This window comes from Papaver somniferum, chromosome 1 (assembly GCF_003573695.1).
Source record: "Papaver somniferum cultivar HN1 chromosome 1, ASM357369v1, whole genome shotgun sequence".
Classification (NCBI taxonomy): Eukaryota; Viridiplantae; Streptophyta; class Magnoliopsida; order Ranunculales; family Papaveraceae; genus Papaver; species Papaver somniferum.
This window is the reverse complement of record NC_039358.1, coordinates 74301641-74373729: the sequence shown is the minus strand read 5'-3', so window position 1 is coordinate 74373729 and position 72089 is coordinate 74301641. Positions and strand designations below refer to the sequence as shown.

General features: G+C 38.0%; 3 protein-coding genes across 4 annotated transcripts; 1 reads left to right on the top strand and 2 right to left on the bottom strand.

Annotated features, from left to right (window-relative positions):
- Window positions 1–1487: 1487 nt before the first annotated feature.
- Window positions 1488–5014, top strand: LOC113290896 (nitrate regulatory gene2 protein-like). Of its 2 annotated transcripts, XM_026540488.1 has the most exons (4): window positions 1488–2473; window positions 2561–2763; window positions 2889–3112; window positions 3514–5011. In XM_026540488.1, exons 1-4 carry the CDS (start codon window positions 1762–1764, stop codon window positions 4295–4297), a joined length of 1923 nt encoding a protein of 640 aa, XP_026396273.1. In that variant the 5' UTR covers window positions 1488–1761; the 3' UTR covers window positions 4298–5011. The 2 variants fall into 2 exon arrangements, with proteins under 2 accessions (XP_026396273.1, XP_026396271.1); XM_026540486.1 differs by having other exon boundaries at window positions 1488–2763; window positions 3514–5014.
- LOC113290906 (synaptotagmin-1-like) lies at window positions 4717–8658 on the bottom strand. The gene is made up of 12 exons (XM_026540495.1): window positions 8548–8658; window positions 8336–8434; window positions 8193–8243; window positions 7983–8106; window positions 7129–7247; window positions 6926–7027; window positions 6577–6651; window positions 6363–6439; window positions 6027–6273; window positions 5592–5942; window positions 5244–5375; window positions 4717–5157 (listed from the first exon to the last, which is right to left on the bottom strand). The coding sequence occupies exons 1-12, from the start codon at window positions 8656–8658 to the stop codon at window positions 5029–5031; spliced, it is 1617 nt and encodes a 538-aa protein (XP_026396280.1). The 3' UTR covers window positions 4717–5028.
- A 30705-nt stretch (window positions 8659–39363) lies between these two features.
- LOC113330424 lies at window positions 39364–42258 on the bottom strand. The gene is made up of 2 exons (XM_026577240.1): window positions 40561–42258; window positions 39364–40467 (listed from the first exon to the last, which is right to left on the bottom strand). The coding sequence occupies exons 1-2, from the start codon at window positions 40757–40759 to the stop codon at window positions 39632–39634; spliced, it is 1035 nt and encodes a 344-aa protein (XP_026433025.1). The 5' UTR covers window positions 40760–42258; the 3' UTR covers window positions 39364–39631.
- Window positions 42259–72089: the final 29831 nt, after the last annotated feature.

Below are 72089 nucleotides of genomic sequence, written 5' to 3'. Positions count from 1 at the left end.
TACTTATAGCGCGCTTGGATATAAATCTAATTTTGATTTCTGCTTCTCCACAAAACGAAGTTAGGCGCAAAACTATTTTGCTTCACAAGAAATTTATTTTTCAACTTTTAAAAGTCGCCTTGAAATTTATTTCTGATGTGTTATCCAAACGGGCTACTACTGAATACTGATATACAAGAAGGTGTTGGTACATTTGCATTGTCTTGTGTGAGCCAATGCATCAGCAACAGAAAAGATAGAATCAAATTGTTGGACGCAGTTGCTTAGAGCAAGTCTTATGGTGGAATACAAACTATTCCAAGTGAGGAAAAATCATGGAATGTCAAGTCTAACGGCTTCCAAGTTGGGGTCTTCCACAGAAAATCCAAGTAAGGTTCCATGGTTTCGTGGAAGGGTTCGTGGAATCCATCTGAACGCCAATAAGAATAGCGTTAAACGCAATTAAGAATGAAGCTAAAAAAACGCAATTCTTAATTGAGTTTAAAATGAGTTGTTGAAATCTAACGGCTGAAAAAAAAAGCTCCACTAAGAATAGCGTTTTTTTAGCTCCATTAAGAATAGCGTTTTTTTTTTATCCGTAGATTTAAAATGAGTTGTTGAAATCTAACGGCTGAAAAAAGAGCTCCATTAAAAATAGCGTTTTTTTTAGCTCCATTCAGAATAACATTTTTACTATTCCACAATTACACTTGCACTTCCATCCACAGTTCCAAGTGCTGAGGTGGCGTGGAAGACGGAAAATGAATGGATTCAACCATAAGACTTGCTATTATGCCTAGAGTCCGGTTCCAATATTCAATAATCATTGAGCTATGAGCCTCCCGGTCTACCTTATATTTGTCATTTGACTCATTGTCATTCCCACAGTAAAAATACAAAAAACAGGTATTCCTACTCCCACAGTAAAAGTAAAAAGACAAAAGTGGTTAGCAAAAATTGTGGGGAAACATGATGGACAACCAAGATTTTACGCCTTTACGGTATAAAAAGTTAAAACAACTGAAAAAAAACGTAAATATCCAACAGTATAAAGGATAATATCGTCAAAACAATGCCAAAATTTAGCAACTCCAAAGATGTACTTCCCTGCTTCCACTAACACAGTTCCCTAAAAAATCCCAATCTCTTCCCAATAAGTGCAAGTTTCCAAAAATACCCATCCAGATTAACCAACATTAATTCTCATTCAATAAAATCATAATCAAAATATAATCGAGCTACCAAAATTAGATTTAAATTTCCGTTGAATTACCTACTGACTAAACTGCCCTTTTCCATGCAAGAAAACTTTGTAACTGTCCCATTCTGTTCTGGCGCAATAATTAACCAGGTAAATTTGGGATTTTTTTGGATCTGTATAATTAATTGCGTACAGTGAAAATAACGTATGACATAAAGGGTAATACTGGTAAAAAAACATTCAAATAAAGAAATACCCCTCGCACTCCTTCCAACGCTCATTGTCTCTCCTCTGTACATCTCAAAACTGTTGTTTCTGCTCATCATCTTTCAAGTTCTAGAGAGAGAGATAGACTGAGAGAAGAGAAACCCAGAGAGTAGATAAGCTTCAGCCAGAACCAGATACATAAAAAGCAAAGTTTTGATCTTTCTTGGTTGAGAATTCAGAAATGAAAAACAAAAACAAGACAAAACCCAGTTTTCTTTAGTGAAACACAAGAAGAAGCAGCAAAAGTTGGTAGAGAATCAGAAAGTTTTTAAGAGAAGAAGAGCCCCCCAAGTTTGTTGTTTGTTGTTTCAGAGATGGGTTGTTGTTATTCAAGAGTAGAAAGAGAGGAGATGGTAACAAGATGTAAAGCAAGAAAAAGATACATGAAACAATTAGTAAAAGCAAGACAAGCTTTTTCAGCTGCACATATATTATATCTAAGATCTTTAAGAGGAACTGGTTCTGCACTGTTACAGTTTGCAACAGCTGAAACAAGTCTTCATCATCACCATCAGAAGCTTCATAATCATAATCATAATCATGTTCCATCATCACCAGCACCATTAACACCACAACCACCACCACCACCACCAATGAGTCCAATAAGTTCTGATAACTGGACATCAGTTACAGCTTCTCCACTACCACCACCACCACCACCACCACCTCAATCAGCTTGGGATTTCTGGGACCCATTTACTGTTGATCCTTCAGCATCGAGGTCTATTGTTACTGAAGAAGAGGATTGGGAAGCTACTACTACAACTACTTCTGAAGTTGTAACAACAACAGCTATCACATCAGCAAGTATTGCTGCACCACCTTCTGTTATTACTAGTTGTTCTAAGGATACCACTGTTACTAGTGAACTTGCTATGGTTGTCTCAAGAAATACTAAAGATCTTGTTGAGATTATTAAAGACCTTGATGAGTATTTCCTCAAAGCTGCTGATACTGGTGCTCATGTTTCTGTTCTTTTAGAAATTTCAAATTCTAGTTTCTCATCTGATCAGCTAAGAGCATCAGGTGAATGGGGTTTTTCTTTCTTCTTTGTTTGTCCTATGTACTGTTGTAGGTTCTTAATTGAATTAATGGGGTTGTTTTCTTTTGCAGGTAAGGTGTATAACTATGGCAGAAACTTCAGTCCATTAATGTGGACATGGGGTTCAAATTCTAAATCAAGTGGGTTTGGTAGGTTGGATGAGAAGATAATAGCAGGAAGTAATGCTGGTAATGGAAGCTTTCTTAATACTAGTCACTGTTCTACTGTTGAAAGGCTTTATGTTTGGGAGAAAAAACTGTTCCAAGAAGTAAAGGTGCTTCAATTCTGTTCATAACTCATAATTCAGTTTTTGTTGGATACTACTAGTACTGCCCATGTTTTAAATTTCAAATTTGACTTTTGATTTTGATATATTTTACATTTTTTTGTTTGTCTTAGGAAGCTGAGAGTATTAGGATAGAGCATGAGAAGAGAGTGTCACAGTTGAGGAAACAAGAGATTAAAGGAGGTGATTATATGAAGATTGAGAAGAACAAGAAAGAAATTCAGAAATTGGAATCAAGAATGATGGTGGCTTCTCAGGCCATGGAGACTACTTCTTCAGAGATCATCAGATTGAGGGAATTTGAGCTCTACCCACAACTACTTGAACTAGTCAAAGGGTCAGTTTCCTTTATGTTTTTCTGACTCCATTTCCTCTGCATTTTGGTTTTGGGTGCTCCTGAACTAAGTTGTCTTTACCTTTAAGTGGTTAAACTGTGATACTGCTAGAATGTACTGCAAAGCAAATTTCTGAAGATGCTGGTCTAGTGCTCTGGCATAGTCAACTGTTTCTTTTTAGGTCAAAAAGTTCACCACCAGCTGGTGATTTTTCTTGCATAGGTTTTACTCATCTAGTCTTCCTGCTTTAGCACATTGTACTTACAAAAACATCTTTTTGTAAACATAAATTGCTTGAGTTTTGTGGTTTGTTTTTTGTTCACTAATTGTCACAACCTGGATTGACAATTAGTTTGTTTGGTTTCACAACCTGGATTGACAAACTTTCTATTTCGTTTTGCAGCTTGATGATCATGTGGAGGAGCATGTATGAATGTCACCAAGTTCAAACCCACATCGTTCAGCAGCTCAAGTTTCTCAACATCATCCCATCCCTTGACCCGACATCTGAAATCCATAAACAATCAACTCTCCAGCTTGAGCTCGAGGTCCAACAGTGGCACCTCGCATTCTGCAACCTCATGAAGTTCCAGCGAGATTACATTCACTCACTCACAGGCTGGCTTCGTCTCAGTCTCTTCCATTTTAGCAATCATCCACTTACTAAAACCAAACAGAATGCCGCAATCTACTCTCTCTGTGATCAGTGGCAGCTTGAACTTGATAGAATTCCAGACAAGGTAGCCTCAGATGGGATCAATGGCCTTTTGACAGTAATTCATGCCATTGTTGTTCAACAAGCAGAAGAACAGAAACAAAAGAAGAAGTCGGAGGCTGCTTTCAAGGAACTCGAGAAGAAGGTGGTTGAGCTTCGATCATTGGAGTGTAAGTATGGGCCTTTCTCTACGGTGGGAAGTTCTAGTCTTAAAGGAAATCGAGACCTGGTCGCAGAGAAGCGTGCAAAGGTTGATATTCTGAAAGCAAAAGCAGAGGAGGAGAAATCAAAACATGAGAAGTTGGTGAATGTGACGAGAGCAATGACAATCAACAACCTGCAAATGGGGTTCCCAAATGCTTTCGAGGCAATTACAGGATTTTCTAGAGTGTTCATGAATGCATTCGAGACCGTTTACAACCAAGCTAAAAGCACTGGCGAGAATCATGAATTGAAGAGGATACTCGCTTAAGAAGATGGTGAGAAATCTGTGTATATGTGATAACTTATTTCGGTTGTAGTAGGGTTTGGATCCTAGTGCTTTTCAACATCAATATTTTGATCTTGGCGCTCCCTATCTCAATAACAAAATACAAGTTCTTAGTTAAAACTTGATGACATGGATTAGTGCGATATAGTAAATTTGCCAGGGAGCTGTACTGTAAGTAATGCGTCAGCCATAATTAACTGCAGCACATACAATAGAACGGAGGAACATACAGTATTATTGATCAGGAAAAATCAAGATAGGGATCCGTGAAATTTGTGTTTGGAACTTGATACACATGTAGTTTTAATCTTATATATATATAATGGAACTTGAAACTTTTCTGATGCTTTTTATGGGCCAATTCTGTCTGGGTTCGATAAAGTTGTGAAAAGATTTAAACAGAAGTCAACACAAAACCTGAAATTACTTGCAGTAAAATCGTCAACCTAATGAAACAAATGAAAATAAGAAGGAAAAAGATGCAGATATGCGACACTATTACATTATATGCTGTTAATGTACAGTGATCAAAGTCGAAAGATGGCCAAGAGTATGTCCATAACTCATCCAGGAGCCTACACTCCTCTACTTACTTTTTCTAACCGAAAATAAAAAAAAAGAGGTGAAAGTACTGTTGTCTTTCTTTCCTGTAATGTCTGTACCAACACATACCACGAAGAGGAATTAAAAGTGGAATTATCATCTTTTATCAACTAGGAGGTTCTCCATTGCATCTCAATTTGGAGCTTGCCGTTCTTCGAGTCGATCAGGTGATATTTCTCATTGATTCGTTTGTTGCTGATGACATCCGCAAGGTTGATATCAACATAACCCAGAGTTTCCTACCCAAATGAATATTCAAGATAATGTTACTATGTTAGTACTTTTTTGTTAAACTGAAGTGTGATGTGTGAGTTGTGTGAATTACCTTGGGATGCAGGAGCCCTATCCTCGAGGAGGAGCTGACAACTTCGAAATGTATTCTTTCATTCTGGGGGGGTTCCTCCAGCATAAAAGTGAATTCCTCTTCCCACCTAGGATCTCTGTTTTTCTTCACATGCTGTAACCAATAACAGACAAAGAGATAATATGAACACCAACAATCTGGAAAAACAGGACAAAAATTGTGGTCACTTGGGACCAGAAAAAGGAAAATAATGCTCGACCCTCTTCAGTTCTTTTTTTATTGCAAGATTAAGAAGAGAATATGTTTACAAATAAGAAATGTTTTCATAGAGCACCATGCATATAAGTTTTGGTGCAGAAAATTGTGTACCTTAGTTTTTCGTTCTTCCCCTCGGAAAATGAGACGCACATAAGGATTAGTGTGGTGCTTTCCTTCGACATCCTCAGCTGAGTGAATAATAACTACAAGCATACCCCCACCAGAAGGTGTACCTTCAGGAGCCTTTTCAACCTCGTTTGTTTCTTCAAAGTCTTTAGGTATATCTTCCTCCTTAAAGGGTTTGTATGTAACTTCCACAACAATTTGCCCACGCGACTTCTCATTTGTAACATCATTAGGATCCATGTTTTTTAGTAAATCAAGAATCATTTCTTTTGGCTCATTGGGGGGAAGATCTTTCACAGGAATAACATTCATACCCATCTTGTCATGTTTGCCAACCTACAGACATCATTTATCTTTAGAGTACATCCGTTAGACGAAAAATAAGGATAATAGTTGGGAGTAGAGAACCAGATGGTGTACCTGCTCCCAGTCGAAAACGTTAATCTCTAAAGCCTGCAATTCTGGATCTTTGACAACCAGATTAAACTCCTCGTTCCATTCAGGGTTCAAGTTTCTGTGCTTGACAGTAGTCTTTTTCGATGGAACTCTATCCTCAGTCAGCTTTAGTTTTACGTAAGGATCTGATGCACCCATTAGATCTTTCTTTCTGAGCTTCATTGCACGCACAACCTTCACATGAAGAATACCAACAGGCCTTCTCTGGGCTCTATATATTCAGCAGAAACTCATCAGAAAAAAATAATTTAGCATAGACAGAGGCTAAAATAAATTACAACACGAAGGAAAGATGCTAACTTTGTTGGATCCAGAATTTGCACTTCCAGGGTTCTGGGCCATAGGTACATGTTAGCAACCTGATCTTTAATAAGCTCCTGCAAGAGAAAACCATATATTACTAGTGGGATTGTGTTATAACTTTGTCTTTGGTACTCTCTTTTTGACATTTCATTTCAGCTAACTAAATGAAAAGAAGTAATATGTAGTGATATGGCATTATAAGGAGCTTTACCTGCACAAATCTATACAGACCCGGTATCGCCATCAGATCTGCCCCTAGAACTCTCAGTCCGAAGTCAACATGCGGCTGGAAAACCAAGAGAGTTAGTCAATTTAGGAGGTGAAGATTCCTCTCCCAAAAAATCCTGGCAAGGAGCTTCGATGGCAATCAAAACTACTAATGGTCCAAACTACACATTATCTTGCACAATCATGAAGAACGAAATTCTAATGCAAGGGAACCTAATGCTTATGACAAAAAGAAAATGATTTGACTTCAAACTTTTGTAGAAGGTTATTTTTCTGTTTTCACTTGAAAAAACTTCTCAATACTTAAAAATAGCACATTATATATCACTTACCTTTTCCATGAGAGAGACCAGAATTTTAGCAAAACAAGGAAAGGTAGGAACCAGTGGCTTTAGGGTAATCCGTGGTTGAGCAAAGACTTGCAAATCCACCACCTGCAGTTCTCAGCAGAAGCAGTATTCATATTAGGATAGCAACTCAAAAATGAAAAGGAGAACTAAATAGACGTTACTTAACAGGGGAAAAGATGGATAACCTGAACAGTAGCTTTCAACCCATATGCCTTGATGGCAACAGTAACATTAGGATTTCCTGCCCATTTCAAGCATGGCTCCATTATCAGCTCCTTTTCGTCAGTCATATAAACTTTGATTCCTGAAACAAATGCGGAAACATGAGTTTTTCAATATTTTAAGAGCTCATTTAACGGTAACTATACAATAAAAAATATCAAGCAAATGGACTATTATTTACAAATCATCAAAGCTAAAAGCCTGCATAATAATAATAAAAAGCATTGCATATTTGGTTAACACCAAAATTAAAAATTGCAAGGAACAAAATCGAGTGATTCAATTGATGCATAATGCATCTACCATTCTCTCTGCAAATAACTACAAACTGAGATAGTTTCTCTCTCGAAGGCTAAAGACTAAACTGCTGGGCTCTAATCCAATACATTATACATATCAAACCTCCTTAGCAGCAAGATAGGTTTATAAGCTGAAGCAGCTTACATTATTTCCGATACCTTTAAAACTTCGATCACTTTGGCTAAGATTTGGATCTAGGGAATAAATAGAATTATCACGCAGCTAAGTATGGCAATTATCTCTGCAACTTTTGTATAATGAGTGTGCAAAACGTGACACTCTAGGTTCTGAAAAATGCTTCAACTTTCATTAAAGTTCACATAGAGATAAAGCACAGGAAGAGTCACTGAGTTGGACTAGAGTATCCACTGTAAACTATTAACTTGATACGGAGTATGTAACAAAGATTGGTTAGCATAATGATACGAGGCTCAAAGAAATTTTGATGGAAATGCATACATTCATATACATGGGGGCAAATGGATACCAAAATTCAGGTTTATCGAATCCTACTAACCTTGGAAAGTTGGTGGTAAAACGCCCAAAGTTAGTACTTCAAATTCAACCGAGTCAATTTTATACTTTGGAATTTGCTCAGCTATAATTGGTTTAGCTATAGCTTTTGCAGTTTTGCAAATTGCCTACATAATAAACACTTCACATTCAAAACTCAAAAAAAAAAAAAAAAAACAATCTAATAAAAAAAGAACTATTCAAACACACATACCTTATCCAAGTAAGGCCACATCTTTTCTACAAACTGGCTTAGCCAATCAACCTTCAAATAAACAGAAATGACCATCAGCATCCCAGCGAAACCCAGGATTCGTGGGCACAAAAAATTGTTAAATGCAAGTTACAAATACATACACGATCATAGTCTGGGTTTTTCACCCAAAACGGTATCTCAGGAAGTAAACCCTCCAATGTTTTCGTGTCTTGCTCCACCAATGGATGAATCGTCGGATTCTACACAATCAGAAGAAGAAAAAAACAGCTTAAATTAGGGTAAAATAAAACAACTCATGGAGATAACAATCACAAAATTAGGGTAAGTAAAACAAACAAACAAACAAACAAACCTTAACATCAGTAGGTTGAAAGTATATGAAAAGGAAATACCCAACCACAACTCCAATTGAAATTCCAATCCCAAATCCACAACAACCTAGTATAGTACTAAAAAAACCCATCTCACTTGAGATATTTTTACCCAAATCTACAATTTTCTTCAAAACATATACATTTCCAGTTTTTGTTTATTTGATTCTTTAGCTCCTATTAGGGTTTTGAGCTCAAAAACTTGCTCTAATATCAAGTAATCACAGATCACTCGTCTTCTCTCTCTCTCTCTGTCTCTTGAATTTCAATCTTAATATTTATTCCTTTCTTTGCTTATTATTACTCCGCACGATATATTCTGATGCGTCTCTAAGTTACAGTAGAGATGATATTGTGTGACTCATGTTAACGTGAGTCAGTAGAACCCATTTTATGATATTTCCGTGGTCTTTTATATTGATATGGATGGTATGTTATCCTCGACAGGTGTAATAAAAAGTAAACTCTTCTTGTTTTTGTGTAATGATTTCGTGCGCCCGCAATTTTTTAAGGGTTATCTTTAAACGGACAACCATTTGTCGCTTGAGTGTGACTCGTCGTTTCTCAGTATTTGGTTTTCTTTGTTTAATGACGATGCTATTTTCGGGCGAAAGAGACGAATTCATATTGTTTGGCCGTCCATAATTTATTTTCAAAGTTCATGTGCAATTTTGCTGCGTGCTTCCCCGTCATGGACATTTGCCAAATGAGTGGATCTGCAATGAGAGTGACAAAAAAAACTGCCGGTTGATGTTTCCTGCAATTTCTTGGATAAAGAAACTGTGCTAGGATTAAACCGTCTCCCAACTCTTAATTTCAATTTAACATTTTTTTTTAGTACTCCCTCCGTTCTTTAATTATAGGCTGGTTTCATGTACAATTTGTAATAACCTGCACTAAAAGACCTGGCCTTACAATATAAAAGCCCACGCTTTATCCTTATCTACTACTTATCTAGTCCATTTAACCATCAGTCAGCGGATCGAGGTTCCGCTCACTGAGTTTGGAGATCTCATGAAATACTCCTCTTATGTAAATTTAATTTAATTTAAGTTGTTAATGTATCTTCTTTCCTATTAAAAAAAAGTACATTTTTCAATCGAGAGTAACTCTTTTTTTTTTTTGATAAAAAGAAAATTACCATCTACAATGTTGAGTGACTAACTCACTAAAATTGAAATATCGAAACCAATATTGGAGGGAACCCCATCGAAACAAAAGCCTCTATCCTCGGTCAACTTTAATTTTACATAAGGATCTGAATCTGATGCACCCATTAGATCTTTCTGAGCTTCATTGCGCGCACAGCCTTCACATGAAGAATACCAACAGGCCTTCTCTGGGCTTTACATATTCAGCGGAAACTCGAGCAACAACAAAAAAAATTAAAAAAAAAATGCGCAAATGCATGCTCAAATAAATTACAGTAGAAAGGAAAGACGCTAACTTTGCTGGATCCAGAATTGGAACTTTCAGGATTCTGGGCAATAGGTACATGTTAGCAACCGGATCCTTTATAAGCTCCTGCAAGAGAAACCCATACATTACTAGTGGGATTGTGTTGTAATTCTGTCTTTCCAACTCTCTTTTTTTCATTTTGCTTCTACTTTTTACTTATTTTCATTGCATGTGTTGTTCCCTTATGATTGCTTTCAATAAAAAAATTCTGGTCAGAAATTCCTCAGCTAACCACCTAAACGAAAAGAAGTAAAATGTAATGATATATGGAATTATAAGGAGCTTTACCTGCACAAATCTATACAGACCCGGTATCGGCATAAGATCTGTCCCTAGAACTTTCAATCTGAAGCCTACATGTGGCTGGAAAACCAAAAAAGTTGGTCAGTCAATGTTGTAAGTAGCATGGAAAAACATACTCAATTTAGGAGGTGAATATTCCTATCCCAGGAAATCTTGGCAAGGGGCTTCATTGGCAATGAAAACTAAAAGTCCAAACTACATAGTACATACTGTATGGCACAATCATGAATAATGAATTTCTAATGCAAGGGAACCTAATGCTTATGATAAAAAAATGATTTAACTTCAAACTTTGTAGAAGGTAAACATATCAGGATAAAATAACGCATCATATCACTACTTACCTTCTCCAGAAGAGAGGCCAGAATTTTTGCAAAACAAGGAAAGGTAGAACCAGTGGTCTCAGGGTAATCCACGACACCTGCAGTTCTCAGCAGAAGACATAACATTTTCAAGTCTTATGATGCAGATTTTCTTGGAGTAATTCGACCAATATTAATCATTGAACCATGTCTTACACAAAGACATAACATTTTCAAGTCTCATTGTCTCATTGAAGAGAAGCTTTGCAGTATGATTATTGATAGTGGGAGTACAATAAATTATGTTTCTGCAAAGTTAGTTGAGAAACTTGGTTTACCTGTTTCTATTCATCCAAATCCATATTCATTTGGTTGGATAAACAGTTCTTCAACTCAGCAAATCACTCATCAGTGCCTAGTCAAATTTTCTTTTTCCTGGATACGAGGATTATGCTCTATGTGATGTTATTAATATGAATGCAGTAAGCTTACTGTTAGGAAGGCCATGGCAATATGACATTCGTGCTGTTCATAATTGTTATGACAATACTTATACTTTTATTCATGAAGGTTTTACTAAAGTTTTGTGGCCTTTACAAACTTCTACTTCAGCAAAGAAACCAACAGATAAGAAGACAACTGCCCTAGTTGCTACTATTGTTCGTTATTTACATCATACTCATTTTCTGAGTTCTCATGAAGTTGCTAAACCTATGATGGATATTCCAGACAAAGTACAACCTTTATTATCTTCTTTTAGTGACTTATTTCCTGCTGAGTTACCTAATATTTTACCTCCACTTAGAGATTTACAACATCAGATGGACTTTATACCTGGAACTTCTATTCCTAATCAACCTCATTATAGGTTAAGTCCTAAAGAGCATGATATATTACAAGGTCAGGTTGATGATTTGTTACAAAAATGTTTGGTGAGACTTAGCAAAAGTCCTTGTGCTAGTCCAGCCTTTTTAGTAGACAAGAAGGATGGTGGATTTCGTATGTGTATAGACTGTAGAGCTTTAAATAGAGTTACTATACCATATAGGTTTACTATACCAAGAATTGATGATATGATTGATATGCTTTCTGGTGCTAAAGTCTTTACCAAGCTTGATTTACGTAGTGGATATCATTAAATACGTATTCGTGAACGTGATGAATGGAAAACAACTTTCAAGACAAAAGAAGGCATGTATGAATGGTTAGTCATGCCTTTTGGCTCATCTAATGCACCTAGTACTTTTATGCGACTCATGAATCATGTTCTACAACCTTTTCTTGGAAAGTTTGTCATCGTATATTTTGATGACATACTGATTTTTAGCAACAATGAAGAAGAGCATATTTCACATTTATCTCAAGTGTTTCAGGCTTTACAAAACAATGTTTTATATGTGAACTTAAAGAAGTGCACATTTTTTACAAACAGAGTTATATTTTTGGGCTATGTTGTGTTTGATATTGTTATCTCTGTGGATGATTCTAAAGTTAAGGAAATTGTGGAATGGCCTACTCCAACATTTATACGTGAAGTACGAAGTTTTCATGGGTTGGCTTCATTCTATAAAAGATTTGTGAGAAACTTTAGTACAATTGTAGCTGGTTTGACAGATTGTTTGAAGTGTGATACTTTTGAATGGACTGAAGAAACGGATAAGATCTTTAATCTTCTCAAGGAAAAATTGTGCAGTGTGTTAGAGCATATCTCGGTCAACCTAGCACGTGTTTCTATATCAAGCATGTTTGTCAATGTTAGTGATCAAAACTATAAGTCTTGATTTCTAGCCTATTATAGCTAAGTCTGGGACTAGGATAGTAAGTGTAGTTGAGCTCAAGGACTTCATGGAGATTCATCATACAAGAAGAAGGACTACTCAAGGAACCGGTGGAACTTCTCGACAAAAAGGTATGTGAAGACTTGAACTTATCTGTCACTCAAATGTCTATCTATTCTATCTCCTACTTCTTGAGACAAAAGTCGTATGCTATATATATAGACTACGATCATACACATTTGGTATTTTGAGCTGAGTATATCTCGCCTATCTATATCTCGAAATGTGTGATTGGTAAGCGTTTCGCTTCGACCATGTTTTCTTTACCTAGTGACGCAAGTCATGTATGTTTCGATCATCTTTAAAATTGCTTTAACGAGAAATAGTGTAACAAATATATAACTTCCTCTAAGAATATTTCAATGATTGAAATAAGAGTTTAGATTACATAACCATGTATTCCTTTAACCGAAGTTGTCTAACTTTGTTGATCAAGAGAAATCGGTAGGATTGTGGAATTGGCTTTGCCAAGTCCGTGAACTGACGGAAGTTCTCGACCGAGAATTTCTGCTGGATTTTCCAAAACTCATTTGTGTGCTTAGTCCGCGAACTGGCGGAAGTTCTCTTCCTGAGAATTTCTGTTGAGTTTGGGAAACTCAACCGATTGAACTTAAGTCTGCGAACTTGTTTGTGAGCTTAAGTGGTTATGATCTAAAGATGAGTTCTGAACATGAGTATTAAATTACTAAGTAATGCTTTATGCAAACCATGGCTACAATGTTCATGAGACGATTCAATCGAATCGAATCATCTTTGTTTCAATTGTGTCTTGTGTAGTACATGAGATTTCCTTGCAATTGAACAACTATTTAGCTAGTTCATTTGAGCCAATTGAACTAGTTATGGTGAAGACGAACAAGGTTAATATGAAATGCTCATATGGTTAACCTTTTGGTTACTATGTTGAACCAACATACGCGTACACGTTTGGGCACGATTTCACAAACCCAGTAAACGTGTATGTCAATTGTGTGTGACAAGTTAAGTTTTCGATCTAACAGTTGAGAAATATTAAATTGAATCTAAATCGGGTTTTTATCTAACGGTGAATATGGATTTCTTTGTAACTAAGGCAAAACCCTAATTTGAAGACTATATATAGGGGACATCTAGCTTTGAGCAAAACTAATCCCCACACGTCTTGTGTGATACTAGTGCGCTCGCTAGAGTCGATCTCCATTAACCTTTGATTTTCCAGACCGATACTACTTTATCGTAGTTGTGTGATCTGATCTTGCATCTTCTATCGTACGAGTATAATCTTTGATTGTCTTGAGATCGTGAGAGTTCTCCGATAGGAAAGATAAAGAAGTCACAAACATCTTCGTCTCTCTGTTTGTGATTCCTTGACAACCGCCTGTGTATTCAGGAAGGATTGTTGAGAGGTGATTGATTAATCTAGGATGTTCTTCGGGAATATAAGATCGGATTATCAATTGGATTCGGTTCACCTTGATTTCATATCAAAAGACGAAACAAACTTTAGGGTTTATCTGTAAGAGACAGATTTATCCTTTGATAGACTTTTCTGTGGGAGACAGATTTGTTTATTGTTAAAGCCTGCGATTGTGTTCGTAGCAACTCTTAGTTGTGGGTAAGATCATATAAGGGAATCAAGTACGTAGCATCCTGCTGGGATCAGAGGCGTAGGAGCATAACTGTACCTTGGATTAGTGGGAGACTGATTGGGGTTCAACTATAGGCAAGTCCGAAGTTAGTTTGTAGTAGGCTAGTGTCTGTAATGGCTTAACACAGTGTGTGTTCAATATGGACTAGGTCCCGGGGTTTTTCTGCATTTGCGGTTTCCTCGTTAACAAAACTTCTGGTGTATGTGTTATTTCTATTAATGTATAAGTTCTATTCCTTGAACCAAAACTTGCGAACTTTGTTGATAAATAGAACCGAAATTGTTTGCACAGTTTGAGAACTCAGTCCCCTAACTGGCGGAAGTTCTCATCTGAGAATATCTGCTGAAGTTTGAAAACTAACTCAGCAAGCTCAGTCCTCGAACTGGCGAAGTTCTCAAACCCGAGAATTCCTGTTGGAGTTTGTGAACTCCATCCGAGAACTTAAGTCCGCGAACTTGAGTAGGTTATATCTAAAAACGATTGTTCTTGAACTCATTTTTATTGATTAAGGAATGCTTTTGCAAATCGTGGCTATAAAGTTCATGAACCGATTCGAGTGAATCAAATCGTTTTTGCTTTGATTGTGTCTTGTGAAGTTACGTAAGATCTAAGCAACTGAACAACTCTCTAACTAGTTCATTTGAGTCATTTGAATTAGTTATGGTAAAGAATAATATGGTTGATATGAAAGTGATCATATGGATAACCATTTGGTTAACTATTGTTGAACCAACTAATGTACAAGTTTGGGTACGGTTACACAAGCCCATGAACATACATTTCATTTGTGTACAACAAGCTATGTTTTCGATCTAACGGTTGATAAATATTAGCTTGAATCTAATCATGTTTTCATCTAACGGTGAATATTGAATGCTTTGTTACTAAGCTAACATTAATTTCAAACCTTTATTTGAAAGACTATATAAGGGAGAACTCTAGCAACTGGGAAACCTAATCCCCACACATTTTGTGTGATACTAGTTTTGATAAGCTATAGTCGATTCTCCTTTAACCTATGGTTTTCTTTTCTCAAACCGGGTTAACGACTTAAAGAATTCATTGGGATTGTGAAGCCAGACTGATACTACTTTTCTTGTAGTTGTGTGATATGATCTTGTTGTTTCTCTCGTACGAGTACAATTGTAATAATTGGCTTGAGATTTATATCTCCGATAGGCAAGATAAAAAGTAATCACAAACATCTTCGTCTCATTGTTTGTGATTCCACAATATCTTTTTTCGCTGCGTCGATTAAGACTATTTTGAGGTGATTGATAATACTAGGCTGTTCTTCGGGAATATAAGTCCGGATTATCAATTGGTTGCTGTTCACCTTGATTTATCAAAAGACGGAACAAAATTCTTAGGTATATTCGTGGGAGACGAATTTATCTAATACTGTAGACTTTTCTGTTTGATACAGATTTGTTTATTAAAGTGTTCGACTTTGGGTCGTAGCAACTCTTAGTTTTGGGTGAGATCAGCTAAGGGAATCAAGTATGTAGCATCCTGCTGGGATCAGAGACGTAGGAGCATAACTGTACCTTGGATCAGTGTGAGATTGGTTGGGGTTCAACTACAGTCCATACCGAAGTTAGTTTGGAGTAGGATAGTGTTTGTAGCGGCTTAATACTGTGTGTATTCAATCTGGACTAGGTCCCGAGGTTTTTCTACATTTGCGGTTTCTCGTTAACAAAATTTTGGTGTCTGTGTTATTTCTTTTTCCGCATTATATTGTTTATCTTTATAGTTGAAATAATATAGGTTGTGTGTTGAAAATCAATCAATTAGAATATCCGAGCTTTTGGTTGTTGATTTAAATTGATTGACACTTGGATATTGGGCTCTTGTACCATCCAATTTATCTCTCTTTGATAATGACTCGCAGATTTCTATTTGCTTGAGTAAAGATCAAATCGAGAGATTGAGATATAAACTCTTTGATATACTTTTTATCTAGATTGAGTCTGACTATCTAGTTGATTCTCTAGAAAGTATATTGGAGTTTGTCCATACATATTGTTGGGCGGTGTTGTTAGAGCATAGCTCGGTCAACCTCGCATGCGTTGCTATCTCAAGCATGTTTGTCAATGTTAGTGATCAAAACTATAAGTCTTGATTTCTAGTATATTATAGCTAAGTCTCGGACTAGGTTAGAAGGTGTAGTTGAGATCAAGGACTTCATGGGGATTCATCAGACAAGAAGAAGAACTACTCAAGAAACCGGTGGAACTTCTCGACAAAAAGGTATGTGAAGACTTGAACTCATCTGTCACTCCAAAGTCTATCTATTTTATCTCCTACTTCTAGAGACAAAAGTCGTATGCTATATATATAGATTATGATCATCCACAATAGAAATTTCGAGCTGAGTATATCTCTCTTATCTATATCTCGAAATGTATGTTGGCAAAGCGTTTCGCTTCGACCATAGTTTTCTTTACCTACTGACGAAAGTCATGAATGTTTCAATCACTTTGAAAATTTCTTTGACGAGAAATAGTGTAACAACTATATAACGTCCTCTAAGAATGTTTCAATGATTGAAATAAGAGTTTAGATTACATAACCATGGATTCCTTGAACCGAAGTTGTCCAACTTTTTTGATCAAGAGAAATCGGTAGGATTGTGGAATTGGCTTGCCAAGTCCGCGAACCTAGTTCGCGAACCCAGTCCGCGAACTGGCGGAAGTTCTCATCCCGAGAATTTCTGCTGGGATTTCCAATAACTCGTTTGCTGATTAAGTCCGCGAACCCAGTCCACGAACTGGCGGAAGTTCTCGACCGAGAATTTCTGTTGAGTTTGGAAAACTCAACCGATTTACTTAAGTCCGCGAACTTGTTTGTGAGCTTAAGTGGTTATGACCTAAAGATGATTTGTGAACACATATATTAAATTATCAAGGAATGCTTTATGCAAACCGTAGCTATAATGTTCATGAACCGATTCAATCGAATCGAATCATCTTTGTTTCAATTGTGTCTTGTGTAGTTACATAAGATCTCATAGCAATTGAACGACTCTTCAAATAGTTCGTGTGAGCCATATGAACTAGTTATGATGAAGGAGATAATGGTTGGTATGAAACACTCATATGGTTAATCTTTGGTTACTGTGTTGAACCAACATACACGTACACGTTTGGGAACGGTTTTTAAAAACCTAGTAAACGTGTATGGTATTGTGTATGACAAGCTAAAGATTTCGATCTAACGGTTGAGAGATATTATCTTGAATCTAAATCAGGTTTTCATCTTACGGTGGATATGGTTTGCTTAGTACCTAAGGCAAAAACCTGATTTGAAGACTATATATAGGAGACATCTAGCAAGGGGCAAAAGTAATCCCCACACGTATGTGTGCTACTAGTGCTCTCGCTATATTCAATCTCCATTAACTCTTGAGTTACTTCTCTAAACTCGAGTTAACGACTTAAAGACTTCATTGGGATTGTGAAGCCAGACCGATACTACTTTATCGTAGTTGTGTGATCTGATCTTGCATCTTCTATCGTACGAGTACAATCTTTGATTGGCTTGAGATCGTGAGAGTTCTCCGATAGGCAAGATAAAGTAATCACAAACATCTTCGTCTCTCTGTTTGTGATTCCTCGACAAACCGCCTGTGTAGTCAGGAAGGATTGTTTGAGTAGGTGATTGATTAATCTAGGTTGTTCTTCGGGAATATAAGACCGGATTATCAATTGGTTTCTGATTCACCTAGATTTTTATAATCAAAGACGAAACAGATTCAGGGTTTATCTGTGAGAGACAGATTTATCCTCTTTGATAGACTTTTCTGTGGAAGGAAGATTTGTTTATTGTTAAGCCTGCGATTGTGTTCATAGCAACTCTTAGTTGTGGGTGAGATCAGCTAAGGGATTCAAGTGCGTAGCATCCTGCTGGGATCAGAGGCGTAGGAGCATAACTGTACCTTGTATTAGTGAGAGATTGATAGGGGTTCAACTATAGGCCAGTCCGAAGTTAGTTGTAGTAGGCTAGTGTCTGTAGCGGCTTAATGCAGTATGTGTTCAATCTGGATTAGGTCCCGGGGTTTTTATGCATTTGCGATTTCGTCGTTAACAAAATCTCTGGTGTCTGTGTTATTTCTTTTCCGCATTATATTTGTTTATATAATAGAAATAATACAGGTTGTACGTTAGATCTAATCAATTGGAAATTCAACCTTTGGTTGTTGATTGATATTGATTGATCCTTTGACATTGGTCTTTGGTACCGTCCAAGTTTATCTCTCTCTAATCAAGACTTGCAGTTTGCTTGAGTAAAAATTAGATTGAGAGATAGAGATATTAACTCCTTGAGACACTATATTCTAGATTGAGTCTGACTGTCTAGTTGATTCTCTAGTAGAGTGTTTCGGAGATTGTCCATACAGATTTCTAAATTGGGTGGTGTTGTTAGACCCCCGCTTTTTCAATTGGTATCAGAGGAGGCAAACACGTTCAAGACCTAATCAGTTTGTGTTTGTAGCGATCTGACACTATGGACAGAAGTGCTATCTCTATTAACGTACCACCAGTCTTCGATGACTCTAATTACTTATGGTGGAAAATTGCTATGCGAGCTTTTCTCCAAGCACGTGATTTTCAGTCATGGGTATTAGTTGTTAATGGATATCATGTTCCCGTTGTGGCAGTTGGAGATGCAAACGTTCCCAAACCTATTGGTGAATATAACCCTGCCGAGATACTTGTTGCTAAGAAAAATTCCTACGGTTTGAATGCTATCATACATGCCATTACCCCAAACCTCCAGCATCATGTGTGTAATTGCACAAAGTCAAAGGAGGCGTGGGATATCTTAGAAACCGTATTTGAAGGAAACTCCAGTGAAAAGGAAGCGAGGCTTCAAAAACTTAATTCTGATTGGGAGAACCTTCGTATGGCAGATGAAGATTCATTTGATGAGTTTAATCACAAAGTGTCTGAAATTGTTAATGCATCTTTTGCGTTGGGTAAGACTATTCCTGAAAAGGACATTGTGATGAAAATTCTCAGATCGCTGCCATCTAGATACGAGTCTAAGAAGCATGCCATCGTTGAACGAAATAACCTAAATGATCTTTTCAGAAATACCTTGGTTGGAAAGCTCAAGATCTTTGACCATGATCACACATCCAATGTCAAAAAGGATGTTGCCTTTAAAAGCACAGAAAAACATAAAATTACTTGATAAGAGTAAAAGTGTTTATGTCTCTGAGGATGATCAGGTCGAAGACAAATCAGTCTTCTTGATCACAGGATAGTTTAGGGATCTTCTATTGAAGAGAAGTAAACGGTTTTCAAGAGACAAACCCAGGTCATCAGACAAACCTCACGGTCGCATACCTCCTAAAAACAGGGATGCGGACGAGGCTGATGACGAGGACATGCCTCAGTGCTTTAAGTGTAAGGGTTTTGGTCATTTCGCTAACGAATGCCCTAATCGTAGGAAATACACTGGGAACAAAGGTCTAGCTGTAACACTTGATGAGATGTTAGAGATCTATGATTCCGAAGAAGATATGAAATCAACTGTCGGTCTTCTATGTGAGAATATTTATTTTGATAATTGTAGCAATACATATATCAACCTTGATGGTTTCAGGGAAGAAGAAGATCCAATCAAGCTGGAAGAATCAATTGACCCTCTCCTTGGAAATTCTACCAGTAACAATTCAGGATTCAACGTGTGCTTAGCAGCGATTGCACCACATATGCCTGACTATTACCAAAGTGTGACGTGCTCATTCTGTTCTCAAAAGGGTCATGAACTTTCAAGATGTTACAAGTACAAGCATCAAATGAGGCACGCCAGCAAACTTCAACGGAGATCAAACCAGTTAGCAAGGAAGCTCAAACTCGCTCAAAAGACCACTGAGGTATGTAAAATTTTATCTTCGTTTAAGAAGTTGATTTCCAAGGATAAGATAAGACCATTAGAGAAGAAGACATGGTCAAACCGCTTTGTTAGACAGAAGACAGAGGATTCCTCTCAAGAGGAAAATGGTGGACAAATTGTTGTTCACCCCAGCACAAACTAATCGTGTTGGGTGATGTATCTTGTCTCATATGCCTGATCAAAAGAGACAAGATCGTGTACGAACAGGCTTTGAAGAAAGTTTTTCTTAGGTTTGTTATTTTCTGTCTATCAAATAAAAGAAAGGGTCTTTATCGACAATTCTACTCTTTATAGGGTTTAGAGTTGACCGATCGGAAACCTATTTTTAGATTGCGAACCCTACATTCCTTTTTCCTTCCTTGACACTCTTTATATCTCAAGACTGCTTTATGAGATTGTGAATTCCATCCACAAAAATCAGTTGGTTATAACTGTTCTCAAAGATTGTTTCTATGGAGAGAAAAGATGTCAATATGATTGTAAATCCTTCAATCAAGGAAAAAGGAAAATCTCCTAATTCTAGGTCTTTGAAAAGGAAAAGAACAAGAAAGGCAAAGGTTGTTCCTTCTAATTCTCAGAAGTACTCTGATGTTCTTGATGAATTGAAGGAGATAAGAAAGGAGATTCATAAAATAAAATCTTTTGTTTCAAGATCTTTGGAGATTCAAAGAGCCCTGGTTCGATATAATCAGCCAAGACAGTTCGTTGATATTAACTCCTATCTTCGCGAACCGTATGTTCCAATGGATGTTGACGATAAGGAGTTTGGGAATGATGCTTCAAATACATTAAAGCCTAGGAAGTCTTCTTTTTGATTTTTGGAAGAATAACTAGTGCTATGAATAGCGATGATTGTGACTACACATAGCCATCTTTGTTTTCATTCTCTTATTGTTATTTTTTAGGTTTATTGGTATTAAATTCTAAAAATATTTTGAGGATGATGGGTTGCAATATTGTTAATGGTTTACTGTATTGCAATATTTTTATGGGATATGTATTGTTTGCGTCCGTGAACTTGAAGGTTTCATATTTTGTTAAAAGTAAAGTCGTTCATGATCGATATTCACATATTGGTTTAAAGGATGAATAAACTTTTGACAAACACAAAAGTTAAGCCTATATTGTCAATTCTTTGATGGAAGATAGGTTAAAATATTTTGTGAACAAGGATAAAGTCTATTATGTCATTGTTGTGATAAAAAGATAGAATAGATCCTTGTGTGTTATCCACAGTATTGATCTTTATTGATCCAATTTCTTGTATTACCGTGAAGGCTCCATTGTGTATCTTATGTTGAGCACGATATGACTAAGTCGATTTTTATGGGCATAGTTGGTTGTTCCATAATATGCTATTTGTCGAGCATTAGAAACTAAGTTAATCAACCGGTTTGGTTATTTAGTTAGTACTCCGTAAGCTTTATCACTTATGTTGAGTACATGTACGGTTAAGGATGTCATATTCTATGATAATCTTAATCGAGGTTCCATAATTCTCTTATGTTGAGCCCAAAAATTATTAAATTGATTACTTCGGTGATTAGTTTGGTAATCTGTTATCCAATTAGATTAACTATAAGTTCTCTTGTAATTAATCTAGTTGAAGGTTTCATATATTCCACAAGTTCTTGTGTTGAGTATATGAACGGAAACACTATCATGTTCTATTGGTTAATGTAGTCATATATTCCGTAAGGTTTTCCTTATGTTGAGTATACTAATATTCCGTAAGGTCTTCCTTATGTCGAGTATTTGAACGGTTAAGTTGTCACCTCCATATGACCAATTTAGTCGTAGCTCCGTAATTTAACTTATGTTGAACACCTTTCAATTAAATTAATCATGGGTTTACTTGTGATTAATTTAGTTGAGTTGTGGATATCATAATCACTAATCATGGTTTTTGGTATTCATTCAAATCCTTGTTTCTTTTGAAATTGAGGTCGCCTTTGTTGTTCCTTTTTGGGAATGACATCAAATGGGGGAGAGTTCTCTTGAACTTGTACTTAATGGTCATATCTTTGTGGGGAGTGCGGCTGTGGAATTTTTAGGGTTTATCTTGTATATTTAAACTCCTTGATAAATGTTGTTAGCTTCGGCTATATGATTGCATCTAAATTAAGTTGATATGTGTCTTTCTTTTAGTCATGAAATATTTCTCGTGGAAATTTCATTATGAACCCGTTCTTGTACCTTTGCCAATTTTATTGACAAAAAGGGGAGAAATATTGTAGGTCACACTACAAATACATATGGTTCTCGGATCATTGTGTAAGGGGGAGTGGTTTCCATGATCGAGATGGAGTATTGACTAAGGGGGAGTGATACATATCACCATAGTATTATTGTTGAAGTCGTGATACAATTGGACTTTGATATAACATAATAGTACTATGTCACTGTATAACATTGATCGAGAATTTCAAGTTCTATCATTGTTATAGCGCTACGGATCTTCAACAACGGTGATGCTAAACTTACAACCTTTGGGATCACTGGAGTACTTGGAAAGGACGAAGATTTCAAGGAACGTTGAAGAATTGGACTTATGGAATATGAGCTTTTTAGTTTCATTATCTTTTTTGTATTCCATATGTATTGATATTTTTGTCACTGAAATTGACAAAGGGGGAGATTGTTAGAGCATAGCTCGCTAAACCTCGCATGCGTTGCTATCTCAAGCATGTTTGTCAATGTTAGTGATCAAAATTATAAGTCTTGATTTCTAGTCTATTATAGCTAAGTCTCGGACTAGGTTAGAAGGTGTAGTTAAGCTCAAGGATTTCATGGCGATTCATCAGACAAGAAGAAGAACTACTCAAGAAACCAGTGGAACTTCTCGACAAAAAGGTATGTGAAGACTTGAACTCATCTGTCACTCCAAAGTCTATCTATTCTATCTCCTACTTCTACAGACAAAAGTCGTATGTTATATATATATATAGACTATGATCATACACAGTAGAAATTTCGAGCTGAGTATATCTCTCTTATCTATATCTCGAAATGTGTGTTGGTAAAGCGTTTCACTTCGACCATAATTTTCTTTACCTAGTGACGAAAGTCATGAATGTTTCAATCAATTTGAAAATTGCTTTGACGAGAAATAGTGTAACAACTATATAACGTCCTCTAAGAATGTTTCAATGATTGGAATAAGAGTTTAAATTACATAACCTTGGATTCCTTGAACCGAAGTTGTCCAACTTTGTCGATCAAGATAAATCGGTAGGATTGTGGAATTGGCTTGCCAAGTCTGCGAACCTAGTTCGCGAACCCAGTCCGCGAACTGGCGGAAGTTCTCATCCCGAGAATTTCTGTTGGGATTTCCAATAACTCGTTTGATGATTAAGTCCGCGAACCCAGTCCGCGAACTGGCGGAAGTTCTCGACCGAGAATTTCTGCTGAGTTTGGAAAACTCAACCGATGTACTTAAGTCCGCGAACTTGTTTGTGAGTTTAAGTAGTTATGATCTAAAGATGATTTGTGAACACAAATATTATATTATCAAGGAATGCTTTATGCAAACCGTGACTGTAATGTTCATGAACCGATTCAATCGAATCGAATCATCTTTGTTTCAATTGTGTCTTGTGTAGTTACATAAGATCTCATAGCAATTGAACGACTCTTTAACTAGTTCGTGTGAGCCATATGAACTAGTTATGGTGAAGGGGAAAATGGTTGGTATGAAACACTCATATGGTTAACCTTTGGTTACTGTATTGAACCAACATACACGTACACGTTTGGGCACGGTTTTCACAAACCAAGTAAACGTGTATGGTATTGTGTATGACAATCTAAAGATTTCGATCTAACGGTTGAGAGATATTAACTTGAATCTAAATCAGGGTTTCATCTAACGGTGGATATGGTTTGCTTAGTACCTAAGGAAAAACTCTGATTTGAAGACTATATATAGGAGACATCTAGCAAGGGGCAAAAGTAATCCCCACACGTCCGTGTGCTACTAGTGCTCTCGCTAGAGTCGGTCTCCATTAACTCTTGAGTTTCTTCTCTGAACTCGAGTTAACGACTTAAAGACTTCATTGGGATTGTGAATCCAGACCGATATTACTTTATCGTAGTTGTGTGATCTGATCTTGCATCTTCTATCGTACGAGTATAATCTTTGATTGGCTTGAGATCGTGAGAGTTCTCCTATAGGCAAGATAAAGTAATCACAAACATCTTCGTCTCTCTGTTTGTGATTCCTCGACAAACCGCCTGTGTAGTCAGGAAGGATTGTCTGAGTAGGTGATTGATTAATTTAGGCTGTTCTTCGGGAATATAAGACCGGATCATCAATTGGTTTCTGATTCACCTAGTTTTTTATAATCAAAGAGGAAACAAATTTAGGGTTTATCTGTGGGAGAAAGATTTATCCTCTTTGATAGACTTTTCTGTGGGAGACATATTTGTTTATTGTTAAGCCTGCGATTGTGTTCGTAGCAACTATTAGTTGTGGGTGAGATCAGCTAAGGGATTCAAGTGCGCAACATCCTGCTGGGATCAGAGGCGTCGGACCATAACTGTACCTTGTATCAGTGGGAGATTGATAGGGGTTCAACTATAGGCCAGTCCGAAGTTAGGTTTAGTAGGCTAGTGTCTGTAACGGCTTAATACAGTGTGTGTGTTCAATCTGGACTAGGTCCCGGGGTTTTTCTGCATTTGCGGTTTCCTCGTTAACAAAATATCTGGTGTCCGTGTTATTTATTTTTCACATTATATTTGTTTATATAATAGAAATAATACAGGTTGTGCGTTAGATCTAATCAATTGGAAATCCAACCTTTGGTTGTTGATTGATATTGATTGATCCTTGGACATTGGTCTTTGGTACCGTCAAAGTTTATCTCTCTCTAATCAAGACTTGCAGTTTTATTGAGTAAGAATTATATTGAGAGATAGAGATATTAACTTCTTGAGACACTATATTCTAGATTGAGTCTGACTGTCTAGTTGATTCTTTAGTAGAGTGTTTCGGAGATTGTCCATACAGATTGCTAAACGAAATATTGGGTGGTGTTGTTAGACCCCCGCTTTTTCATAAACAACTCGTTGCATCTCTAAAAAGACACACAAAGCTATCAGGAAATTCTAAACAGAATAGTACTAATAGCATGGGTGCTTTTGCTTTAAAATCAACATCACCCTTTCAATGGTTTCTTGACAGTGGATGTAGCAGACATATGACAGGTAATCTCACTTGGTTTATTTCTTCAGATGACTATGAAGGCGGACCAGTAACATTCAGAGATGGGAGTTGTTGCTACATAAGCAAGAAGGGAACGATCAAATTACCAGGTGTACCTGAAATTAATGATGTAGTCTACGTAAAAGGTATGACCGCAAATCTTCTTTCTATTAGTCAAATCTGTGACAAAGGCCATCCAGTTGTCTTCAATTCAAATGGATGTGACATTGTAGACAAAACTGGGAAAGTAATTTTTCAGGGAATTCGTGGCAATAACTGTTATCTTCTGGATACTCAGTTCAACAATTGTTGCAATTTGACTAAAGTGGAATCTACACATCTTTGGCATGAGCGTTTTGGTCACATCAACTATCGTCTTCTAACTAAGATCATTAACAAAGAACTTGTTAGAGGCGTTCCCAAAATCAATGCAAAAATTAAAGGTGTATGTGGTGCCTGTCAAAAGGGTAAACAAACGAAAGTTCACCATAAATCATCTCGAGATATTCTCACTAAAGCTCCACTCGATTTAATTCATATGGATCTCTTCGGATAAATTCAACAACCCACGGTTGCTGGTAAGAAGTATGCTTTGGTTATGGTAGATGATTACACCAGGTTCACTTGGGTTGCATTCCTATCTCATAAGAATGAAACCCTTGATGAATTCAAGATTATTGTTGATAGAATCCAGAACGAACAAGGTCGCAAACTAAAGAAGATTAGAAGCGACCGTGGAACTGAATTCAAGGAAGCCAAAGTGTTTGAATTTTGTGACGAACTGGGAATTATTCAACAATATTCTTCACCCATTACTCCTCAAGCTAATGGAGTTGTACAAAGAAAAAACAGAAACATTCAGGAAATGGCCAGGGTAATGCTCTATAACAAAAACTTACCTTTAAGGTTTTGGGGAGAAGTTGTCTTCAAGCATGCTATTTGATCAACCGTGTCTATTTACGGTCTAAAACCCTCAACACTCCTTACAAGTTGTGGTACGGTAGAAAACCCAACTTGCACTATCTTCGAGTGTTTGGTAGTAAGTGCTACATTCTAAAAGATCGAGAACAGAGAGGGAAATTTGATACCAAAAGTGATGAAGGTATATTCCTTGGCTATGCTTCTGATAGTCGTGGTTTCCAAGTATTCAATCTCAGAACCTAGGTCATGATGGAATCTGCTAATGTTATCATAACATTGATGATATTAGTAACTTTCATCGTGACAATCCTTCCGTTGAATTGCCTCCAACTGAGACAATTGATAAAGTCAAAGAAATACCATATTCAGTTGAAGTCATCCCAACCGTTATTGATCCTGATATTTCTAGTGACCAGGAGAAGAGCACTGATCAGGCTACTCCTGACGAACAAGAATGTGTCCCTCCACGACACTCTGGGTTCAAAGGAATCATGATACAAACAGTATTATTGGAGGAAGAGATTCTACAGCTAAAACTAGATGAAAACTTCAAAATATGTGCAATTTTGGTAGTTATCTGTCACAAGTAGAACCAAGAAATATTGATGAAGCTCTTGGCAATCCCTTATGGGTGAACGCAATGCATGAAGAGTTAAATCGATTTCAGAGACAAGACGTATGGGAACTTGTACCTGTCCCTCCAATATTAATATTGATGGTACGAAATGGATATTCAAGAACAAGGCTGATGATATTGGCATAATTATTAGAAATAAAGCCAGACTTGTCGCTCAAGGATACTCAAAAATTGAAGGTATCCACTTTGACGAAACCTTTGCTCCTATGGCACACCTTGAGTCCATTAGACTTTTATTAGCTCATGCTTGTTTTCTCAAGGTCAAACTTTTCCCGATGGATATTAAATCCGCATTCCTAAACGGAATCTTAAAAGAGGAAGTCTATGTTGCTCATAAAAACCTTGATTTCCCAGTTCATTTCCTTAAAATCAAAAAGGCATTATATGGGTTAAAACAAGAACCTAGAGCCTGGTTTGAAAAACTTACCACTTCTTTTATTAGGAAAGGTTTTTCAAGAGGCGGAGATGATAAAACCTTGTTTACCAAATGGAGTGGGAAAGATGTTTCCATTTCTCAAATCTATGAGATGATATTATCTATGGTTCAACTTCTGAGAAGTTTTCAAAGGATTTCCAAGTTTCACTTGCCAAAGAATTTGAAATGAGCAATGTTGGTGAATTAAAGTTCTTCTTAGGATTACAAATTCAACAACATAAGGATGGTGTTTACTTATCCCAGGAAAAGTATGCAAGGGATCTTGTAACAAGATTCGACATGGATAAGTCATTTCCAAAACTGACACCTATTCCCACTACTGGTAAAATGCATAGAGATGAAAAAGGAGTAAAAGTAGATCAAAAATTGTATCGATCTATTATTTGTATCCTTTTATATCTTACAGCTACTAGACCTGATATTTCTTTTAGTGTTGGTTGTTGTGATCGATTTCAGGCTAATCCAAAGGAATCTCATCTTGCAGCTGCAAAGAGGATCATACGATATATCAATCACACTGTCGGGTATGGTCTATCTTACACCTTTGCCACTAACACTGACCTTTCTGCTTATTCAGATGCTGATTGGGCATGGTGTGTAGAAGATAGAAAAAGTACATCAGGGGGTTTCTACTATGTAGGACTGAATCTTGTGGCTTGGCATAGCAAGAAGCATAATTCACAATCCCTGTCTACACGTGAATCAGAATATATCGCTGCGGGTTCATGTTGCTCTTAACTTCTATGAATGAAACAAATGCTAGCTGATTATGGAATTGATACTGGAATAATGAAGATCTTTTGTGATAACTCTAGTGCGATTCGAATCACTGAGAATCCCGTTGAGTACTCAAGAACTAAGCACATTGATATAAGGTACCATTTTATTCGAGATCTCTATGAAAATGGTATCATAAGTATCGAATTTGTGCCTTCTGAACAACAATTGACTGATATTCTCACCAAACCATTAGATATTGCTACATTTTAACACTTACGACAGTCTATTGGTGTTGTTTTGGTTCATTAATTGTTTCTATAAGTCTTGCCCCTGTGCCTATCTCGATCTTTTGGGCAATTGAGTTTGAAACTCCAGTAAGTGTTTATCTTAATTTTGTATTTGTTTCCGTAGGATTGATTTTTCTGTTCTTTGTGTTGTGTCTTTAAAAGTAAAAATCCTTCTTTTCTCTTGAAATTAAGGTCGCTCTTGTAGTTCTTTCGAGATTGACATTTAATGAGGGAGAGTTCTTTTGAACTTGTGCTTAATTTCCAAATCTTTGTGGGGAGTGCGGCTGTGGAATATTTTAGGGGTTATCTTGTATCTTTAAACTCCTTGATGAATGCATTTAGCTTCGGATTTATGATTGCATCCAAAGAACAAGTTGATATATGCTTTCTTTTGGAAATTAAGCTTCGGCTTTATGTTTCCGTAGGATTGATTTTTCTGTTCTTTGTGTTGTGTCTTTAAAAGAAAAAATCCTTCTTTTCTCTTGAAATTAAGGTCGCTCTTGTTGTTATTTCGGGATTGACATTTAATGGGGGAGAGTTCTTTTGAACCTTGTGCTTAATTTCCAAATCTCTGTGGGGAGTGCGGTTGTGGAATATTTTAGGGGTTATCTTGTATCTTTAAACTCCTTGATGAATGCATTTAGCTTCGGCTTTATGATTGCATCTAAATAAAAAGTTGATATATGCTTTCTTTTGGTCATGAAATGTCTCTTTTGGAAATTTTATTAGGATCTCGTTCTTGTACCTTTGCCAATTTTATTGACAAAAAGGGGTAGAATTAATATGTAGTTTACACTACGAATACATATGGTTTTCGGATCATTATGTAAGGGAGAGTGGTTTCCATGTGATATGGAGTATTGACTAAGGGGGAGTGACATATCACCATAGTATTGTTGTTAAAGTTGTGATACAATTGAACTTTGACATTGTGTAAGGATACTATGACACTGTATAACAATGATTGAGAACTCTTGTTTTCTCGTTGTTATAGCTACAGATTTTCAACAACGATGATGCTAAACTTACAAACTTTGGGATCATTGGAGTACTTAGGAGTGACGAAGATTTCAAGTAATGTTGAAGATTAGGCATGTGGAATAGGATCTTCAAAAATGTATTTATCTTTTTTTTGTATTCCATATGTATTAATAGTTTTTCCACTAAAATTGACAAAGGGGGAGATTGTTAGAGCATTGCTCGGTCGAACTCGCATGCGTTGCTATCTCAAGCATGTTTTTCAATGTTAGTGATCAAAACTATAAGTCTTGATTTCTAGTCTCTTATATCTAAGGTCTCGGACTAGGATAGAAAGTGTAGTTGAGCTCAAGAACTCCATGGCAATCATCATACAAGACGAAGGACTACTCAAGGAACCGGTGGATCTTCGTCGACTAAAAGGTATGTGGAGACTTGAACTTATCTATCACTCAAAAGTCTATCTACTCTATCTCCTATCTTGAGACAAAAGTCGTTTTGCTATATAGACTTAGATTATACACATTTGGTATTTCGAGCCGAGTTTACTTCGCCTATCTATTTCTCGAAATATGTGTTGGTAAAGCTTTCGCTTTATCCAAGTTCATCTTTACCTAGTGACGAAAGTCATGTTATGTTTCAATCACTTTGAAAATTGCTCTGACGAAAAATGGTTTGTGAATAACAACTATATAACGTCCTCTGAGAGTGTTTCAATGATTGAAATGAGAGTTTAGATTGTATAACCATTGATGGATATAAGCATTGTTGTGGAAACACATATATGTTTAAGTACTATTCCTTGAACCAAAGTTTGCGAACTTTCTTGATCAAGAGAACCGGAATTGTTTGCACAGTTTGCGAACTCAGTCCGCGAACTGGCGGAAGTTCTCATCCGAGAATATCTGTTGGAGTTTTAAAACTCACTCAGCAAGCTTGGTCCGCGAACTGGAGAAGTTCTCAAACCCGAGAATTTCTGCTGGAGTTTGTGAACTCCATCCGGGAACTTAAGTCCGTGAACCCAGTCCGCGAACTTGAGTAGGTTATATCTAAAACGATCGTTCTTGAACTCATCTTTATTGATTAAGGAATGCTTTTGCAAACCGTAGCTATAAATTTCATGAACCGATTCGAGTGAATCAAATCGTTTTTGCTTCGATCGTGTCTTGTGAAGTTACATAAGATCTAAGCAATAGAACAACTCTCTAACTAGTTCATTTGAGTCATTTGAACTAGTTATGGTGAAGAAGAACATGGTTGATATGAAAGTGATCATATGGCTAACCATTTGGTTAACTATTGTTGAACCAACTAATGTGCAAGCTTGGGTACGGTTACACAAGCCCAGGAACGTGCATTTCACTTGTGTATAACAAGCTATGTTTTTGATCTAACGGTTGATAAATATTAGCTTGAATCTAATCAGTTTTTCATCTAACGGTGAATATTAAATACTTTGTTACTAAGCTAACATTGATTGCAAACCCTGATTTGAAAGACTATATAAGGGAGAACTCTAGCAACTGGGAAACCTATTCCCCACACATTCTGTGTGATACTAGTTGTTCTAAGCTAGAGTCGATCTCCTTTAACCTCTGGTTTTCTTTTCTCAAACCGGGTTAACGACTTAAAGACTTCATTGGGATTGTGAAGCCAGACCGATATTACTTTTCTTGTAGTTGTGTGATATGATCTTGTTGTTTCTATCGTACGAGTACAATTGGAATAATCGGCTTGAGATTTCTATCTCCGATAGGCAAGATAAAAAGTAATCACAAACATCTTCATCTTATTGTTTGTGATTCCACAATATATTTTTTCGCTGCGTCGATTAATACTATTGTGAGGTGATTGATAATACTACACTACGCCAGAAATCACCTTTATTGACAGTCCTCTCCCGTCAGACGGCCTGTCATATTTTAAGGTGTCAAAAACCTTATTTGATGGTAACCTACTATCAATAAAAATTAATGATAAACTACAGGCTATGCTTGTCAATAATTTTTGACGGGCCTTACTTGTCAATCAATTCAAAATTGATTTATTAGCCTACAAACATTTCTTGATAATTATATAAATAATTTTATCTCTTAATTAATAATTAGAAGAAACATTAAGACATTCTTAACTTTAAAAAAAGTTTCCATAAATCGTAAATGTTTAACCAAACTGATTCTTCATCCAAACAACATCCAACAAGACCGACATAAGAAAAGACAACAATAGACAAGAAAAGTAATTCATTCAAAAATACAATATTGAAGTCTAAAACTAAAGTGACATAGTTTACTACCCATAAGACTGAATTCTTGCTTTTGGCCAATTGATACCTTCCCAAGCATAACATCACGAAACATTACATCTTTCATCATACAACTCTGCATCTTTATCAAATATTTATTTAACAGTTGCGTTATAAACATGTTACATGGGTGCAGCTACAGTATTGTAAGTTCCCAGAGCAATGGTTTTACCTTTAAAGTTTTTTATGAAGCATCCACTAGCAGGAAAGTCGAACTCATCACACGCCTACATGCATCAATGCCAAGCAAAAAGAAGGTTCAACAATAACTATCTGAAAGAAGCATCTACTAGCCTGACAAATTCTCATTATCTGAAATAAGGTGAATGCTAAGATACATGAGTCAGAAAGTATTAACTATCCAGCTCTCTACTGTAATACAATTGTTCCATTAATTCAAAGTGATATGCACAAGGTGACTGCTCACATAAACAAGAAATCAGACTCTTTAGCTTTACAAGTGCTTGTAAACATCAAATCAAACAACAATCAGAACCTTAAGAATAATCATGAGATACTGAGGCAAATTGGAAGGTTCAGTTCTGCCTAGACACGATAATCATCATAATCATAAGAGAGAGAATATTCTATTTCGTAGCTAGAAAATTTACTAAGCAATTACCTAAAACAGACCGATATAAAAACAACATGATCAGAGGAGTGGCAGAGTTATAATAATTGGATTTGAGATGAAAGGATATAATACCTTGATGAATTTGAACAAGGATATAACAACTTAACCATATTGGTACTATAACGTACCCTCCAGCATCGATTCTGCCATAACACCCTCTTCTCCATTTGATCTGATGGAGAAAGCAAGAAAGTTGAAGGTTGGAATCATTCATACAGTTGTAGCTTACAAGTTAAGATGCTTTACAGGACAGTCATTCATCAGTTGATATCTGAAGAATGTTTGATGTTATCATGCATCAAGAGTTTGGATACTCACCATTATCTCATTAACTTTTATAAACATCTTCGATAGCTACTGCAAATGGGTACTCCCACATCGCTCGATCACCTTCTTGATTTTGGAGAAGATTCTGAAAAGATCTCTGCAAGCCAAAATTTTGAGCACTTAGTTAAGTTTACATGAATAACAGAAGAACAAAGATACTGATAAAAGTACAAAATGGGAATATTTCTTCAACATCCAATTAAAGAAACGGGGAAGTGAGGATGTGAGCAACACACTTTGTATGCCCTTGCAAAGAACAATAAATTCTTCAATGATATGAAACCATCACCCTTTATGAAAGGAAACAACTATTCACAGATTCATTATAAAATAAGCAACATACAAGACACGTCACATCTATAAGCAAAAAATGTAAAACAGAACATACCTGAAATCTGCAGATGGGTCTTTTCCTTGCCATCCCATGTCCTTCCATTGTGTAGATATATGCTAACCTCTGAAGTTCTTCGCCAGGATATGAAGCATCACACAAAGCCCTCATTGTCTCCTGAAATCATATAATTGCAATAAGAAATAGCAGCAAAATACTTTGCATAAGTGGATAGGTACATCAGAATCAGACGCAGGGGAAGCCTAAAACAGTAAGATTAAGGGACTAGGCGTGTATTTATATACAAGATACAAATGAATCAACTTCTATACAAATGTTGCTTCTTTAACCAGATTTATCGCTCAATATCAGCTATGTATAACAACAAGGTACAAATACTTAGCTGCAACCAAGACAACTGAAATCAAATTTCTGTAATAAACAACAAATTAAATCTAATGCATCAAACTTCCACTATAATTCAGGGGCCTAAATGTAAAGGACCGAACGAAAATGTATACGACAATAGGATACGGGTTCATAACTATCATCAACATGATTAGAAACCAGTAACAACAGACGTAAAATATTAATGTTGGTGGAGTCCACATGAGCATACCTCCAGCAACTTCAACTTAATGCTGGTGGAGTCCACATGAGCATACCTCCACCAATCTCGGGTTCATAACTATCCATTGACGATCACAAGAAGTGTGAACCAATTAGTTGCATTATCTCGACTCAGTCCATAGACAATCACTTTCGGAGAAAGGACTTATACGTAGGAAGAGTTTTATATTGAGGTATATTTGGGTATCCTTGTCTTTTCAGATACGAGATCGAGACAATACAACAACGAAGTATGTTTACTTGATAAAAAAGGTTCGGACTTAACCAAACACAATAGGATTACTTATCAAGTAAATATGAATTAATGTGTATGTAATTTACTTTAAATTATAATGACAACAATTATAATTGCGTAAAATAAAAGTAAATGACACAACAAGATTTTGTTAACGAGGAAACCGCAAATGCAGAAAAACCCCGAGACCTTGTCCAGAACTGAATATTGTCAGGATTAAGCCGTTATACAAAATCAAACCAACTTCGTATAGTTGAGACCAATCAACTAAACCTATAGTTCACCTAGTTCCGTATGTATTCCCACGCCTCCGACCTGTAATAAGTCGCGTACTTGGAACAATTCCTTTGGTTCGTATTCCAAACAGTAAAGGAACAACAAATATGTTTGGTATCAACTCTTTTCAACCAAGTGATATGAGTTCGACAAAGGCTCTTCTGTTTATCTCAATAAACTCCTTCGTCAGGTTCTTATATCTATCTTATTATCAACTACCGAAATAATTGTTAATATTTTGCAATCAATACTTTTAATGACAAAGAATTGTATTGATGCCGATCTACACAACAAATCAATCTAATCTACCACAAGGATAAACCGATTATAGTTGGATCCTCTTTTACCGAAACAAGTATTGTGCACATCAAATATTATGAATCCCAAATCAGAAATCTTCAAAGTGTTATTTGTCTTCAAATCTTCTTAGATCTTCAATAAACACCTGCACACAATCAACTTGAATCTCTTGTGATCAATCACGCACAGAATGGAGTCTGTTAACAATGGATTATCACAAGATGTATTTAGATCTACAAACATTTTAAAGATCCCCGTCGAAACTTCGATCTAGTTTGAGTGAATCTTATATCAGAAGAGAAGATTCTCAAGCATAAAAAACTAGGTGCAATCAAAGTTCAACCACCGTTAGTCAATTAAATCAATCGAAAACAAAAGATAAACCGCAATTATCTAGTTTCCCACCAATGGTACTAATAGAGCTTCTCAATCTCAAAGAAGACTTTAAACTGCGCGTCCGCAAGATATTTCACCTAATTAGGTTACTCTCCTCTCCGAATAGGCATCTTCACCAGTAGCAACACAACTGAGATAGTTCTTACTGTACGAGGATTAGTTTGCTCGAAATGCAAACTTTCATATTTATAGACCAAGGAAGTTTGGACACCAAGGAATTTCCAAAACCGAAAATATTCTCAAGATATGCAATATATTCCAGATTCGGTTTCCATAATTCCTGGAAATGCTTTGTCCAAAATAATGACCGAAAATCTCTTGTAAAATATCCAACTAGAAAATGCACACTAATAATTTTCATTTTCCTAAAATAAAATTAAAAAACTTAAATAAAGTATTCTCAATTTATTTTATTCGATATGGGATTTTCTTCCTTTATCAATTAAGGAATAACTTTGAACAATTAAAGATAAGCGTTACCGCACATGTTCAAAGTATGTCGACATCCTTACTTTTTAGGTCCTCTTTCATACTTACACTCTTGAAACCGATTTGAAACACTTCCAAACAAGTTTATAATTGGTTCATCTGACTTTAAAGAACTAAGTGATTGATCAAGAACACTCAATCGCAAAACAAGTTTAGAATTGGTTCATTTAACGGTTCTACCTCTATGTGAGTATTGTGCATAGTCACACTAGCTTTCCAAAATTCGGTTGACTAGGTACTAGGATCGGCTCCCCACATATATATGGTATCTAACTTGTACTTGCTGCACATGTCCATAGGATTGGTTCCCCTTTTCCTAAAAACGTGTTGCACATGTCCTTAGGATCGGTTCCCTTTTATGTTAATAACTTGCTGCACCTCATACAAGGATCGATTCCCCTTTGTGATAGGTTTCACCTCTTACTAGGATCGGTTCCCCTTTACCCAGAGTCGGTCATACCAATAACACAAAATCGATCATACCATCTCAGGTGATTACTTAAGATCAATTTCACTAATAAAAGTCATACCAATACAAAAGTCAGGCCTTTGTGAATAGTTTTACCAAGAACATAAACAATTCATGAGCGGTTATACTAATCACACATATTGGTAGTTCAAAAGATATGCAATGAATAACAATACCAATAATGCCTGGAAATTTCTCTTTCGATTCACAAAACAAGTTCATGAATTTACTTCGTTAAAGCAAATGTACAAAATTGTTTATTAGGATGAAATCTTCACCTTATACCCATACATAATCACAATAGCATTCAAGCGATTATGTCGATGTCTTATCTACAAAGTTTAATGGTTAAGCAATAAACCTTGTATTGTATTCCTTAATATTATGTTTAACTAGAGTATAATCATTCATGCTTCGCAGTTTTGTTTTCAATATGCACGACTTGAAAGATACGTTAGGGAATGAAACAGTTCAAGTCAAATATCACTAACCTCAAGTGGAAGGATGATGTTGTCGTTGTAGCTCCTTAGTTCTTCACTTCTTCAAGTCTTCGCAATACTTGTAATGTCTCATATCCTAATACTTTCAAGCTAACCTATACGAAGTTAACTCTGGTACATAATCAAGTGACTCTTAAATGAGTTTTGGCTCACTAAAATATGACAACCAAACTTGATATACCAACGCTTGGTGGGTTTATCCGAGCTATGCTCTAACATATGTGATTCTCGGCGGTATCAATCTGGCCGTGAAATTGGATAATCATAAGTTAGTGGTCAATGGCGAAGCAATGATTTAAACGCCTGGTAGAATTCAACTCATAATTTTTTTTCCAAAAAATATGGTAGTTTTATATCAATAAGGTTAACAAACTTATTAGTAATCTGATTTACTCAGATAGGAGTTACAGAGTTTTTAGCTGGTAGCCTAGCAACAAGCTGGGCACCAACCCCTTTTTGAATAACGACACCCAATCTGTGAAAAATAAAACTACCTAGACCACTACCAACGTCATTACTAATTAAACAATTCTTCAGACGTTTGAAAAAACATAGTATCTTCACTAAGTTCCCCTAAGGTAGTAAAATCTAAAACACCTAAACCATAACCATGCGAAGCACATTCACTCAAATATTTATTGCGTTTACGGAAATTTCTCTAGAAATAGCCTGGTCTGGGACAAAAGCACGAATTCCATCGCCAGCAAAGGGTGAAACACCTGTGACATCCATACACACATCTTGTCCGTTTTCCCAGTTGAGAACGAGGATATCCACTGGACGTAGATCCTTGTTAATATTATATGATAAAAGACCTAAATTAACTTCTTTGCGTGCATGTACACCAGCTTTGTAACTAATATTCGCAGTTACATCATGAACCAAGTCATGAGAAACTTTAGTCCCACATCCTTGACACAATGAAGCGCATGATCACCAAAAATATCCATAGGCCTATTGCAACAAGAGAAGAACCCATCCTCAACAAATAAAGGGATACCGAGACGATAAAAAACTACTGCTCTGAACTGTCTGTGACCAAGGCACTGATCGGAACAGCTAAAAGGTAATCTTGAGCACGTTTGATCTGATTGCATTGCCAAAGAATGAAGTCTCTTGCAGATAAAGTAATCTGGTTTGAGATTTGTGTAACACCCCAATTTTCGGGCCCGGATCCTGCCAGGATCCCATACCCGAAAACCCAAAGTGCTACTTCGATATCATAACCGAAGACCGGCTACTAATCCCAAGCTCCTTAAGTAATTCATTTGGGCCTAATTAATTTATGTTCATGTTATCGTTTCAATCGCAGCGGAAAACTTAGAAAATTTATTTGGGAAGATCTGACCGTTGATTTGACCTAACTTTAAATCCACCAGAAACAAAACACATTTTTGTTCTCATATAAAAATATCAACACCGTTCAAATCTTAGGATTTAATTATTAAGTAACAATTTCAACACCAAATTGCCAAATCAAAAACAAGAAAAGATAGATTCCTAAAATTTTACAGGCTTCTTACGAGTTCCAAAATTTATGATATTTATATAGATCAATAAATACTGTGAACACTATTGGCCAATAATTTCCTAGAATTTTTAAATGAATTTTAATAGACTTAGATCACAGTCAAACTCGTAGTTGACCAGCATTATAGAAAAACAAGACTGTGACACCCTGTTTTAGAAAAATCATATTAAATCACCAACAACTCAGAATTGATTGAGGAATGGCATTTTAGAAAGATAACAGATAGATGTTCATTTTCTCAGTGACATTAAGGTGTAAAAATCAGTGGATCATAATTCTAAGATAGGATATTTACGAGACATTTACAACTGTCAAATATTTTTTGAATTTAATACGAATACAAATAATTATTTTAAAAATATGTATGCAACTCCGAAAATTCTACAATTTTTATCAAATATCTCTTAGGATGTTTTACATTAACTATAAAAATAATTATACCAAAAAGTGTAAGGAATTTAAAATTAAAATCAGTCAACTCAACATCATATAATATTTTACTGCTTTAAATCTAAGACTAATTACATCTTTAAAAATAGGATTCTAAGCATAAACGACAACTTTAAGTATCTAAAATCATTCTCTAAGCTCCACGATGATCAACTCCCTTGTCATGAGTCAAATATGGAATTTTTTGTCATAATACGACGTGAGTTGTGACACCCAATAGGAAAAGAAGCAACAAAACATTTTATGCAACATTTTTTAATTCCTTTTAAAAAAAAACAACTAGCAGGATCAACAACACCGCAAACACATGGAAACACCACATCCATAAATAATAATAAATTCAATCAATCCGCTCCCCCCAGGGAGCCCCACGTGGGTTTATGAAAACAAAACCGTTCCCAAAAATATCTCGTATCCCGTCAAAAATGTTTTTAAGAATCACAATTTATGGAGCGCAACCCAACATTCATAATCATGCTCACAACATTAATTATCATTTATATATTAATAAAAATTTGCAAACATAAATTTAATTAAAAAAACTTAAATAAAAGGAACCTTTTTAATTGTGTTGCGCCTACCTGAAATTGAAATCCAATTGATAAGAAGAGTATAACGCACCAACGAAAATAATCGAGGCTCCAACAAAAATATCCACAAAATGATTATCTACCAAATCATTTACGTATTAGCACTGATCGCCAAAGATGACTTACGTTATTTTATTTTTTCCTCTTCATATTTACTGTAACCTAAGCACCGAATACGAATGATGTTTCTGAAATCTAATTTAGGCGGCTAAGCAACTCTTTTAAATTTATAATATCTTAAACCCTAATTATTGTTAGCTAATGGCGTCGCGACATGCGGCACTAAAAGTATATTCCCAAGCTACTTCTGATGAAAACTCGGTCCAGGTCTTCTAAGTCAAAATGGTTAGACTAATTTACACGCACCAAAAGATTCGTCAACAAAAAATTTAACATGCATTAGGAACCCTATTGAACGGTGACACATGGCAAGAATCCACATAAAATCTTCAAATTGTTTTATTCGTTCCAGCTTGATTATGAGAGTCCAGCTCCAGCATCTCGTGTTTTCCTTTCTCTAAGGTCAAAGCTTAATTTGATGATAATCATGTCAACAACCAATGGCAAGTCGACAAGTGTCAACACTTGTCGTTAACACCATCCATTCTATGAGTGTAAATTCGTGCACACTCCTTAACGAGTGTATATTTCACATTTCAATCTCTACTCTTAATTTAATTTAGGGAGTTATGTAATGAGGGTCGTGATTCTAAACATGGAGGGTAATCGGATCATCAGTTAAATAATCAACCAATCAGAAGTTAACATGAAATATACATTCGTTAGAGGAGTGTGAACAGATTTGGACTCTCTATTTTACCGTAAATTATCAAAAACTAAGAGTAGAGTTTATCCTAACAGAACATCGCATTACATAGAAATTTACCGAAATACCCCTCTAACCAAATTACTAAATTATCCTTTATTTTAAAAGACGAAAGTACCCTTAAAATTGGGACGGATATTACATTTTGCTTCTTAACTGCATCAAAGTAAATGACTGCCAGGGAAGGCATAGAAGGGGGCAGTGTCATCGACGCAATGGGAGGGAGGCAAACCACATACCTGAATGAAATTCTGAAGAGCCAGCTGATAGGTAACCCCATTATCAGAGAAAGACCTACCAAGTATTGTCTTCCGCACCGAGGTAGTCTGACTTTGAGAGGCAAGATAACAATAGGTGTTAGTGTCTTCCATGGTATATATGCCAAGACCGCCATCTTTGATAGGAAGTGTAGCTAGTATTTGTTGCAAAGGACTAAAACCAGCTCCATCACCCGTGATTAAAAGCCTCAGATATTGAAACAAGTGGTTGTCAACAAGGTCAGAAGCCTGATGCAAAGCTGTTGGATTAGTGGTAAACATAGAAAAGTATAATCTAGATACCCCGACACAGTTACGAAGTAACAACATCTCACTCTGAGGGTCCCTGAGCTTTTTGATAGCAGACATTAGCTGAATAGTCTTATTCACCCTATGAAGCGCCATGTCACTCATGAAGTCCAAATCTAAACTCACAAGTACACACAAGAGCTTAACTCCCTTGATAGTCCTATCAATATCCGGGGGGAAAACACCTAACTCCATGCTGCGTGGATAAGGTGTAGGCCAAAAAACCTCAGTCTTCTTGATGTTAAGATGAAGACCTCTACTCGGACCTTCAGATTCGCTAATACTCAAAGCTTTGGCAACATCCATACTGTCTCCGATGATAGTTCCGTCATCTAGATACCAAGCGTGAAAATAAAGCATACAACGAGACGCAATAGACTTCACAAGAGGGTGAAGTGTCAAAGCAAACAAAAGAGTACCGAGAGGATCACCTTGTTGAACACCGAGCGCATAAGACAAGATATATTGGTCATAATAAAGTTTAGCAGACCTAACATAACAAAATTCAATCCAACGAGAAATACCTGTGCAGTGAAGCCGGACCTCTTGAATAAGACAAGACCTGCTCACCATGTTGAACGCATTCGAAAAATCAATAAGAAAAATTGACATACTATCCGAGTGACCTTTTAACTCCATCAAACCATTGACAGCGTGAAGTATACCTTCCCCACCCACCGGAACTCCAACACCAAATTGATAATCCCCTAGGTAAAATAGCATGTCTTTACCAACTGAAAAGGCAGCCACCTTGGAGACCAACCGTCGCCAAATATTACCAACCGCGATTGTCCTGAGCCCACCTCCGGGATTGAGTAAAGATGTAAGGGGTGCACTAGCGACGAGTTCCCCTAAAACCTTAGGGCACTTACCTGCCAACCAAAGGTTGACAACCCCAGTAATCGAAGCCACTAACTCGTCTGCCACTGCCGCTGCTGCCCCATTCAAGGCGTCTAATAAAAGCTGAGCACATAAACCATCACGTCCACAAGAGGTACCTCTTGGAAAACTCTTGATGGCACCAAGAACAACCCTTGAGTCAACCGTTATTGGGTCACAAACAACATCATCAAGCGGAATAGAAGGTGGAGAGGCTGCAGGGTGTTTGGATTGCAAATCTGCAAGGTATCCTCGCTGCGTGGTGCAACCCCGTGACGCGAATCACAGCTGCAAAATGCCCATACCCAATCTTCTTCCGACACGCGCTTAAATTGGCCACCTCTGGCTTCTCTTTGCTGTCTTGTTTAGCTGAATGATGTTGGATTGAGAGGCGTAGGAGCTTGGAAATCAGTGAAGAGCAGCCCATTGGCTCCTTCTAAGAAAGTAAGGCATGTTGGATGGCTGCAATTTGAAGTCGTTTCCTGTTGGAAGACTTCTCTTCAGCTGATCGAGTAGGTATGTATAGTGTAAGGTGCATATAGGGAGCAGCAGTAACCGAATCCAGGCCGTCAAATCAGCGGGTTTGCAAAGCACATTGTGCAAACATGTATTCAAAGTTCGAGAGAAGGCCAACCTACATTGATGAGGTATACTGGAAACTGTGGTGAAGCGTCTTTGAAAGACAGCCTTGAGCAAGTCAGGTGACAATGAGAAGGACTCATATTGTACCAAAGAAACAACGTTGTTAACTGACTCTGTTCCGACATCACTAACCCAGCCACAACAGACTCTGACGATGCAACACTGCCAACAGTGTTAGCTACAACTTTAAAAACAGCTAACACCAGGCTTCAAAGGTGCAATACAGTCATCATTCCTAGATACAGATTCACTAACAACAACGACATCATTCAGAACAGGCAAAGGCTTGACAATACCGTGTATGAGAAAATTAGCTGAAGCTCCATTGACAGGACCTGCAATGTATTCATGAAGAACTCCTACTAAGCCTTTACAGGGTGTTCTCCATGCATGTAAAGTCATCCAGAGACTACACAACCACATATGCGTCTGTTGAAGGACACTTTCCCAGGCGCAATAAACTTGAAGATCGTTGGAGATGATATCTTCTCATATTCCGTAGAAAAATGTCTATCCTGTAAATGGCGAGCAAAGGATCCCCTGGCATAACCTCTTCCATTCACTCCATCGAGAAAGCTATTAAAATTCTTGAAACGGCAATGGCAGTACCCATTATTTGAAGCAACCTCGACGAGACAAGGTGAAGGTGTATTTTGACGTATCCGATGAGAGGTAGAAGATGGCTAAGATGCAGGAGTATGATGTTGAGGAAACTGGGAGCAGGGAGGAACTCATGTAGATGCAGCCATGAAAGAAAATCTTCACAAACCCTAAAAAGAATTTAAAAAAAAAAAAACTAGAACGAAAAAGAAAGGGAAAACCAGGGAGTAAAACAAAAATCGTGGAAAGACGAAGAAAAAAGCAAAGGGAAAGAATAAAATCAAAACAGGTATATAGCAAGGATGAAACCAATCCATTGATTAACCCCAGCTTCCAGTCTCCGGTGCTTATCGCCGGAGCTCATCGCTTATGGTTTAGATTAAAATTACAAAATAAAATTGTTTAAACAAAATAAAAACAGACGATTTTATCGTGTCAGAAATATGAAAATAATATTTACAAAAGCTTTTAAATGCTAAATTTGAGGATAATTATCAAAAACTTAAGGAGCACTCCTTGAAATAATCGCTTTCATTTAATACTAACTAGATGACCGATGTTACGGCGGGACGACCAGACAAAAAATTTGATGCAAAATTAAATTTGTACTCACAATTTAGTTTCGTCTTAATGATACGGAATTGAACTTGTAAAATTTTAAAACGAAATTATAAAGCAAAGAGATGTTCAAACAAAGATTATTTTCCTATTTCTTACACGATAGAATCGTCTGTTTTTTTTTTTGAGTAAGATAATTTTGTAAACAATCCCTTAATCACCGGAATCCAGCCAAAAAAGCACATGAATCTTCTATCCGTCAGCGGAAGATTCTATTATGATACTGTCAGAGTTAACGGTCAACCTAATAAAATAGGTGGTCAACGGGTCAAGAGATAGGTAGTCAGCTGAGTCTTTTAGCTACATATGACTGGTCTGAATTATCTTACTCAACTGAGTCACAGAGCTGGATTGGTGATCGAAGTTGACTCGCCATATTGGAAATCCGGCCAAATCTCGGTTGTTTCTCGATCATCCATGACTCTTTCCATGCACATTCATTCCTAATCATTCATCTAACAGTTAATGACCTGAAGAACAACAAAATCTCTTCTCAATCTTTATAGTCGATCAAAAGAAAAACCATTAATTCAATTGCACCAGATCCCCCTTTATTCTTCTGTAATTTCTCAATTCAATTCAATACATCAAAACCCTATCTCCATTACCTCCTGTATCAAAATCTCGGTCGAACCTTCCTTCTATTTTCACAAATCCCTTAATCTTCGAGAGCAGAAGCTTTTCTTCTCTGAAATCCATCAACACCCTTGTGATCTCTTCATGATTTTTAAGGAGAAGGAAAAAGAATGAGGAAAAAAAAAACAAACTAAAATTCGGGATGTCGTTGGGTTCGATCCCGTGGTCTCTACCTAGATTTTTACTAGAACACCCTCAACAATCAAAAGATAACCAAACTCCGTGTCCTTTTTTTCTGTCCGCTAAATTTACGCGATGACCCTGCATTTTGTGTTGTATCTACGGTAGTTTCACTGAGAAATGGAAACATGGAGGGGGGTCTTTTGACATTTCATTGTCGATTGAAATCTGTTTGGGACACCAAATCCAATCTTTCCTATATTTTCACAAATTTCTTAATCTTCAAGAACATAAGCTTTCCCTCTTTGAAATCCATCAAAACCCTTATAATTTCGTCATGCTTTTTAAGAAGAAGGAGAGAAAAAAAAAACTAAAATTCGGGATGTGGTCGGGTTCGATCCCGTGACCTCTACCTCGATTTTTACTAAAACACCCTCAACAATTATTTCCAACCTCCGGGCCCTTTTATTTTGTCTGCTAAATTTACGCGATTACCCTTCATTTTGTGTTGTATTTATGGTAGTTTTAGTGACAAATGAAAACATGGAGGGGCTCTTTTGACATTTCACTGTCGATTGAAATCTGTTTGGGACACCAAATCCAATCATTTTGTGTCAAATTGGAAAAAAGTTTATGCTTCACAATGACACAAAGTTACCATATATAGGGTCCTCCCTCGGTTCGCTCGGTCGGCCCAATAATTTTCTAAAGTTTTTCGGCATTAGTTTAGTTAGTTAACTAAATTAGTACTAGCTTAGTTAGTTTTACGGTATTGTACTTTCCTAAATTTTATAAAATTGATCGAAACTATTGGGGTTTTGTTCCGTGAAGATTCCGGAACTTACCGGAACATAAGTTGGGTGTTTCCTAAGTTATGTGGTTTCCTAGTTTAGGATTTCCTAATCAAGGTGTGAGCTATTTTTAGGAGTTCTAAGACTTGGGGAGCAAGGACTTGTCTACTATATAAGAAGACTTATATTGTGAGTAGAAATCCATTCTCTTGATTATTTTCTTGGAGAATCCTCTCTTTAGGAGAGTGTTCGGGTCACAACCATTGTATCCTACGATGGTTGGTGATGGGGAAAAATCTTTGTGAGAAGAGAGACTTGTAGTGAGAACGGTATGGGAGAAATCTAGGGTTTCTAGGGTTCATACGGGGGAAGCTAGAATTCATGATGTTCTTTATGTTCTTGTCTAAAGTCGAAGCAACCATGGCGGTGGAAGTTTATGGAAGAAGAAGAACAAAGGAAGAGGTAAACTCTTCGTAATATGTCTTGTTGTTTCTAACGTTTAGCGCTAGTGGGCTATATAACTAGTTGATTATATGATGTGTGACGATGTAATAACTTGTTATGATAATGAAGATTCTCGGGGTGGTTTTTGGCCGTGGATGTATCCTACAAAGGTGAACCACGTATCTTTGTGTCGTGTGTGATTGTCTATTATCATATTGAGTATATATTCGTGCTAGTATTATCCGATAATTCTAATCTAAAGATGTGAGTGGAGGAATCAACCTAGTTATCTAAAGTAGGATGTTTCATGGAATTGACTTCTATGAAAACATGCCGGTTCTAGATGAATGTAACCTCGATTTCCCGACAAGTGGTGCGGTGAGCGTGGATAGCAATGACAGTGGTTCGGCAATTTGAACAAGAAATTTCAAATAAGAGAAAATCTTGGTTCATAACTGAATGATATAGATCATGAAGATGATGAGTAAATCAAGACCGAACAAAGAATTGGACGATATCAAGAAAGATTCGACAACTTTGCTTGATGTGACTATGATTCGTGTTGAAGGTGTTTTCTTTGCAAAGTAAGATCGTTCGTGGGTTCAACTGGCGTCTGCAAATATTGTCAGGAGAATATTTTGAATCATGGTGGTGCTAGGTGACGATCGTTCATACACAACATATGAACATTGAAGCATGTTTTGTCAACGTGGAGGATGACTCAAGATTGTTGGTTCTTGGAGTTGGTGAAATCCGTCTGGAATTGTTTGATGGCTCAGATCAAATAATGTCAAGTGTTAGACATGTGTCGAAGAAGAATTATTCTACTAAGGTGGGATAATGAGTGATCATGGCGATGAAGTAGTTTGATGCAAGTCATGCAGAAACTTGTATAAATTATATGAAGAAGTTGTTTGTGGTGAGGCTAAAATATCGACAAATAGCTATTCCGGTGGTGCAAGTGTAAAGGAGGAATTTGGTTTAGGTGATGGTTCAAGATCAAAGTACAAGACAATTTCGATTCGTGCTAGTGATGATGTCCGTGAGGATGGCCTTGTATAAGGTGGTAAACATTCATGCTTTGTTGGAGTGAAGACGAAGGTTTTTTTCACGTCACAAAAGGTGGTGATTGTTGGGGTTTTGTTCCGTGAAGATTCTGGAGCTTACCGGAACATAAGTTGGGTGTTTCCTAAGTTACGTGGTTTCCTAGTTTAGGATTTCCTAATCAAGGTGTGAGCTATTTTTAGGAATTCTAAGACCTGGGGAGCAAGGATTTGTCTATTATATAAGAGGACTTATATTGTGAGTATAAATTCATTCTCTTGATTATTCTCTTCGAGAATCCTCTCTTTAGGAGAGTGTTCGGGTCACAACCGTTGTATCCTACGATGGTTGGTGATGTGGCAAAATATTTGTGAGAAGAGAGACTTGTAGTGAGAAAGGATATGGGAGAAATCTAGGGTTTCTGGGGTTCATATGGGGGAAGCTAGAATTCATGATGTTCTTCATGTTCTTGTCTAAAGTCTAAGTAACCATGGCGGTGGGAAGTTTATGGAAGAAGAAAAACAAAGGAAGAGGTAAACTCTTCGTAATATGTCTTGTTGTTTCTAATGTTTAGCGCTAGTGGGTTATATAACTATTTGATTATATGATGTGTGACGATGTAATAACTTGTTATGATAATGAAGATTCTCGGGGTGGTTTTTGGGCGTGGATGTAGCCTACAAAGGTGAACCACGCAATCTTTCTTTTGTGTGTGACTGTCTATTATCGTATTGAGTATATATTCGTGCTAGTATTATCCGATCATGCTAATCTAAAGATGTAAGTGGAGGATTCGAGCTAGTTACCTAAAGTAAGATGTTTCATGGAATTGACTTCTATGGAAACATGCCGGTTCGAGATGAACGTAACCTCGGTTTCCTGACAGAAACTTGGTTTAAGAAATTTTATTTTAATAATAGAGGCACACTGTTCCGTAACTAGCTAAAAATATCTTGTCAAACTGTATCCAAAGCTAGCCGCCTTAACTTACAAAGGAAAATTTAAAACGTGAGTGATTAGGTTAGTGTCTGCATCAAAAAAAGAAAAGATTAGGTTAGTGTCACGTTTTAGAAAGCGTCTAGGTTTGGGATCCAACACGTTTCAGTTTTTGAACCGAGAAAAAAAGGTATACCAAACTTTTCTTTAATCTTGGTTTCAAAATACTAGGCTTGGTTTTGGAACCGACATAGAATTTTACAACTGTAATTCGTCTAAGATTCTTTTCAAATACCAGTAGTCATTCTTACTGAAGTCTTAGAATTGATTCTCCATGGATGTATATCGAAAACATATATTTACTTTCTGTTAGAGAATAGCTCGGTCAACCTCGCATGCATTTCTATCTCAAGCATGTTTGTCAATGTTAGTGATCAAAACTATAAGTCTTGATTTCTAGTCTATTATAGCTAAGTCTCGGACTAGGTTAGAAGGTGTAGTTGAGCTCAAGGACTTCATGGTGATTCATCAGACAAGAAGAATAACTACTCAAGAAACCGGTGGAACTTCTCGACAAAAAGGTATGTGAAGACTTGAACTCATCTGTCACTCCAAATTTTATATATTCTATCTCCTACTTCTTGAGACGAAAGTCGTATGCTATATATATATATAGACTATGATCGTACACAGTAGATATTTCGAGCTGACTATATCTCGCTTATCTATATCTCGAAATGTGTGTTGGTAAAGCTTTTCGCTTCGACCATAGTTTTCTTTACCTAGTGATGAAAGTCATGAATGTTTCAATCACCTTGAAAATTGCTTTGACGAGAAATAGGGTAACAACTACATAATGTTCCCGCTGTGGCAGTTGGAGATGCAAACGTTCCCAAACCTATTGGTGAATATAGCCTTGCCGAGATCCTTGTTGCTAAACATAATTATGACGGTTTGAATGCCATCATACATGCCATTACCTCAAACCTCCAACATTATGTGTGTAATTGCACAAAGTCAAAGGAGGCGTGGGATATCTTAGAAACCGTATTTAAAGGAAACTCCAGTGAAAGGGAGCGAGGCTTAAAAACCTTAATTTTGATTGGGAAAACCTTCGTATGGCAGATTAAGAATCATTTGATGATTTTAATCACAAAGTTCCTGAAATTTTTAATGCATCTTTTGCATTGGGTAAGACTATTCCTGAAAAGGACATTGTGATGAAAATTCTCAGATTGCTGCCATCTAGATACGAGTCTAAGAAGCATGCCATCGTTGAAGGAAATAACTTTAATGATCTTTCCAGAAATACCTTGGTTGGAAAGCTCAAGATCTTTGACCATGAGCATACATCCAAATTTGGAAAGGATGTTGTCTTTAAAGCACAGAAAAACACTAAATTGCTTGATAAAAGTAAAAGTGTTTATGTCTCTGAGGATGATCAGGTCTAAGACGATTTTTCAGATGAAGATCTTGACAAATCATTCTCCTTGATCACAAGACAGTTTAGGGATCTTCTATTGAAGAGAAGTAAACGGTTTTCAAGAGACAAACCCAGGCCATCAGACAAACCTCACGGTCGCATTCCTCCTAAAAACAGGGATGCGGACGAGGCTGATGACGAGGACATTCCTCAGTGCTTTAAGTGTAAAGGTGTAATTTTGCAAATGAATACCCTAATCGAAGGAAATACACTGGGAACAAAGGTCTAGCTGTAACACTTGATGAGATGTCTGAGATCTATGATTCTGAAGAAGATAGGAAATCAAGTGTCGGTCTTCTATGCGAGAATATTGATTTTGATAATTGTAGAAATACATATATCAACCTTGATGGTTTCAGGGAAGAAGAAGATCCAATCAAGCTGGAAGAATAAATTGACCCTCTCCTTGGAAATTCTACCAGTAACAATTCAGGATTCAACGTGTGCTTAGCAGCTATCGCACCACAGATGCCTGATTATTATCAAAGTGTGACGTGCTCATTTTGTTCTCAAAAGTGTCATGAACTATCAAGATGTTACAAGTACAAGCATCAAATGAGGCACGCCAGCAAACTTCAACGGAGAGCGAATCAGTTAGCAAGGAAGCTCAAACTCGCTCAAAAGACCGTTGAGGTATGTAGAATTTTATCTTCATCTAAGAAATTGAATTCCAAGGAAAAAATAAGACCATTAGAGAATAAGACATGGTTAAACCGCTTTGTTAGACAGAAGACAGAGGGTTCCTCTCAAGAGGAAAATGGTGGACAAATTGTTGTTCACCCCAGCACAAACTAATCGTGTTGGGTGATACATCTTGTCTCATATGCCTGATCAAAAGAGACAAGATCGTATACGAACAGGCTTCGAAGAAAAAGTTTTTCTTAGGTTTGTTATGTTTTGTCTATCAAATAAAAGAAAAGGTTTTTATCGACAATTCTACTCTTTATAGGGTTTAGAGTTGACCGACCGCGAACCTGTTTATAGGTTGCGAACCCTACATTCCTTTTTCTCCCTTGACACTCTTTATATTTGTTTATGGGTGAAAACTATTTCTGTCGGTTTTGATAATTTGTGGTGTGTTGATGAGAAATGAGTTTATACCTTAAGCAATGCACTGCACGGAAGTGCTTGTAGATTCGAGAAATCAATGTGCAAATCCGGCCTAAACCAAGAAATGGTCGCTCCAGACTTGTTTCGGTCATAAAGTGAAGGAGATGGGGTTGATCTTAGGGAGGGAAGCGAAGAAGGTGTTGAGATTGTGAAGGTGTTGGATATGTATGACTTGTATCAGAAAGCTGAACTGTCTTGCAGGATGTAAGCTATCAGTTCCGGTGTTTGAATACGATTGTATCAGCACTTGTTTCTGTTGACTTGTTCTTGTTCTGTTGAAAAATAGGGAGGAGAACCTATTTATACAAGTCATAAAGCACAAACCCTGTTTCTCGTAGAAAGTGGAGAAAGTGGAATGATGGAGTAGTGGAGTTATGCTGGTAACTGTCACACGATCAGGTGTAAGACCACTCCTCCCATCATCACTAACCGTCCATGACTTCCTGACACGTTCTTGTGATGGCGCGTTGTGCGCTGCACGTTGTAGACCGCCAGACCAATACCCCAGTATGTATCCCCCAGTTTGTGACATGATTGACGTCTCGAGTGTGTGGATCGTGGGACCCACTGAAAGTAGCACATGATGCTGGATTAAATAACCAAGTTATTTAAGAAGTCGACACTTGTGAAGTATCGTGTGTATTGCATGTCGGTACTGCATCAAATATATTCAGCATGTATGAAGCATCGCTGTTTGAACGTCTAAAAATAACTTCATGTCCATCCTACTTCATGTGATGGTTTGGAGGTTGCGCAAGCAAGTCCTCCATTGATGTGGTAGAGTGACGGGTGGTGATCATCATGACGCCTTACTGACCAATTAACTCCTGACCAGGGTTGTATAACTAAGCCGGTGAAGTTGGACGGACGAGATGATCTCTGAGACACTCATCTGCGACCGTTAGTGGAATTAGGGTTTATGTAGAGGTGCACAAGCATCACTCTTCAGCTTGGTCGAATCCAAGCTTGGGACACGTTTTGGGTATGTTCGATTGGGTATGCATGTAGACGACATACCGGTGTAGACCCCCATACCTCATTGCTTTATAGAAGTGTGATCTAGGCCACTCAATTCGTGAGGTGAAGTTGAGTGGTCGAGATCACTTTGCGACAGAAATTTGGTGCCGCAAAAGCCGCGCATCATGCTGACTTTGGGCATGCGTTTCGAGACGACCAAGCTTGGTCGGTCTTGGCCGTTTGCTCCGGTATGTAGGTGGCGCGCTGGTGTATATGCCTATACCTGACTGTCCCATGGAAACGTGATCTAAGCCACTCAATTTTTCCGGTGAAGTTGAGCGGTCGAGATCAGTTTGTGATGTTGGAAGTGTGACCACGCTAGTTTGGGCGTGCGAATTGGAACGACCAGGCATGGTATGCCTTGGATGATCAAATGTGAAGATAGATGGGTCCACGGTGATCATGTTGATGCTCACCGGACTTTCTCAGTTATCTCCTAGACCCTCCATTCGATCAGGAGAAGATGGACGCTCGCGATGAATGCAAACCCTAATTAGGGTTTTGCCGGCCGCGTCATGCCCTCTTTGGGAGTACGGTCTGGAACGACCAACTATAGTTGGTTTTGACCGATTGTTCATGTGTGTAGGTGGGTCCACGGTGCTCATGATGACATGCTCCGGACCCCCTGAACCCACATCTACACCCTCCATCTATACCTGCGAAGATGGATGGTTGAGACTGTTTTGCGACACATGTAATATGCCGCAAACCCTAATTTAGGGTTTCTCGTCCATACTGCTTTGGATGGACGGTTTGGCAAGCTATGCCACCCTTTCGGGGAGGCCGACCATGCGGGACCCGCGTTGCGTCGGCGGTGAATAATCCAATACCTGCTTGAGGGTTTTGGATTCGATCTAAGTCATCCAATCATGCTGGTGAAGTTGGATGATCATGATTGTTTCTGAGACTGTTACGGTCAGTCCAGATGCTCAATCGGTCTAGTATGACACACCGAGAGTTGTAGCATGTATGGGTATTTCGTACATGCCTCCCTATTAGTGCTTGGAGATTCATGGTGCTCTGCTGAGAGCAACACTCAGTCGTCATGCCGCACATAGTGAAGTAGTACAGGAAATACAAGGCTAGTCATGCATTTAATCGGAAATGATACAATTTTATAGTGAAGAAGTATCCTTCACTTTATCAATGGCCTTATCCTTTGCAGTATGTTAGGCATAAGTTTGGCTTTTTTACAATTTTAGCCTTACATGAAAATCCACCATCAACACTAAGTCCCCTGCCTAGCATATAATGGTTACACTATTGTGGGGTAGGCATGAGATGGTGAAAAGTTTGTATACAGAAATGACCAAGCTAAAGTAAATACATATTTACCGCATAGATTGACATTGTCAGGTGTTTCCCTGGGAGTCCAGATTAAGAAAAGCACGACTTGGTCGGCGTTGAGACCTCATTCATTGGATAAGTTATGTTGTAGTTGATTCAGTATTTCCTTAGGGTTTCCTTCAACGTGTATGCGGGGTTTAAAAGTCGTCATTCATTGATAGATTTATTATGCAGAAACTCTATCTCTTCATCATGCCGAACAACAGCAGATCATATTCTTCGTATCATCCAGGCTCTTCTGTTAAACGCGCACTCCCATTTGAGGTTCAGGATGAGCGACTTTTCGATGGCTCTTCTGTTCGTACGGTTAAGAAGGTTATACCAGTTCGTTCTCCCCCTTTTTTTGTAGAGACGTCCGAGTGTGACAATGGTCGATGATGATAATTTAACCAGTCCTTTCCCTTCAAATTCAAACACATCTACTCCTGCGGATCTTGATGATGCCGATTTAGGTATCTCGTCTTGCGAATATCCCAACGCAGGTTTCCCATTCGATATTCATATGAAATGTCTGTCTTCCAGTTATCGAAACGTCGGTGGGTTCTTGGTGCGGAAGGAGTTTGTGTCTTTACACACGAAAGTGTGGAAGAGGTACGACCACATTGCAACCAGAAACGTAGTTCGACATTGTGCATCTGCCTTGGTCACCACGGTAAACTGTCTCCTTCCCCTGGTTGCCGAGATGGAAGGTATCTCCATCTGCAATGTTGCTGAATTAAAATTGTAAGAGTGGGAGAATATGGTGTCTACCTGTAAATCGATGGAATTCAACGTGGGTTGGTTGCGACTACGTCTTGACATCATTAAGGTTGATCTAGCTGGTATCCTCGCAAATGTAGTTCATGCTGCGAAGGCTATCTTGGAAGAAGAGAAGGCTCTGGCCGCTGAATCAGAGAAGGTGGAGCAGGCAGTACATGACTTGAAGAATAGGACAGAGAGGTATCAAGCTAGACAGGAGATGATGCTCTCAAGGAACTATAATCTTCTAGATGTCCTCTTCTAAGCCGCATTCATCTGTATCTTCTCGTTTATGTCAAAAGTTTTTTTTTTTTTTTGAATATCTTTGGTGAAATAAATTGCACTGTGTTTTTGATTGGTGAAATGGGTTTTTTCATTAATGCATCTCTGAATAAATTGATAATTCAAACATGTAATGAAAATAAATTCTTGTATTGTCGTGTCACGAGACAAGGAGGGCGATGGTCAAGCATGATATTCCTTGAGCCATTTTCCGTTGATGACTGCTTCTAGTTTACCTCCGTCCACCTTAATGATCTTATAGTAGCCGGTATTGTAAGCCTTGGTGACTGTATAAGGACCTTCCCATTTTGGTGAGAATTTCGGTGCAGACATATCTTGCTGGACGTGCTTGGCCGTTTTCAAGACCAAATCCCCCACTTTAAAAATACGTGGTTTCGTATGCCCTGGAAATTATATTCCTGTATACCTGAGTGCGTTCCTCTGCTTTGATTCTTCTGAAATCCAGAATGTCTAAATCTGCCACTCTAGAGTCAGATACGTTAGCCTCGTTCCAGTGAACCCCGGTTGTTGCCGCAATCCTGGCTGATGGGATTTTGATTTCTGCTGGGAGAACTGCATCTGCTCCGTAAACAAGTGAGTATGGAGAAACTCCAATGGATCTTCTTGGTGACGTCCGATATGCCCATAGCGTCATTGGTAACTGGTCATGCCATTCTCTAGGATTTTCATGCACTGTTCGACTGATGATCCGGATCAACGTCTTGTTGGTACTTTTAACTTGTCCGTTTCCTTGAGGGTAATAGATAGTAGAGAAGACATGTTTAATTTCATACTCTTCAAGTAACTCTCATACATGTTTTTTGGCAAATGGAGTGTCGTTATCAGTGATAATATGCTTAGGCACACCAAAGCGACAGATGATATGTTCTTTAATGAAAGCTGCAATCGTTGCTCCTGTAGTTCCTCGCAGAGGAATGACTTCCACCCATTTGGTGAAGTATTTTGTCGCAGTTATGATGTACTCATGCTGCTTCGATGATGGCGGATTGATTTTTCCGATAATGTCCAGTCCCCAGCTGTAAAATGGCCATGGACTGCTTATCGAGTGCAAAGGGGTGGAAGGCGCGTGAACCACGTTCCCATGAATTTGGCATTTGTGGCAGCTTTGAACAAAGGCGGCTGCGTCATCCTCCATGGTCGGCCAATAGTATTTCTCGTGTATCTGGAGAAATAGTTTCCTCTTCCCTTGATGTTCCCCTTCGTGCGTTTCCTTCAGCATGACTGGGATTTATTCTCCAGATGGACACCGCAATAGATCACCTCCGAAGCTCTTGCGATACAGGATCCCTTCGTGAAATAAGAACCGTTTGGCTTTTTGCTTTATCTTGACAACATCCTTTTGATTAGCAGGAGTTGCCCCGTCACGGAGATAGCTGATGTACGACTCTCTCCAGTCCCCAGTGTGGTTCACACTAAAGACCTCTAACTGGTGTGGCGACGCTTGACAATTTGAGCAGGACTTCTGAAGTAGTCTGGACTGAGTCTCTGATAGACACATTTTTGTGTCTAAATTGTACTCAATGTCTCTATTGTTAGTGCTCGATTTTTGTACTAATTTTGATGCTTTGTGTATTTGTAGATGTTTTTGGAGAAATACACTTGTGTGGAAAAAGTTGCTCAAAAAGTGCTATTTGGACTCCCGGAGAAAAGTACTAAAGGCACCCTCAATTTGGATAAGGGGCACCTCAGTTGGGCACCTGCTATTCGTACCCCCAGTTTGGTTAGGGGGACACCATCTTCAACATTTCAAAATTTCGTTTTGGCGGGAAAATTTAATTCTCAACTGTCATATTTCAATCAAGGGTTTGGAGGTGTTATAGGGAGACTAAATGGATGAAAATTTATGGGATTGTTCCTGGGACATATACAAAGCTATTAAAAGTGTTTTGGTATATCAAATTTGGCTGAAAAATCCGTGAGAAGAAATCAGGGCAGCACGTGCATGAGAGGGACAGTTCACGGGATTACATGAGTTTTGGAGAATTTAAACGTGTTTTGCTCATGTATGATGACTCTAGCAACACTTTGGACCTTGAAAAAGATAAATGAGGAGATTTTGCAGCTGTAGAAACGTGTGAGAAGCTAAATCAGGGAAGAAAATATTCCCAAAATATTTTCTTTACTGCCCGAGTTCAATGAAGAATATTGAGAATCATGGCGTGATTAAATGAGTCTAAGGAGTATAAATAGGTGTATGGGATCATAGACAAGGGGTGTCGAGAGTCTTGGGGGCTGAGGAGAGCCAAAGAAGAAGAAATTCGAGTTTTCCCAAACTCGGTTTCTGCTGCTGCTGCTGCTGATGAACATGAAGAACACGAAGAACGGACCTGCAGAGACAGTCGTTTTTTAACAGTGTCAACGACTCACAGCCGTGGGTCGTACATCAGAGGCAGACCTATTTTCCAGCGTTCGCAACACAGAGCCGTGGGTCTTAGAGCAACAGTATTAGTGACACATACTGTGGGTCGTAGTTCTCTGGTTTGTAACAAATATAATTGTTACAAACCCGGTTTTGAATTATTTCTCCATTTTCATCATTTGTAAACACCTTTGAGCAATAATAATGATTTTTGAGCGTGTTTCCAACATGATGAGCGGATAATTCTCCCACAACCAAGGCAATGAGGAAGCTATTTACGCATGAATAATTGGTAAATATTTTATTTTCTCTAATATTTAATTATAATTCACTCAATCACTGCTTTTGCAGAGTTTTAAATTGTTTGCGTAATTTTCCTAATCAGTTGTGATTCAATTAGATAGGTTATGCTTTGTTTAGATAATCTATGCTTAAGGGATACAATTGATGTTTGAGAATTTGCTTGATTATTAGTGAGTTAAGATATAAAGGACTTAAAAGATAATTAGAGTTTTGGATTATTTTCCATCATTAATTCATGTGTAATAGTGGAATCAGTGTCTTGGTTATTTTATCATACCTCTCGCCCACTTTGTTAATATTTTTGTATATAATTTTATTAAATCTTTAAATTTAATCTTCACAAGTCCGAGAGTTTGAACCTCAATACTACAACATCATCAAAAAAATATTAATCAATTTTGGCGCCGCCGACGCGGATTTGTGCTTAGGTAGAACTTTTAGGTTTTTTTTTTATTTCATTTGTTCTTTTTACGTTTCTTTGGGTGTGTGTTTGTATTACAGGTTTGAAGTTGGATACTAAAGACTTGGAATCAAAGCTTAAAGACAAAAGAGAAGGAAAAAGACAAAGCAAAAAAAAAGAGCGAAAGAAAAATTAAAAAAAAAAGAGAGAATTTTTTTTTTAGAGACCTTCCATTTTTTGTAATTATTTTTTATTTATTTATTTTCTTTTGCACTTTATTTGGACTTTGGACTTGGACAATTTTTTTTTTTAAACCCTAAGGAAGGGTACATTAAATATAAAAATCTTTGCAGGGAATGACGACGATTACAATATCGTCTCGGCCCCTCGGGTTCGCACATGACATAGGAGTCGTGGCCCGAGTCGACTTCAGCGGTTCCGCGCCCGTCTGGTACGGGAGGTAAGCTTTCGAAACACCCGCGAATCCCCTGTCAGCGGGTTTATTGTATGCCTTAAGGTGAATATATGCTGAGGATTTGAATACGGTTGCTTTAATTTCCTAGTAAAGGGCAAGGCCTGGCCAAATTAAGATAAGGAATCGGATTTCATCACCGTTTCCTTCTTTCCCGCCTTAGGAAAACGAAACCAAACGCGAACCTAAGCTTAAAATTTTGACTAGAACGAGACCTATAGGGTAATGAACTTAATAGGAAAGTCGTTCGAAAAATATTGGTTACTCTTTTAAGCATACTTCAAAGTTCTTGATGGTTTCTGTAAGTTGAATGCGTGACTGCGCCGCCTTGTAATACCGGTGAGGCTTTGGGTATCAAAGCTCCACTGAGCTTCCCTCGCCTCGATTCAAATTACATTAGCTCGGATTGATTCCAAAGAGGTTTTCTCAGATTGTAAGGAATTCCTTTTCGAAAGATTAGAAGCTGGTCTAGAAACAATCTAAGTAGAGCCATCATGCTTGTTGTTTGCTAGATTTTATAGGTTTGATTTGGTCGAGTCAGCCTTGTTTGTGATTGTGTAGAATTCCCTTGCAACTAAGAATGTCGAACTGGTATGATAGAAGCCAATACAATGATTATCGACCTGAATTTGAATATGGACATCATCCTTTTTATGACCATGTTGGGAATAGTGGTTGGGAACGCCATCCTTTGGAAGGATATGGGTCATACCCTGGTGAGCCCAATTACTATCCACACATGCATCAGTATTACGAGCAAGAAGATTATAGTACTAGTTCTTCGTCTCTAGAGGATACAATCAAACTATTAAAAAGTAGTCCTTTTTATGATCCCTCTGTTCCTATTCCTCCTTTAGAAGAGTCCCTCAGGAAGTTAGCTGAGTCGACGCGTAAGTTAGCTGAGATGAATAGTATAATTATAGACGAAAGAACTACAATAATGAGTGAACCTTCTTTAGAAGACCACATCAAGCGGATAGCTGAGACGAACGAAAGAATTGCTCGAAATTACTTGAATTTCCAATATCGTGTATCCAATAATACTCTTGAGAATGAAGATAGTTATTTACATAATCAAGATAACAAGGTTTGAATTGGTAGCACTACTTGTTTTGATGAGGTTCGATCTTTTTCATGTTATTATGATGAGGATAGTGTTGATGGAGAATCATACTTATGTAGGAATAGTGGTCAGGAAATGGATACTCCAATTGAGCTTTACAATGATAATATTATTTCTATTTCAAATCCAAATAATTTTAATAATTATTCACCCATTCAAAAGGACGAGGATTTGACTAGAGATACCCTCGTTTTAGACGATGTAGTATTTCCTGTTTACAAAGCCGATAATGATTTAGAGGAACGAGTTTATTCTGAGAGTAATGTTTTAGAGTCTAGCGATTTAGAAACAATAGTCTTAGACGAAGAAGATGAACTCGTAGAGCTTTTAAATATGAGTGAGGATGCATCACCTGAGTATAACCTAACATAAGAAATTGACCATTTTCAGGATTCCGAAGATATAGAAATTAGGGAAATTGTAGTTAGTCTACCTAGAGACACACAAAACTCTAAGTTTGGGGGTGATTATCATTCTCCATGTGCTTTACCTTTAACTCTTAGAAAGTTCCCTCGTGTAGGGCTTGACATTTGTGCCTCAACCATCGTACAAGATTATCTCCATACACGTTTTCCCGAACCTAATAATGTCCAGAAAGAAGTTCAGTCATTAGAAACCCATCCTCTGGTTGATGTGGTTTGCCAGTCTATGATACCCTTATTGACTTTGTTTTCCCACCAAATTGTTTTCTTCCAAATGTGGGAACGTTTATATTTCAAATGTGTCGAATATTTAGTTGTGAGACTAAACCTAAATGCTTTAGGAAATTAGAATCAACACATTTTCTTAAGAATGACTACTACCCTCACTGTGGTCAATTTTGTAAGTCAAACCTAATTGACTTAGATGATCCTCAATTATTTAGGTTATTATTATGTGCTTCTAAATTTTTATTTGAGTTTTTACAGACTCTAGGACCTAATAATTCGGATCTCACTTTTGAGGAGTTTCAGCCTAAAGAAATATATTTAGACCCTTTTATAGAACCTGAACCTGAACCACAATTAGACGTACTTGTCTTAATCAGGAAACTAGGTAAGGGCATGCTAGTCTTGTTCATTTTCTTGGTTTACTTCACTTTCCTTTGGTCAGCTCTATTTGGTTTTGAAGACCCACAGTTATTCCGGCTACTGTTATACGGTTCGAGTTTACTAATCCTTTCCTAAGCCTGGCTGAAGACTTTAAACTTAGCACTTCTTGGGAGGTAACCCATGCTGATGCAACATGGTAATATCTTTCCTTAACTCTTTTTCTTCAAGTGGTAACAGTTTCTCCTTGTTCATGCTTTTAATTTTATCTTTAGAACATCGAGGACAATGTTAGATTTAAGTTTGGGGGTGGGGAAGAACTCTTTAGTTGCACTTTTGAAACTTCTAGCGTCACATGGTATCCGGTTAGCTAAGTTTACATACTGTTTCTCACCGAAAAGATAGAAATTGGAATGCTAGGGATAACAACCTTTTGAGACATTAGAGAAAAAGACATTGAGATCCTTGAAATTCAGGAGAGAACTTGTTCCTTTTAGAGGGTAACCGTGATGGACCTAACCATACATGATGGAAAGGAAAGTAGGTCAGGAAATGCCAGAAAGACAAAGCAACCTTACAATGTAGTCTTAGTTACTGGATTGCGACTCTCTCTCAGTAGAAACTTATCATCATCAACAAGCGGAGCGACATCAAAACCTATGAAGAAAGTTGAAGACGTTTTAGGTTTAGAAGCAACAATAGAAAAGAATAATTCAAAAATCAAAGTTGAAGTTATAAGAGCAAATGATATAAGTTGTTAGAATCCATGATACCAAGACATCACAAGTTGCGAAGATCCAAGTTTTGAAAGTCCTTCTCTCATGGCCATGTAAATTGTTGTCTTGTAATTTTTGTTTCCAACAAAAAAAAATGAAAAAAAAATGATTTTTTTTTTTTGAAAAAAACGAAAAATGAGAAAAATCATCGTTACGTTTTGTTCAATAAGGCCAAAGGGAAGTAGAAATTTATAAGTCAAGCAAGAAATCGAAGAGAAGAGTTAATTGTCAAGGTTCTATGAGGTTCGATAGTTTATCATCAACAGTTGAAGACCGAAGAAGACGTTGTTTCTACTGAGCACTATGAGAGAGTCGAAAAAAAGATACATTTGGTTGCTTTGTTAGTCCGCTTTCAATCTGGCACAAGATCTTTCTAACACTGGTTTAACTCATCACATGTTATTAGTCCAGATGTGTAGCAGATGTCCCTCTCATCTTTATCTCTCTCCTAATCTTATCCAGCTGTAAAGCAGCGGACGCATCTTACAATGTTTATCTAGCTGTGTAGCGGATATCTCTTTATCTAGCAGTGTTGCGGATGTGTCTCCCCTTTTCTTCAGTCAGCTTTAGAGCTGACACCTTTAATTTCTCTGGCATTCTAGTTACTTGGAGATATGTTGAGAATATGTATGTCCTCATAGCTCTTTGGATACTTGTGACCAATTAGAAGTAATGGTTTTGTGGGTACACCTCTGGTAAACCCTCCCGAGATTAACTCGGTTTTATTTTTTATTAGTTTTGCTCGAGGACTAGCAAATAATAAGTTTGGGGGTATTTGATAGACACATTTTTGTGTCTAAATTGTACTCAATGTCTCTATTGTTAGTGCTCGATTTTTGTACTAATTTTGATGCTTTGTTTGTTTGTAGGTGTTTTTGGAGATATACAATTGTGTGGAAAAAGTTGTCAAAAAGTGCTATTTGGACTCCCGGAGAAAAGTACTAAAGGCACCCTCAATTTGGATAAGGGGCACCTCAGTTGGGCACCTGCTATTCGCACCCCCAGTTTGGTTAGGGGGACACCATCTTCAACATTTCAAAATTTCGTTTTGGCGGAAAAATTTTATTCTCAACTGTCAGATTTCAATCAAGGATTTGGAGGTGTTATAGGGAGACTAAATGGCTGAAAATTTATGGGATTGTTCCTGGGACATATACGAAGCTATTACAAGTGTTTTGGTCTATCAAATTTGGCTGAAAAATCCGTGAGAAGAAATAAGGGCAGCACGTGCATGAGAGGGACAGTTCACGGGATTACATGAGTTTTGGAGAATTTAAACGTGTTCTGCTCATGTATGATGACTCTAGCAACACTTTGGACCTTGAAAAAGATAAATGAGGAGATTTTGCACCTGCAGAAACGCGTGAGAAGCTAAATCAGGGAAGAAAATATTCCCAAAATATTTTCTTTACTGCCCGAGTTCAATGAAGAATATTGAGAATCATGGCGTGATTAAATGAGTCTAAGGAGTATAAATAGGTGGATGTGATCATAGAGAAGGGGTGTCGAGAGTCTGGGGGGCTGAGGAGAGCCATAGAAGAAGAAATTCGAGTTTTCCCAAACTCGGTTTCTGCTGCTGCTGCTGATGAACAAGAAGAACACGAAGAACGGACCTGCAGAGACAGTCATTTTTTAACAGTGTCAACGACTCACAGCCGTGGGTCGTACATCAGAGGCAGACTTATTTTCCAGCGTTCGCGACACAGAGCCGTGAGTCTTAGAGCAACAGTATCAGTGACACATACTGTGGGTCGCAGTTCTCTGGTTTGTAACAAATATAATTGTTACAAACCCGGTTTTGAATTATTTCTCCATTTTCATCATTTGTAAACACCCTTTGAGCAATAATAATGATTTTTGAGCGTGTTTCCAACATGATGAGCGGCTAATTCTCCCACAACCAAGGCAATGAGGAAGCTATTTGCGCATGAATAATTGGTAACTATTTTATTTTCTCTAATATTTAATTATAATTCACTCAATCACTGCTTTTGCAAAGTTTTAAATTGTTTGCATAATTTTCCTAATCAGTTGTGATTCAATTAGATAGGTTATGCTTTGTTTAGATAATCTATGCTTAAGGGATACAATTGATGTTTGAGAATTTGCTTGATTATTAGTGAGTTAAGATATAAAGGACTTAAAAGATAATTAGAGTTTTGGATTATTTACCATCATTAATTCATGTGTAATAGTGGAATCAGTGTCTTGGTTATTTTCTCATACCTCTCGCCCACTTTGTTAATATTTTTTTATATAATTTTATTAAATCTTTAAATTTAATCTTCACAAGTCCGAGAGTTTTAACCTCATTACTACAACATCATCAAAAAAATATTAATCAGTTTCCATCTCCGGCCAGTAATACCCCTGGCGTTGAAGTCGTCGGTAAAGCGTTACCACCAGTGATTGTCCACAAATTTCATTGTGAACACGGTCAAGCTATTACTGTGCTTCATCGTTCCCAAGACATCTTGATAGAGAACCGTCCGGGTTTCGATGGTATATCATACCGTGAAACATGAAGAAGTTTTGTAGGGTTTTAAGACTGACCTTTTCTTGGAAGAGCGAGCTGCTGAGCTCCTGAATGATTGTGGTTCGCTAATCGCAAGTCTCGGCGTCTTTGTATTGTGACAGCCATGTCGATTCTATGGCTCTCCTCTTTACTGTCAGGGTTTCTTCCAAACCTTCGAACTTCAATTTGGAAGCCATCGTTGCTAGACAATCGGCGTGTTTGTTGTTGCTGCGACCGACATTAGTTATGGTTGTATCAACAAAGTAGTTTAGTAACCTTTGTGCTTCTAATCGGTATGGATCTAGCGTTACTTCCTTCAATGTGTATACTCCGTTCATCTGATTCACCAGTAACTTGGAGTCACCTCTTATCTTCAGGCGTGTGACTCCTGATTGCTTGGCTATCGACATCCCTATGAGGAAGGCTTCATATTCTGCTGACTTGTTGGTTCATTGGAAGTCCAACATGAAGGAGTGTGAGAATACTTCTCCAGTTGGTGATATTAAGACCACGCCCGCTCCTCCGGTGTTACTGCTAGTGGTAGCGGATCCGTCAAAGTATAAGATCCATACTTCTTCCTCAACAACAGAGATGTCTGGAAATTCTCCGGGAAGATCTTCGTGTAGCTCTGTAGTACCTTCTCCAGGGAATGATGCTAATAAGTCTGCAAATGCTTGCCCTTTGATAGCTCTAGGTGATGCATGTGTTATATCCAATTCCGACATTTGGATAAGCCACTTGGCCGGCCTTCCCATCAGGACCGGTTTCGAAAGTAAAAACTTCGCATGATCAAATTTATATATGAGTACCACCTTGTTGGACAGTAGGTAATGTCTGAACTTTTGGATGAAAAGGATTAGAGCTAAACATGCCTTCTACGCCTTGGGATACCTGAACTCCGTATCCCTCAATATTCGACTGAAGTAATATATGGGACGTTCGATTCCTTCATCATCTTCTTGGGCGAGTAAATCCCATACGGCGGTGTCGCTGAAGGAGGTGTAGAGACATAGCGGTTTCCCTTGGACATGAGACCTCATGATGGCTGGAGATGATAGTATTCACTGAATCTTTTGAAATGCTTCATGTTGTGTTGCGGTCCAGACAAAACTTGCTCCATTTTTTAGCAAGGGGGTAAGTGCAGCGATAAGCTGCGCTAAACCAGGTATAAAGCGACGAATGTAGTTTACCTTGCCCATGAAGCTCTGAAGTTCCTTCACAGTTCGTGGTGGTGGCATCATAAGGATGGTTTAGTCTTAGACGGGTCTACTTTGATCCCTTCAGCAGTCACTTGGAATCCCAGAAATTTACCTGAAGAGACACCGAAGGCGCATTTCAAGGGATTCATCTTCAATTTGTATTCACGACACCTTTCGAACACTTGACGTAAGACTCGGTGTGATCTTCTCGATCTCTTGACTTGATCACAATATCATCCACGTAGTCTTCTACTTGCTTATGCATCATGTCATGGAAGATTGTCGTCATAGCGCGTTGATACGTTGCGCCGACATTCTTTAAACCGAAGGAGCATAACAATATAGTAAAAATTTCCAAGAGGGGTTCGGAAAGCTGTCTTACTTGCATCATGTTCATACATCCTTATTTTATTATAGCCGTTGTAACCATCCATGAAGGAGAACATGCCGTGTCCACTGGTGACGTCTACTAACATGTCGATGTTAGGCAGAGGAAAGTCGTCCTTGGGCCAGAACTTGTTCAGGTCTCTGAAATCTACACAACACCGGATCTGCCTGTTTTTCTTCTTTACTGGAACCACGTTAGCTAACCAGGTCGGATGATGGATAGGTTTCATAAAACCAGCCGCTAGAAACTTCTGGATTTCATTTTTGATTTGCTCTTCCGCATCGTGTCTCAATTGCCTCGGAGAATGTTTGACTGGATTGGACCCAGGTATGACATGTAGATGATGGGTGACCAACTTTTCATCCAGACCAGGCATTTCCTCATACGTCCAGGCAAACACATCTTGATATTCCTTGAGAAGTTGGACAATACTCGCACGTTCGTCTGTGGATAAAGTCGAACTGATAGAGACAGGCCTGGGAGATTATTCATTTCCGATGTTAACATTCTCGAGCTCGTCAGTTGTGGAGTTAGTGCCATCTTGTAACTGTCGCGGAGCGTCCAATACCTCCTCTTGTGGTTCGTCGCTCTTGCAGCATTCAACTGGGCGGAGAGACTGGGTGCCAGTCTCTCCTGTTAATTGCTAACAACGGCGTCGGTATATCATTTTCCCCTTATGATCACGGCTTGCCTCGAAAGCTCGCTCCCTTTTGGCATGAACATGGGTGGAAGCTTCACCGTATAAAGATGGACGTATCGTCAGCAAAGGTACATTGTGGGGCTTAGCCCTCAGTGATGCAAGCCGGTCCTCTTCCTGAATTGAAGCCCACGTGGGTAGTGTGGTGCACAAGACTTTGTCTGGTCCTCCCTGCAGAGCTTCCTTTGGATCGAACAGTTCCACTCCGCATATTGGTGCGTACGGAGACAATGATGCCGGAATATGGATGACTTCCTTATTTAGCATGGTCTTCAGGCATTGGTGATACGTTGAAGGGATGACCTTATTGTCATGAAGCCATGGTCTCCCTAGTATCATATGGTTGTCCGGATCCTTTTCTATGACTTCAAATTTCACCTTTGACTGAACGGGTCCTACTGATAAATTCAGATTGACATACCCATATGTGCTGGTCTGGTTTCCTTCGAAGTCCGTCATTATGGTGGGCTGCCGTACAATCTTGCATGTGCTAACCTTGGTTGTCCTGAGAGTCTTGAGAGTAACCACATTCGAGGATGCTCCAGTGTCAATGAGGGCCCTCTTGAACTCTGAACCCTTGATACATGCGGTAGCATGTAGGGCCCGGTTGTGACCTTCCTCCGCCATCATGTCGTCCTCTGTAAATGTAACATTATTTATAGATGTTTTCGATGCGGTCAGGACTTCTGGACGTGAAGAAGTCAGGTGTACGTCCAAAGCTATCTTGTTAATTACAGCAAACGTCTCCCCCCGCTGATCCTTTGAAAGGTGTAAAAGTTCACACAAACTTTCTACCAGAGATGTCGCTTCCTGACCCACCGGTCTTTGGTTCGTAGTAAAGATGTTGATTTGAAAGGGACCAATCCCCGGTGTAGAAGTCTCTGGAACGCTCATCTCTGATGTGATCTTGACGAGGAGATCAAGTATGCTATGTATTACTTCCTTGATTAACTCCATATTCTTCGTGTGAATCTCCTGTACCCGTGCCAGTTCACTTATCGTTAGAAGTCCCCTGATCATGCTACCAGATACACCATTGGGAGGATGAGTATCTCTGTTGGGAGCATCGTCAGGATTTGAGGCTGCTGAGGCGATCCTAAGACCAACCATCTTGAAACCGATCGAATGGTATTGAATAAATTGACTCTGCAACCGAGAGATTAACCTCCCACTGTGGTCGCCAATTGTTTATGGGTGAAAACTATTTCTGTCGGTTTTGGTAATTTTGGGTGTGTGGATGAGAAATGAGTTTGAACCTTAAACAATGCACTGCACGGAAGTGCTTGTAGATTCGAGAAATCAATCTGTGCAAATCCGGCCTAAACCAAGAAATGGCCGTTCCAGACTTGTTTCGGTCACAAAGTGAAGGAGATGGGGTTGATCTTACGGAGGGAAGCGAAGAAGGTGTTGAGATTGTGAAGGTGTTGGATATGTATGACTTGTATCAGAAAGCTGAACCGTCTTGCAGGATGTAAGCTATCAGTTCCGGTGTTTGAATACGATTGTATCAACACTTGTTTCTGTTGACTTGTTCTTGTTCTGTTGAAAAATAGGGAGGAGAACCTATTTATACAAGTCATAAAGCACAAACCCTGTTTCTCGTCGGAAGTGGAGAAAGTGGAATGATGGAGTAGTGGAGTTATGCTGGTAACTGTCACATGATCAGGTGTAAGACCAGTCCTCCCATCATCACTAACCGTCCATGACTTCCTGACACGTTCTTGTGATGGCGCGTTGTGCGCTGCACGTTGTAGACCGCCAGACCAATACCCCAGTATGTATCCCCCAGTTTGTGACATGATTGATGTCTCGAGTGTGTGGATCGTGGGATCCACTGAAAGTAGCATGTGATGCTGGATTAAATAACCAAGTTATTTAAGAAGTCGACCCTTGTGAAGTATCGTGTGTATTCCATGTAGGTACTGCATCGAATATATTCAGCATGTATGAAGTATCGCTTTTTGAACGTCTAAAAATAGCTTCATGTCCAGCCTACTTCATGTGATGGTTTGGAGGTTGCGCAAACAAGTCCTCCATTGACCGACCACATGGCGTGGTAGAGTTACGGGTGGTGATCACCATGACGCCTTAATGACCAATTAACTCCTGACCAGGGTTGTATAACCAAGCCGGTGAAGTTGGACGGACGAGATGATCTCTGAGACACTCATCTGCGACCATTAGTGGAATTAGGGTTTATGGAGAGGTGCGCAAGCATCACTCTTCAGTTTGGTCGAATCCAAGCTTGGGACATGTTTTTGGTATGGCCGATTGGGTATGCGTGTAGACGGCATACCGGTGTAGACCCCCATACCTCATTGCCTTGTAGAAGTGTGTTCCAGGCCACTCAATTCGTCAGGTGAAGTTGAGTGGTCGAGATTAGTTTGCGATAGAAATTTGGTGCCACAAAATCCGCGCATCATGCTGACTTTGGGCACGCGTTTCGAGAAGACCAAGCTTGGTCGGTCTTGGACGTTTGCTCCGGTATGTAGGTGGCGTGCTGGTGTATATGCCTATACCTGACTGTCCCATGGAAACGTGATCTAAGCCACTCAATTTGTCCGGTGAAGTTGAGCGGTCGAGATCAGTTTGTGATTTAGGAAGTGTGACCATGCTAGTTTGGGAATGCGAATTGGAACGACCAGGCATGGTATGTGTAGTTGCAAGAAATCCTACACTACACCCCTCATATGATTTCATTATTACTCAACTCATTTTTAGATTTACACTCTTAATTTTATTGATCAATCTTTGAATATTCTTACAAGAAAAGATAAAGGAATCAAGAATGATCTCTGCTATAGACTTTCTCTCTCCTATTTACTTGTTTCTTACTCAAAAAAAATCTCTCCCCTTCCTTTACAACTGAACGACTATTTATTGGGAAATACATAGTGGATGACAGCTAATCTGTCCTTTATTTTCGGAAATTACTTGCGATACTCTCGCAAACTTACAAATCTTAATCTCGCAAACTCTCTAATTTTCGTAGGACCATCACATCTTTCTCATGATTTTAGCTGACGTCGTTTATTATATCATTTCTGAAATTGTTCTGCGATGCTGTTGTGTTGTGTTGTTGATAATTTCGCTAAGATATTATTGTGACGAGATTCTAATCCTACATCTTGCCTCTTCTCATATCTATTCTGCGAAGTAGAGAATGATGTGAGAAATGCCGCATCTATTCATCTCTTCATATTCTGCATTTATCACACGTATTCTTTCTTCCATCTGTTTCTTGACACGTCTTCTGTAACCGTTGCTTTTCAACCGCTCACGTCTTTTCGTCTTAATGATGTTTATTTCTTCGAGTAAAAAAAATCTCCTTTCTATACTCTTCTTACTCTTTTTTCCACTTTCTTTTTACTTTCTCTTCTCTTTTTATTCTCTCATCTCTGAAACTCTGTTATTCTTCTGCAAGTTCTGCTACTGTGATTTTTCCCCCTTCAATCTTCTTACTTTTTATTCATTCCCATACTATATATTCAAATATGCCTCCAAGTGGTCATAGACATGAGAAGAATTTAAAAGATGTCCAAAAAGATCTTGCTGAGAAAGGTTTCACACTCTCTACCATTCCTGGTGAAAGTGCCAAGTCAATTCTTTCTTTCAAACGTTTCTCTGATCAGTATTGTGATGATCAATGAATCATAATTTCGCTAGGTCAGATTCTCGCAGGTCTCCCCATTCCTCTTTATGACCCAGATATTCCTCTATTCTATGAAATTCTCGCTCACTCGGGATTTTGGCGAGCTATCTTCTAACTGAATGGGGACTGCATCCGTATGATGCTAGAGTTCGCTAACCGTGGTGCTGGTAAAGGATCTCTGTATTCCAAATAACTTAGGGATCCTAAATTCGCAGACCTAGAGATAATTGCTGAGAAATACACAATAGCGAGTTTCTTTGAGAACTATGAACTGATCTCCATGAAGAAAGAGAATACTCGCTGGGGTATTCGCTTAAAAAGGAAAGTGACTGGAATTCTGGTAAGAACACAACTCCTCGCCAATCCAAAGATGATAAATGGTGTGTTTTTCCTTTAATGCTAAAAGGACCTTACATTGCTGGGTCAAATGTTCTTCCTGCGAATCTCGCTGCTTATCAACCTTGGGTTTTCTCTTGGCCCGAGAAGGATAAAGAGGTATGTTTCTTCCCGTTTGGCTCACTTTATATTTATTTATTTGTCTTTATTATTTTGTTCGCTAACTCTTGCGACACTCCGCATATCCAAAAACTGAAAGATAGTTATAACAGGACTGGGAAAGCTAGTACTCTGTTAGCTCTTCGCTCATACACAGATGAGGTAAGAAATTTTCTCTTATGATTTTAAACAGTATACTGTTGCTTCCATTTCTTATTTCTATCTGTGTGTGAAGATTATTGTTGAAATAGAAGAACCTGCTGATGTTGCGAAGACTGGTGATAAAGGCAAAGGTGCTCTTCGCAGAGAAAAATCAACTGCTCCTCCTTAAAAGAAAAGGAAAGTCCGTTCTTCTTCTCCTTCAAATATTCCTCCTCATGAAAATTCCGAAAGTGACAAGGATGATGATGACAATGATGATCTTGCCGCAAGTGAAGATTTTCCACCTGAATCTTCTATGGCTAATCTCTCTGGCCTCTTTTCTAATTCTCTGCAAGGAATGGGAGATAGCCAATTCGCTAATACCTGCAAAGCTCTCGCTACAATTTGCGATGTCTCTTTGCTGGATAGTGATAGTTCTCTTCGTGGAGTTTCTAGATCAATGACTCCCGACTTCTTGCATTCCCTCAATAGTCTGGTATACTTTTATCCTTTTATTTCTTCATTGTCATAACTCAAAATTTCTTTCTATATTAATATTTTTTATATTTTCTCGCAGGCTGGAAAAGCTTCTTTCGTTGTTGCCTCGGATCTAGAGAGGAGACGCGAAAATCTTGAAAAGAAGAATCTTCAATTTCGCACAAAGAATGAAGAATTGGAAGCTGAAGTTAAAGGTCTTCGCGAGAAAAATAGACAACTAGAAATTGATTCTTCTTCGTATAAGAAAAAAATCTCCAGTCTTCAGCAAGCTAATAATCAGCTTTACGGTATGTTACTTTTCTTTTTTCCCTTCATTCATTCATCCTGTTGTTTTATCTTATTTAAATGATCCTTTTTGCAGACATTTATGGTCTTTCTGATGAAGCTACCCTTCTTCGTTCATTTCCTAATGCCTCGGATAATGATACCCTTCTTGAGCGTCTTAACAATTCCTTAAATAGTTTCTCAAATGATAGAATTTCATCTCTTTCTCTAAATGAGCTTAGATCTAAATTTCGCCTCTTAGAAATTGACCATAGATCTAGTTTAGGCTTAGCCAACCGATTTAAGCGTCTCTTTCTTGATTCTAAAGAGAAAACCAATGAGTTAAGAACAGAAATTAGCGGTCTCATAGATGATAAGGATCGCATCTCTGATCAAGGTGCTAAGGCTTTGGCGAAATTCCAAGAGACTCTTCTTGAAGTTCAACTTGAACGAGATGAAGCTAGCCTCAAGTACATTGAACTCTGCGAAAGGGAAAATCAAATTCGTTCTCGTCTTCTTATAAGTAATGAGGATGAATTTGTTTGGGCTGCGAAAATCTTAGATAATGCCAGAAAAGATTTAGGTGTAAATGTTAGTCTCCAAGTTGAGCATACAACCTTGATTAGAGATATGATTTCTGACAGAGAAGGTTACTAACTGCTCTTCTTTACTAATCTTTTGCTTCTTATGAATTTTCATCAAGTTAATAATTGATTGTCTTTTGCTCGCAGGTTCTGAAAGTAGATATCGTGAAAAGATTGAGGAACTCGAAGCTGAAAAGGAGGAACTCGCAATGAATCTTTCTTCTCGCAGCGACAAGTATTCTAGATTAAAGAATCAAATCAAGATCACTGTTGCGAATTTTAAGAATGATGCTATGCATTTTTGCAATCAAACTATCCAAATGGTTTGTGACGATCATAATATCCCTCATTATGATTATCATTGTCTCCTGGAAGAGATCCCACAGAATACTCCCAGTCTGATTATTTCTGATAGCGAAGCTGATGATGAAGAATGTGATGGTGATGAAGGTTTTGATGGTGATGAAGATTCTGACGCAGATGAAGAAGGGAACAAGTCTGATGAAGATAATGAAGGATCAACTAAGAAGTAGTCTTTGTTTATTTCTTTGATTCTCTGTAATACTTGTACATTTATTCCTTCTTTCTGTATATTGGTGTTTCTTTCATTTTAACCTGCATTCATTAAAACAATTCTTCCTTGCAATACAGTTAATCAATATAATGATTAATTTTTGAATCTTTCAGTAAATCTATCATATAGAGACAAATAACATTTTCTAATTTCATTCATTCCCATACTTGCCTCTGTTATTTGTATCCAAATGAGAGATTTTATAAATTTTTCTTATTTTATGCCTCAATTTCGCAGTTAATTATGTATAATTTCGTTATCTTATGCGAAGTGAATTTTGATTCTTTTCAAAATCTCATTCCTGTGTGGTCTTATTTTGCCTTCCTAATTAAAGGTCTTATTATGCCACCTCTTGTCATTGCGACAAAATCGCAGGACGTCCTTGCACTTTTATGCAAAAACCCATTGATCTTGCCTTAACTTTTTCTTTTGTATTGTGGCCTCTTCAGAAATATTGCGACAATATGACAGGCCAAAATATTCTTGCGAAAATAAAGCCCCATGTCATTGCCGTCTTGCGACGAAATCGCAGGACGTCTTCGCACTTTCATGAGAAAACCCATTGATCTCGTCTTATCTTTTTTTTTTTATTGCCTCTTCAGGATTGTTGCACAAATATGACAAGCCTTAATACCCTTGCGAATAAAAAGCCTCATGACATTTGCGTCTTAAGACACTTATCAGCTCCCTAATGGAGGGTGCCGCCCTTATCTCCCCCTGGTTGCCCCTTCAAGGAGGCGTACTTCTACCATACAAGGTTAGCTCCTCCCATCCAGTCTTAACAACAACCAGTTGTTTTCGCAGCCTCTATCTTATCCCTTTTACCTATAGGGCTTATGGTTACGAGACTGCACCCTAAGTGGGGTTTTCTTCAGGCCGAGTGCAGTATAAGCCAAGACTTGTCAAGAATGGCAAAGTACGCTTCAAACGTCCCTGGCACTCTTGACTCAACCGTGTACCTCGGCGCCTTGATCAGATCTGCACTCCTTGGGAGAGTCCTTATTACCTTAGTCGCCCAACCTAAGTCATATGCTTAAGCTGAGAATCCAAGGTGCCTCTCCCGGATGGGCTTTATTGACCCCAAATCTCCATGACTCAGGTTCCGGTGGCGGTGTAGCCTTTCCCTGAGCCATGCAACAGGTACCCCCTTATATGACGTACTTTAGGTCTTACATTTGCCTCTTGCGAAATTGTATTCGCGAACTAGGGTGTACGCCATAAAGGTTTGCCCTTTCTCTTTTGTCATTTTTCTCTGATTGTCTTCTGTAAAATTCATTATCTCTGCGAGAGTCTCGCACATCATCATATTGTATTTGCATTTCGCAATCTCAATTTTGTCATTCAATAAAATGTATTTTGAGAATTTTACTTATTGCGAGAGTGTCGCAACAACTTAATCATTCATACATTTCTTGTTTTTATTACCTTTGCCATCCTCTGCTTCTTTATTATTTTCTGCTACTGCTTCCTTGGTAGTGGTATGTTCATCATTTTTATTCTGAGCTAGCATTAGTTTCGCAACATCTCTTCTTCTTTTCTTTCGATTGCATCCACCATCAACCTCTCACTTCTCTGTGTATCTTTGATTTTGTGTCGCCAGTTTTGCTTCTTGTTTGCTCTTCCTTCGCAAGATTCTATCTCAGTTTCGTAACACCTATTTCCTTCAATCCAATCTCCCTTTATGATTCCTACACTACTGGGGTGAGGGAATTTGATGCATTGGTGGAAAGTTGAAGCTACACCTAGAATTCCATGTAGCCAAGGTCGACCAATTAACGCATTGTAGGGTGATTCTACATCAACGACACAAAATAAGATTTCGGAAGATATTCCCTTCAATGGAATTCGCATAGTAACCTCCCCTTTAGGCTTGTTAG

Excerpts from the sequence above, each read along its gene's own strand:
- LOC113290896 (XM_026540486.1), top strand. The coding sequence starts at position 1,762 with ATGGGTTGTTGTTATTCAAGAGTAGAAAGAGAGGAGATGGTAACAAGA. Across the intron at positions 2,764-2,888 it reads AACTGTTCCAAGAAGTAAAG|GAAGCTGAGAGTATTAGGAT; the intron begins GTGCTTCAATTC and ends TGTTTGTCTTAG. Across the intron at positions 3,113-3,513 it reads CTACTTGAACTAGTCAAAGG|CTTGATGATCATGTGGAGGA; the intron begins GTCAGTTTCCTT and ends TTCGTTTTGCAG.
- LOC113330424 (XM_026577240.1), bottom strand. The coding sequence starts at position 40,759 with ATGCTATTTTACCTAGGGGATTATCAATTTGGTGTTGGAGTTCCGGTG. Across the intron at positions 40,468-40,560 it reads GGTCCGGCTTCACTGCACAG|GTGATCCTCTCGGTACTCTT; the intron begins GTATTTCTCGTT and ends GTGTTCAACAAG.
- LOC113290906 (XM_026540495.1), bottom strand. The coding sequence starts at position 8,658 with ATGGGTTTTTTTAGTACTATACTAGGTTGTTGTGGATTTGGGATTGGA. Across the intron at positions 6,440-6,576 it reads GTCTGTATAGATTTGTGCAG|GAGCTTATTAAAGATCAGGT; the intron begins GTAAAGCTCCTT and ends TTTCTCTTGCAG. Across the intron at positions 6,274-6,362 it reads CAAATTCTGGATCCAACAAA|AGCCCAGAGAAGGCCTGTTG; the intron begins GTTAGCATCTTT and ends CTGAATATATAG.